Raw genomic sequence first — 54,953 nt, 5'->3', positions numbered from 1 at the left:
CTACTACTACTACTACTACTACTACTACTACTAATACATAGGTAGCACCAGAAATAGATGAAGAAATGGCTTTATTCCCTCACATCCACTTTTTACCTGCTATGTATAACACACCGAAAACCAGAGACCCTTGTCCATAACCAGGCCCCCAGAGGCCATACCCTGGTTTCCCTCGGGCGCCTCGTATACCTTAGTTCAGCCCAACGACAGCACGTCATCCAATTTCTCCCAATCCCGTGCACACCTCACACCCTCCTGCATGTTCAGGACCCGATACTTCTAAGCATCATTTATTCCATCCTTCCATTCCGTGATGATTCCACCTCCTCCATAGTTTCCTCTTTTCCTTGTTCCCTCCACTGCGGAAATGTATACCCTCTTAGTCGGACCTCGCTAATCTGTCTGCAAATCTCACTCTTAAGGTCCGTAATAACCACGTGTCGGGCACTGGCTCGAATCACCTAGAGCTGTGAGGCTACCGGGCAATATATGTCTCGACCAAAGTCGGAGAGTCTGATGATTCCACTTGAAGAACAAAGAATTCATGGGATGTGGCTAGAAAAAGGCGGTACATGGGAAAGACAGGCAACTCTAAGAGGGCCCGTTGGCCCCTGTCTAGGTTATCTGTTTTTGCACTGAGAGAGAGAGAGAGAGAGAGAGAGAGAGAGAGAGAGAGAGAGAGAGAGAGAGAGAGAGAGAGAGAGAGAGAGAGAGAGAGCTGGGACAAGTTGTCCAGTTACTTAATCACACGTTTGCACCGGCGTTCATGTGGCGGATCTAAGGGCTTTGGGATATCACTCACAAGCTGCTGTCGTAACATGAACCATCCTTTCCATTTCGATTCTCACAAATAATTCCCTTCTCTCTCTCTCTCTCTCTCTCTCTCTCTCTCTCTCTCTCTCTCTCTCTCTCTCTCTCTCTCTCTCTCGCTCTCTTTTAGCAGCCGCAGCTCCAGCATGCGATAGTAAACTTTAGTGCAGTGTTATCACCAACGTAACAATATCCGCATTTGAAGAGATTTCAATACTTCCAACGAGCTCATTTTAATTTCTGTGTTTTTGTATTAAAGATTAAATCGTCTTGTGTCCAATGCTAACCGACTTTATCAAAAGAATCATACATATATATATATATATATATATATATATATATATATATATATATATATATATATATATATATATATATATATATATATATTCTTTTGGTGTTACCGGTCTCCACTAGCCTGTGGTTATATCGCAAGTGAAAAGCCATTTCGGCCAGGCTACAATCATCGTCTTTTGAGAAAAGGGAAGGACAGTCTCGTCGAAGAACTTCTCACTCCAAAGGAGTTCCTCATTTCCCTGCTACTGGGAGCAGTGCAACCTTGGAGCTCCCGGTGAAAGTGTCCTGGAGTAACACGAAGACTCAAGAAATGTGTCCTGGGACAAGAGTGAATATTTGAAATATATTTTTTCTTTTCACAAACTTAGAAATCTTAAGAGATTGATTCCCCAATTGCCAAGAGAGCTTGCAATTCGTTTCCTGTGCTTGAGAATTTGAATCAGAAACAATGTAGCTCACTTTCGTTATGATCCGCAGGCCACACAGCAGGACCACAGCTCGAAGACAGTTAAGCTAGACACCATCATTGGTACTACTTTAGATAGCTCATACGAATGTCTAAGAACCCAGAGGAACACTAGATTAAATACGGTGCTTGTATCACGTCAACATGTCATCCACAATTAACTTGTGTCTCATCAAGAAACTTCTGTCGATTAAGTACTCGTAGAGGAAGGGGCGGGTTGTGTCCATTCTCTTAACCTTAAGTCAACCTTAGTAAAACCTGTTTGTGGCCGCGTGTGTTCTGTAACCATCCTTTGATGATCATGGTACCCGGAAGGGTTAACAGGGAATCTGGCTGGTCAGGGAGTGATTCATGAAATTATGTGTCTGAGACAGTTCACAATGGATCCTTCCTGCCACAGTGTGGGTTGTATTTTTATGAACAAGAAACCTCATCGTCAATGTACCACATCAGACAACGGCATCTGACTGTTGAGGCTAGCCTAGTGGACGAACCCCCACAGCCATGCTGAGAAGCTAGGCTGCTGGACGAACCCCCACAGCCACAGGAGTGCAAACACCAGCAGACCACAGGGTTCGTTCGAGGCTGTGTGTGATAGCGGAAGAGATCAGAAACAGAGACCTTAACAAAAAGAGACAGAGACAAATACAGGACTTGAATGGAGAAAGGCCTGTAAATATGGTTAACTACAGATCTACAAAACGTCAGATCTTGAAACAAGGTAATCCTCTGATCTGTTCTTAAACATGTTATTCCTAACCATATTTTCCTTTGAACCCTTTCCTTACTATCTGTACTATGTACAGTGGTATTATTCGACATTCAATCATGAAAACGTTATTAAGTTGTTTTTGATAATGAGTAGTATCCAAGCTTCTTTGCTGGTCCCGTCAGTAGAGACAGAAAATGACACTTCGTTGGAATTCGAGTTGTATGAAGAAAAATAAGTTTCGTTCTATTACGTAATCAAAAGTTGAAAATGTACGAATTCGTTATTACCGATTATGCTGTTTGATTATATATATATATATATATATATATATATATATATATATATATATATATATATATATATATATTTTTTTTTTTTTTTTTTTTTTTTTTATACTTTGTCGCTGTCTCCCGCGTTTGCGAGGTAGCGCAAGGAAACAGACGAAAGAAAAGGCCCCCCCCCCCCCCAGACACATGTATATACATACGTCCACACACGCAAATATACATACCTACACAGCTTTCCATGGTTTACCCCAGACGCTTCACATGCCTTGATTCAATCCACTGACAGCACGTCAACCCCGGTATACCACATCGCTCCAAATCACTCTATTCCTTGCCCTCCTTTCACCCTCCTGCATGTTCAGGCCCCGATCACACAAAATCTTTTTCACTCCATCTTTCCACCTCCAATTTGGTCTCCCTCTTCTCCTCGTTCCCTCCACCTCCGACACATATATCCTCTTGGTCAATCTTTCCTCACTCATTCTTTCCATGTGCCCAAACCACTTCAAAACACCCTCTTCTGCTCTCTCAACCACGCTCTTTTTATTTCCACACATCTCTCTTACCCTTACGTTACTCACTCGATCAAACCACCTCACACCACACATTGTCCTCAAACATCTCATTTCCAGCACATCCATCCTCCTGCGCACAACTCTATCCATAGCCCACGCCTCGCAACCATACAACATTGTTGGAACCACTATTCCTTCAAACATACCCATTTTTGCTTTCCGAGATAATGTTCTCGACTTCCACACATTCTTCAAGGCCCCCAGAATTTTCGCCCCCTCCCCCACCCTATGATCCACTTCCGCTTCCATGGTTCCATCCGCTGCCAGATCCACTCCCAGATATCTAAAACACTTCACTTCCTCCAGTTTTTCTCCATTCAAACTCACCTCCCAATTGACTTCACCCTCAACCCTACTGTACCTAATAACCTTGCTCTTATTCACATTTACTCTTAACTTTCTTCTTCCACACACTTTACCAAACTCAGTCACCAGCTTCTGCAGTTTCTCACATGAATCAGCCACCAGCGCTGTATCATCAGCGAACAACAACTGACTCACTTCCCAAGCTCTCTCATCCCCAACAGACTTCATACTTGCCCCTCTTTCCAAAACTCTTGCATTCACCTCCCTAACAACCCCATCCATAAACAAATTAAACAACCATGGAGACATCACACATCCCTGCCGCAAACCTACATTCACTGAGAACCAATCACTTTCCTCTCTTCCTACACGTACACATGCCTTACATCCTCGATAAAAACTTTTCACTGCTTCTAACAACTTTCCTCCCACACCATATATTCTTAATACCTTCCACAGAGCATCTCTATCAACTCTATCATATGCCTTCTCCAGATCCATAAATGCTACATACAAATCCATTTGTATGTATATATGTATATATATATATATATATATATATATATATATATATATATATATATATATATATATATATATATATATATTTTATTTTTTTTATTTTCTTATTTTGCTTTGTCGCTGTCTCCCGCGTTAGCGAGGTAGCGCAAGGAAACAGACACATGTATATACATACACGTCCACACACGCAAATATACATACCTATACATCTCAATGTACACATATATATACACACACAGACATATACATATATACACATGTACATAATTCATACTGTCTGCCTCTATTCATTCCCATCGCCACCTCGCCACACATGGAATAACAACCCCCCTCCCCCCTCATGTGTGCGAGGTAGTGCTAGGAAAAGACAACAAAGGCTTCGTTCACACTCAGTCTCTAGCTGTCATGTAATAATGCACCGAAACCACAGCTCCCTTTCCACATCCAGGCCCCACACAACTTTCCATGGTTTACCCCAGACGCTTCACATGCCCTGGCTCAATCCATTGACAGCACGTCGACCCCGGTATACCACATCGTTCCAATTCACTCTATTCCTTGCACGCCTTTCACCCTCCTGCATGTTTAGGCCCCGATCACTCAAGGTCTTTTTCACTCTATCTTTCCACCTCCAATTTGGTCTCCCACTTCTCCTCGTTCCCTACACCTCTGACACATATATCCTCTTGGTCAATCTTTCCTCACTCATTCTCTCCATGTATATATATATATATATATATATATATATATATATATATATATATATATATATATATATATATATATGCGATTTGAAGGGAAACCCATTGCCATACCAAATTTTTTAGCATAATAATCTCCAGTGAATTGAAATACACAGTCTTTTATACACAATTTTATCAGTTCAGCGAAAACAGACTTTGAAACAGGTAAATTGATATCATCCAAGACATCAAACAAATATTCTAAAAGGTCATCAACTGGAACTTTTGTGAAAAGTGAGGAAACATCAAAGCTAACTAGTTTGAAATCAAAATTAACATTGATATTGTTAAGCTTGTTGACTAAATTTACATTGTTCATGATATTAGAATTTGATATCTTACCCACTAAAGGGCTTGATAAAGAATTCTACTAACCATTTTGACAATCTATATGTGATGGGGCCTACTGAACTCAATATAGGTCTTGCTGGAAAATTCTGTTTATGTGTTTTGATAAGTCCATGCATATATGGCAATGGAACGGACAAAGATGACAAACTTTTGATAAGAGAACCATTACCTTTTGACAACTTTTTTTCTTTATTGAAATGGGAACTAACTGCTTCTAGGGGATTTTTACTGTTTAGAATATGTTGTGTCATCATTTAAAAGATCATTCAATTTAGATAGTTACTTTTGTCTAAAATCACACAGTGTTAGCCTTATCTGCTTCAGTAATATGTATATCCTTTTCTTTTTTCAAGGTGCTAATAGCTCTTATAAATCTTTTAGGGCAATTAGGTTCTCCTGGTTTTGACAAACTGGCATACGCTAAACCCTTACAGATATCAATTTCATCATTAGGTAAATTACTGTAATTCTCTAAATTACAAAAAGACTTTGTGGCATCAACACAGGTGGCTTCCCTGTTAGAGCACATAAAACTTAATCCATAGTCTAATGCACACAAGCAATCCTTATCTAGTTGTTTATTATACAGGTTTATCACAAAAGAAGGGTTTGTGTTCTTAGTCCAGTCGCTGTTTTTAATAAGATGATCCAACTTACAATTCAGTTTCATTTGTAGCCTATTGAGTCCCCACATCCGGTTCTTCCAATATGTCGGTATTGTCATTTGAAAGGCACGTTTCTCCTCTCTTGTAATACGAAAAGCCTCCTCCATTTCAATCTTAATTCAATGTGTTTCTTTAAAATGATGTTTTGGAATTGGTCAAATGGTCGACCAGACAGCAGCAACAATCGCTGGGGTAGGACAGATCTTGGCATCACTTGTTCATCAAGGCATTTCCTGAGGAAATTCTTTGAAACAAAATTACTAAAGGATATCTTACCTTCTAATGCAATCTGGTTTAGGTATGTAGATGATGTTCTTTGTGTTTGGCCAACAAATGAAAATTTACAAACATTTCTCCCCTTACTTAACAATTTAGTACCTTCCATCAAATTTACTGTAGAAAATGAAAATAATGGTATGTTGCCATTTTTAGATTGCATGATCCATAGACAAGGAAACAAGTTTAAGTTTAGCATATACATAAAACCTACCAATGTATGCTCATATATCCATTATTACTCATCTCAACATGACAGAGTTAAATTATCATCATTTCAATCTATGTTCCTTAGGGCAATACGTATTTGCAGTCCATTGTATATCAATGATTAGTTTGAGAAGATATATTCTATTGGATCTAAGTTAAAGTACCCTAGATCTTTCATTGATAAATCCCTTAAGTTAACAAAGAAATCATTTTATAGAGTTGAGCCCAAACCTCCCATTGACACCAAGAATCTTTTAGTTCTCCCTTTTAATAATAATCTTACTTTACTTCCCATGTTGCTTAAATCCTTTAATGTAAATGTTGCCTTCAGCAACAATAATACTATAAAGAATATCAATCAGGAATCCACCAGAAAATTCTCCTGGGTGCATCTATAAAGTGCCATGTAGAAATTGATAAGTTCTATGTTGGGCAGATTGGTAAGGATCTTTCTGTTAGACTTAAGCAACATAAATATAGTATAAGAACGGGACAAGAATCAAATGCCTTGTTTAATCACGTTAAAAACTATGATCATTGTACTGAATGGAGTAATGCCATCTCAGTTATTAACTCTAACTATATTACGACGAGAATTATCATTGAATCTTCTATTATTAAATACACGAAGAATTATAATCTTAATATTAGTGATGGTCTATACAAATTAGATAACTTTATTGTTGATAAAGTTTGTAAAATGATAAGTTTATGATACGCTCGTTGTCTGTCTTGGACAATCGCATGTTTACCATATGGCGTCCCAGCTACGTCTCTTCGTTGTATATCAACTGACTGTTATATTTCTCTTTTGTGTCTCCCCTGATGATGTGATTATTACACGAAAGTGCACTTGGGAACTTATCTCGTGTTTCATTTTCCCCGTGGACTCACAGGAATATCTTGATCACGCGCAAAATTGTGATCCTTTCCAATATATATATATATATATATATATATATATATATATATATATATATATATATATATATATATATATATATACACTTCCATCATATTTGTGGTTCTTGAGGAGGAGGTATGATTATTTTCTTGGTCTAATACTCTATTGTACACCCGATCACTTGCCTCCAGCCATTAATGTTCTCACCGTCTAGCAATTCTTGTCTCGCTTCAGAAATTTTTTCTTAGAAACTTAGTCGCCGAATCTTTTCGTGACACTGCACACTCTGTGCCATATGAAGTCTTTACCACTGCAAACGCGAGATCGCCAATTCACCGACAAACGACTACCCAAGTGAACCGGATACTTCACTGTTTTACACTGGTCATGCGATCATTTACGTGTCTTATATAACTCCGCACAAGTGCTTGAATTATGCCAAGGTGAGTAACATTGCTCTTGACACTAACATAGCCTCATTTTTAATGTCATGCAGTATGTTCTTGCGTAATCAAACTACAGAACTATAGAAGATATCTTTGAAATTGAAAAATAGAATTCATGTATTCAACAATGAAATCCAAGAATGAATTCAATAAAAATCCAGGAAAAGAGAAATGTGTGAGTTATGATCTTTAGCAAGCAGATCTATTGAGCATGACCCGCTAGCCGTTACGAGTAGCGGTTCCACAGCCCCGTTACCCGGGTGAAAGCTGCTGCCACGACCACCACACGTTTTGCTTCTTCTCCCTCGCTCCTCACGACGGTCGTATTACTCGTTCTCCAGACGGCCGAGAAGGAGGACCGGACTACCATTTTCCTCCTCAGTCTTACAGAGATCAATGAAAAATTGTACGTCTGGCAACGGGTGACGAATTGACGCCACCAGGGAACCCAGTAAGCAGAAGGCGATGCTCGTTGCCGGCAGGTGTTACCGGGTATTTAAAACTGCAGAGTGCAAGCAAGTGCAGTGGGATATATCCTAGTTGGTGCATCTGAGATGTCAAGGAAGTGATTCTCAAGGATTTCAAAGCATGATCTAAGATGGCAGTGAGGCTTAGGTTGTGGACGGATATAATTACTATTGACGTAGAAATAATAGAAATATGATTTATGCAATGAATCCACAAAATTTGAGTCAGTAACCTCAGCTCAAGGCTGCATGTGCTCCCAGTGTTTTTCTTTTTCTTTTTGATTTACTGATAAAAGTGCTGCAAAGTATAACTGAAATTTTACAGTAAGAAATTTGGAAAGCAATGTATGGACGTTTATTATCAAGCTCGGTGTTGTAAATGAACTGCATTTAAGTATCGCCGTGTTTTACTGGCTAGATGTGGTGTGAAGGATATGAATTATCTAAAGAAATTTCGAATTTGAAAAGCAATAATTTCAATCTATTGAGTACAACTGAATACTGGTTCACAAATTATAGAGAAAATAATTAGACTACGTTGCTTGCTTCAGACAACATTCGAGAAAGCTGTGTGTAGAGAGCTGTGCAGTGACGCTTCCCTCAAGGTTATTGCTCCCGGCTATGCAGAGGAAAAACCTCCCCATTGTGGCACAGTCATTCCCCCATTAACTACGAGACGGGGCGACGACAGGAAGCCAATCGACCACATCTGGCAAACCTATAGGGTTCCCCCGCCTCCTGTGAGACACCAACCATTGCAGGAAGCAACCGAGCTGCTCTTGACCGGTAAGTAGGAATAGTCAGGTGCATCTACTACCTTAACGAGTTTCCTGGCACGAATTTCAGTCTTTGTCCCATCTCAACTCACAAGGAACAGGTTAGCAGTTTTGGAATGCTCTGTACCAGGAAGCTAACCTTTATGCTTCTTCCTTCAGAGATGGCCTTCGCCTTACAAGACCTGAGGACGGGTTCAATATATGGAACCTTTTACACAATACTGCCGTTGATAGACCGAAGTTTAAAGAATGGAAAATATTTCTATGATTCTTCTTTCTTTTAAACACCTGCATCATTATTTTGAGTGCATTCTTAAAACTCGGCATGTAGTTTAGTCCTTTACCACGAGTATCGAAGCTGTGTCACAGAGTAAGTTGTACACGATAAACGATAGCAAGAATTAGACGTAGCGTGTGGCTCGCCTGGCAGTGCTGGTCAGTGACCTGTGGCCAGGGACGCCCACATCCATGTAGAGAATGCCTAAGACTCACCACCGCACACAAACACACACACACACACACCTTAGACCTTGCTTATTCATTACTCTGCTGCCTTTATACATGGGGGTGCAGTTACGTCCCATACTGTGCTGGTATCTATGTACTGCATATATGTGGCCTTAGGCTCACCTTTGTACCAGGCCTGACAATATGTTTATGTTAATCTATACGGTTTAGGTTGTTGAATGCATGTGATGTCTTGACGGTGCCACAGCATGTTTGTTGATGGATGAAGAGCCCAGATAATCTACTTCAGCCCGCGTTGACTTCAGCCCACCTATCATAATGAACATCGTCTCACGGGTGTTGGGAAAAGGTGTCTCAGGTGCCGTTGTTCCACGGATCTGTTGTAGCTGGGAGGCAGGATTCATTTATTGGATGTAGACGTTTGTGTTCAGGAATGGGAGGCTGAAGGGAGTGTGGTGGGTGGGGAGGAAGCGTCTCCTATAATATTTTGTCTCCATTCATGTACGTTATATTGTTGTCCTCCAGTTGATGACCTCATCACAGACCATCAGGTCTTCTGTTATCAGACTTTCCCATGTACTTTCCCCAGGACCTCGTCATAGACCATTAGGTCTTGTGATATCTGACTTCCGTGTGTGCTCTTCCCAGGACCTCGTCATAGTCCATTAAATCCTCTGATATCTGGCTTTCTCGTGCAGCATGAACAGGGAAGAACTAGGCTGGCAGCTTTTCATGAAACTCGTTTCATTCAGCCTTTAACAAAATGGGCGAGTGTGTCGCAGAGGAGCGTGGAGAATTCTTACCGTAAGACAACTAGTAATATAGCCACAGACGTGAGTCTCTGGAATTTTGCCTTTAGTTATCTCTGAGGGGGTGACAGAGAACTTGACTTATATAACTGGAAAGCGATTGATGGCTTACTTAGTCCTGAAAGATTGTTAAGTGACATCTTTGCGCTCATCGCGTAGATCAGGAAATTATTGAGCAATCTTTGTTTAGCTTAGCGCATTCACTGTCAATATGTTGTTTGTAGCTTGCATGGAAATATTGATTATTTCTTAGAACATAGTTAGACCTAATTCAAGACACGAGGATGTGTTCTATTGACGACCTGAGATGTTGAAACTGCTTGTCCTTTATCAGCTGACGGGGAACAATGGCTGTTGTCTAAATTGTCGTTAATAGAAAGAAAAAAAAACCTGTCTAAAAAGCAGACTAGCTCTGTATACTCCTCAACCACATTCGGAGGGGAAAGTGGACTGGTTTCTGAGTAAGTTAACCGGAGGTAGTCCACTCTTTCCTCCAGGAACTGGGTGGTACAACCAGTGTACAGGAGGGAGAGGTTCGTGTTATGCAGCAAATTAGGCGCTGTGCCGTCTCCAACCACCTCTGGTTCATTGAAAGATCTCGAGTGTGTATCCTTGGGACTGGACGCTCACCTTGATCTCTCGACTGCTTGTGAAGAACCTGAATCAAGACATTCCCTTCGAGGAATGAATTCTTAAGTTAACATCCGTTCGAGATCATCGCCGCTGCTCAGATCTCGTGAGCGCGAATTCGAGGGAAGAATGTGTGTACGACAGAGGTCGGGGCCGTGTTTGGCAGGTATGTGGCGAATCTTCTCAACGAGTTTTCTACAGGAGCAAGTGTTAGGCAGATGATATCTAGTGAATCATCTCACAAGAACGAGTTGTGAGAACGAGTTTTCCCCGAACCTGCAGAACACTTCTGATTCCCCAAGCCTATTCCTCTTTCTCCTCCTCCTGCCGATGTTGCCTGACCTAACTCCCACTCCTCAATGTTCATTGCTATTCTGAACTTGTCAGTGGTTTTGCTGGGGCCTAACTTCAGACTGGCTTCATACATCTGTCAAAGGATCAAATCTAGTGAGTCTTGTTTGAATCTAGTGAGTTTTAGACATTTAGTGGGTTGTACTTCACACTTGATCGCCTCTTCCCGCATGAGTTAGCGCCAAGAACAGAAAAAAAAAGAAAAAAATGCCACATCCTCACAAACGAGAGAGAGTAGTCTCTGAACACTTTCTGGAAGAGGTTAAAGCCAAGTGATAGATCGCTTCCTGTTCTGTTGGACGACAGATCACCTCCCGGCAAAATGCGTTAGGATCATCTCGACCGAGAGAAGTGAGAAATAATGAATGGCTTTTTCTTAAAGGAAGATACAACATTGTTGAAACCTGTGATAATTAAACAAAAGAAAGACTTGTCACTACAACGGATTATGAAGTAGGTTTCAGAAGGGATTGCTGCACTGAAATGAGCATTCTAGTCTTAGAAAAGAAAGGTTATCAACACTTACAATGAATGAAAAGAATCTGAAAACAGTCATTACAAGGGGCGGTGCCAGGCGGGCACCTAGTGAATCTATAAACAATCGCTCAAACTAACTACCCTTGTTCCAAACACGCGTATATGGTATCTGAGCGTGTGAGTTATTGGATACCGTATTATCTTTTTAAAGGAAAGTAGAACTTTATAGCAAATCATAATCATATATATACTTTAAATACGGAGGCATAAAATCTGAAATCCGACATTTAAGATTGCAGGATACACGGAGTCCAGAGCGCTGTGTCTGTGTGAGGTGGTTTGATCTAGTAAGTAACGTAAGGGTAAGAGAGATGTGTGGAAATAAAAAGAGCGTGGTTGAGAGAGCAGAAGAGGGTGTTTTGAAATGGTTTGGGCACATGGAGAGAATGAGTGAGGAAAGATTGACCGGGAGGATATATGTGTCGGAGGTGGAGGGAACGAGGAGAAGAGGGAGACCAAATTGGAGGTGGAAAGACGGAGTGAAAAAGATTTTGTGTGATCGGGGCCTGAACATGCAGGAGGGTGAGGGGAGGGCAAGGAATAGAGTGAATTGGAGCGATGTGGTGTACCGGGGTTGACGTGCTGTCAGTGGATTGAATCAGGGCGTGTGAAGCGTCTGGGGTAAACCATGGAAAGCTGTGTAGGTATGTATATTTGCGTGTGTGGACGTATGTATATACATGTGTATGGGGGTGGGTTGGGCCATTTCTTTCGTCTGTTTCCTTGCGCTACCTCGCAAACGCGGGAGACAGCGACAAAGCAAAAAAAAAAAAAAAAAGAATATCGAGAATACTATTAGGCTGAGGTAGGAGCTAAGCTGATTAGCAGCTCAGACAGAAGAACCCTAAGGCAACACACAACAGTAGAGTCTTCATTAAATAAAGTCTAGACGTCTTCATTATTTTTTGCATTGTTCCTAAACCCTCTCAGAAGTGGTGCAAACAAGAATTCGAAAAGTTCAAAAGGAGATGGAACGCATATGTAGTCATGTTATACTTGCCATATCTTGTATGGACTTCATAAACTATCTAACCATTTCACTATCATCATCAAATCCAATTCCCATTTCCACAGGGTGGGTTAGGTACGTATACTGTCAAGTATCACTCCCACGCATCAAGAACCCAAGCCTAGTACATACGGTCGAGTGAGGAAGTGAGACCAGCCTAGCTTACAAAGCGTGGATTATGAGGACGAATGAGTAAAACCTTCCCACACAAACAGGGTGGCTCTGGGTACGCACCAACGACGCGTCTTGTAATAATACGATGATAAACTCGTCTGCAGGAGTGACGATGGCGGCTGGTTGCAGCCCATGGGTGTGGTGGTCAGTGTTGGTCGTGACGGTGGCGTCGGCTCAAGAGGACCATCAACAGGGTTTCCTGGGCCATTTGTTCGCCAGGCTGAGCGATCTCCCGGTCATCGGCAATTTCCTGCGTGCTGATGTCCACCCCATCTACAGGCCGCTCGTTAGGCAGTTCCACCCACGCATCGGCAACAGTTAGTTCATCTTTACACTTGTCAGTTTTTCGTATTAGTGAATAACTTTGTTGCTAGGTCGAACATTCTGTATATCAATCTGAATCAGGACTGATACGTCATAAGGCAGCAGTCAGTATTCTTATCTTAAATAATAAAAAAAAAGATATAGTGTGAAATTCTTTGCCTTCAGTACGGATTTGAGCAGTACATTTTTCATAAGCATCCTTTAGGATATAATTACTTCCCCCATGTACTTGAGTAGTATCTATAAAGAGCTATCTTTCAACTGGGTATCTCCTATCCAGAAGAGAGCGAGCTCATCGATCTCTGTTTTGACGAGCTGGGATGCATCAACACCCATGATGACTTCCTCCACCCTATCCACCGGCCGCTCAACCTTCCACCTAATCGGAGGGAGGAGATCAACGTTCTCCTGACGGTCCACTCCAGGGAGGACAAGGAAGGCACGGTAGTGGAGGCGGTGAACGTGTCGCAGGTCCTCAACACCAGCTTCAGTCCGTGGAGGAAAACGAAGATTATTATACACGGGTTCCTGGAGACCAACACAGAGACGTGGATGTGGGTAAGCAGGTTCCAGAGGAGGAAGACTACTCTCACCATTTGTGATACTGACCTATGGCTTCTGATGCTTCTGCCTTAGAATTCTGAATATTGTTTTAGTTTTCATTTTCCGAAATAACGTTAATTTCAGTCTCCCTGTTGAATATGAGGCAAAAAGTAATGGTAATATATATATATATATATATATATATATATATATATATATATATATATATATATATATATATATATATATATTACGGTGAAGGGGGTTAATGGGGAGGTAATAACAAGTAGTGGTGATGTGAGAAAGAGATGGAGTATTTTGAAGGCTTGTTGAATGTGTTAGATGATGGAATGGCAGATATAGGGTGTTTTGGTCGAGGTGGTGTGCGAAGTGAGAGGGTCAGAGAGAATGGTTTGGTAAACAGAGAAGAGGTAGTGAAAGCTTTGCGGAAGATGAAAGCCGGCAAGGCGGCGGGTTTAGATGTTTTTTCAGTGGAATTTATTAAAAAAGGGGTGTCTGTTTTGTTGACTGGTGGGTGAGGATATTCAATATATGTATGGTTCATGGTGATGTGCCTGAGGATTGGCGGAATGTATGCATAGTGTCATTGTACAAAGGCAAAGGGGATAAAGGTGTGTTCAAATTACAGAGGTATAAGTTTGTTGAATATTCCTGGGAAATTATATGGGAGGGTATTGATTGAGCGAGTCAAGGCATGTACAGAGCATCAGATTGGGGAAGAGCACTGTGGTTTCAGAAGTGGTGGAGGATATATGGATCAGGTGTTGGCTTTGAAGAATGTATGTGAGAAATACTTAGAAAAACAAATGGATTTGTATGTTGCATTTATGGATCTGGAGAGGGCATATGATAGAGTTGATAGAGACGCTCTGTGGAAGGTATTAAGAATATATGGTGTGTGAGGCAAGTTGCTAGAAGCAGTGAAAAGTTTTTATCGACGATGTAAGGCATGTGTACGTGTAGGAAGAGAGGAAAGTGATTGGTTCTCCGTGAATGTTGGTTTGCGGCAGGGGTGCGTGACGTCTCCATGGTTGTTTAATTTGTTTACGGATGGGTTTGTTAGGGAGGTGAATGCAAGAGTTTTGGAGAGAGGGGCAAGTATGCAGTCTGTTGTGGATGAGGGGGCTTGGGAAGTGAGTCATTTGTTGTTCGCTGATGATACAGCGCTGAGGCAAGCAAGAGTACCTGTGCATAACGGTGAACCAGCTGCAAGACGGGTTTACTAATTTCTCGCTGGACCGGTTCGATTTTCTTTTTCTGTTGAAGTAAAGGAATGTTTAGTTCTTTTACTCTTCCATGGTGGCTTAAAAGAACGCCCCTTGCAGGACATGGTCCGCGCCTTGCTGGTCTACGGGGACTTCAACGTGGTGACGGTCGACTGGTCTGGCGGATCGCAGGCCCTCTACTCACAGGCCACAGCAAACACTCGAGTGGTCGGCCTCGAGGTCGCTCACTTCATCAACTGGCTCAAGGATAACCTTGATCTTGACCCCGGGGAGGTGCATATCATAGGTCACTCACTGGGGTCACATACAGCAGGTAGGTCAATCATACAGTCATGACTCACAACACTACACGTAGGTGAATCATACAGTCATGACTCACAACACTACACGTAGGTGAATCATACAGTCATGACTCACAACACTACAGGTAAACAATCATACAGTCTTGCCTCACAACACTACACGGAGGTGAATCATACAGTCATGACTCACAACACTACAGGTAGACAATCATACAGTCTTGCCTCACAACACTACACGGAGGTGAATCATACAGTCATGACTCACAACACTACAGGTAGACAATCATACAGTCCTGCCTCACAACACCCTTATTTCTGGATGTTTTATCCCCAATTTTGGCTCTACTGTTAAGTTATATATTTGCGTCAGATTTAGTATTATATCGTGGGATGCCAATCACTCCTGACGCTGCAGGTTACGCCGGCGAGCGGGTGTCGGGGTTGGGGCGCATCACAGGTCTGGACCCGGCTGAGCCCTTCTTTCAGTACATGCCGCCCTCAGTGCGTCTCGACCCCTCTGATGCTCTCTTTGTTGACGTCATCCACACCGACGCCGACTCCATCCTCAACCTGGGCGCAGGTACGTGGGCCAGCTCTACCCTCTCCATCATGCCAGCGAATGACATCTGAACGAGGTGGGGTGAAGGATTATGTATTTACATGTTATTTTATATCATCTTTCCTCTTATTGAGGACTTCTGTGACTTCTCATGGCGTTAGAACTCTTTTAAAACATCGCATTACCGACTGATAAAGTTGGAATACGATCAAATAAGGAATAGATGTAGTATTAAGAAGGTGACGGATGATATGTATATATCATCCCTGGGGATAGGGGAGAAAGAATACTTCCCACGTATTCCCTGCGTGTCGTAGAAGGCGACTAAAAGGGGAGGGAGAGGGCGGGTGGAAATCCTCCCCTCTCGTTTCTCTAATTTTCTAAAAGAAGGAACAGAGAAGGGGGCCAAGTGAGGATATTCCCTCAAAGGCCCAGTCCTTTGTTCTTAACGCTACCTCACTAACGCGCGAAATGGCGAATAGTATGAAAGATATATATATATATATATATATATATATATATATATATATATATATATATATATATATATATATATATATATATATATATATATCAAAGGAACCCTGAAAGGTTTTGGTGAACGGAGAGATTTTAATCGTAGATTGTGTTAGCGGGACTGACTCTCGTGAGCATCTCTGATGATGTGGGACCTAAATTTACACAGGTCATGACAAGTCGAAAGTAAGAGCATGAGAGATGGACGGTTTGCATAACGTTTTTGGAATTAGAAGTACAGTTAGAATGAAGGAAATTACTTACTATATGGTGAAGTTAATGGGTTGTGAAGGTTTCGTAAAGAAGTCTCCTTAGGCTGGCGTAGCCAGTGTAAAGTGTATGGGAGGCGATGGATTGCTCAGGAAGGTACGCATACAGAAAGATACAGTCGAGGGGACAAGGAGGCGAGGTAGACCACTGAAGAGATGAACACAGTCGTAGTGAGATGAATGATCCGGGATGGGAGTATATGAGGTGAGTGTGATTGGAAAATGACTGGTCATCGGATGCGATGGCCGCATTTAGTGGACGGAGTCAAGGTAAGTGGATATGCCACTTTCGTCTGACTTTCCCTAATGTGCTAAGTGGAAAAAGTATAAGAGGCAGTTTGATAAGTGTGGGAGTCCATGTTGCAAATCACAGTGGCATGGGATGAAGGTGTGTGTGTGTGTGTGTGTGTGTGTGTGTGCCGGTCATCTTAGAGGCTTTCTGTACCTGATCCAACAGACGAAACTTGGGTAGCGTTAAGAGCAGAGGACTGAGCCTTGTAGGGAGTATCCTCACTTGGTCCCTTTCTCTGTTTCTTGTTTTCGAAAAGTAAAAACGGGAGGGGGAGCATTTCCAGCCCCCCGCTCGCTCCCCTTTTAGTTGCCTTTTACGACACGTAGGGAATACATGGGAAGTATTTCTCCCCAATCCCCAGGGAGAATATATATATATATATATATATATATATATATATATATATATATATCTTTCTTTTTCTTTCACACTATTCGCCATTTCCCGCATTAGCGAGGTAGCGTTGAGAACAGAGGACTAGGCCCTTGAGGGAATATCCTCACCTGGGCCCCTTCTCTGTTCCCTCTTTTGCAAAAAAAAAAAAAAAAAAAAAAAAAAAAAGTGAGAGGGGAGGATTTCCAGCCCCCCGCTCCCTCCCCTTTTAGTCGCCTTCTACGACACGCAGGGAATACGTGGGAAGTATTCTTTCTCCCCTATCCCCAGGGATAAATATATATATATATATATATATATATATATATATATATATATATATATATATATATATATATATTATATATATATATATATATATATATATATATATATATATATATATATATATATATATATATATATATATGTATATGTGTGTGTGTGTATGTGTGTGTGTGTGTATGTGTGTGTGTGTGTATGTGTGTGTGTGTGTGTGTGTGTGTGTGTGTGTGTGTGTATATATATATATATATATATATATATATATATATATATATATATATATATATATATATATATTTATACATTTTGCTTTGTCGCTGTCTCCCGCGTTAGCGAGGTAGCGCACGGAAACAGACGAAAGAATGGCCCAACCCACCCACATACACATGTACACATGTATTGTTAGTGGTACTGTAACTGTAACTTCTTTACTGTTTTCAAAGCTTGCACGTACTGAAGCACTGCACGCGTGCGGTGCTCTGATAAACTGTGTGAGATGAAACAGTGAGTGATCAGTCGCGGATGTGCACCCACAGGTTTCGGGTTGCGACAGCCGGTGGGTCATCTGGACTTCTACCCAAACGACGGCCGGAGTCAGCCCGGCTGCGACTCCCTGCGTCGCGTCCCACTGACAGCCCTCACTGATGGAGCCAGCCTGTACGAGGGTCAGTATCCTGGGGTTTCTTCCTCCACCCAGCGCCTGCCTTGGCCCTTGAAGTGTTGCTTTAGGCTCTGCCAAAGATCCTTCAGATCTGAGTGGCCATACGCTTGGCCTTGGGAAAGACGTGCCACCTTTACCATACCTTAGATATGAAAGATTACATAGTCGCACAGATTAACGCAGGCTTAAAAGATAAGAGTTTGCCAGCAAACTCGCAACACTATTCAGGTTTTCAGCGAACGGGTCCTTGTGTGTGTCTCTGTATGGATATCCTTTACATAGTAGCCTCTCCCTGCCTGACGGCGATCTCCTCCTCCTCCTCCAGGTTTAGACGCTGCTCAGAAGGAACTCGTCGCCTGCAACCATTTCCGGGCACCCAAGCTCTTCACGGACTCCATTCTCTCCCAGTGTCCATACTTGGCCTTCCAGTGCCGTTCCTACAGCCGGTACCTGAACGTAAGAATACCCACTCAACCCGTTTTCTCGTAGTTTGAGATTCATCAGCATATGAGGGACTGATGTCCAATGTAACAAGTCGTTCAGGCCTGACCACTCAGTTTTTGAATTTCTACCTACTTCAAAATAGGTCTGCACGTTTTCAATTATTGTTTATGTTGAGTAGACTAACCACTACGCAGCCCATCTTAGGCATGGGCAACACATGACTGCCGTACGATCAGTTCAACCACTCTCCCGCTAACAAGCTGACTGGCAAGCGAGTGGTACTTGATTGTTCTATCGGACGTACGACGAACCGTTCATATACTACTGCTAAGAAAGTATTACAGGAACATTGTGTTCCATAGGACATTCATTAGGGACTTGGTGCATTTTACTCACATGAAATTTAGCTAAAATATCTAAAAGTAGAATAATGCGTATCGAAGACAAAGTGTGCTGTATCTTTATTACCTTTGCTTATTTTTTTCTTGTAGATAAATTAGTTATTCTTTTTTACTCCGTGGCATTGATAAACCAAAATATTTCACTGACCCATGACCACGGTAGGAAAACAAACCCTTTTTTTTTTTTTAGATATAGATTTTCTAGTGTTAATCATGACAAATGTAGATGGCGTGAAGTGTCACACGGTGGTGACATATCTAACCTGTATGCACAGATTGTATCAAAGTACAGAAAGGTGACTCATAGGAACTAATGACTGTGAAGTGGTTTTAAGCAAAGAATCATTTTCGTTTCTGTTTTCGAGTCCATCAGTTTGGTTAGGCTTCAGGAAGGGTTTTATCATCCATATCACACAACTAGCGTATCTGTTGTTCCGGCACGAAAACCAAAGGTTGAAAAATGAGATGAAGATAATATTAAGTCGTACGTCCGGCAGTGAAGATGAAGACCATTTGGTTGCCATGTGTCACCTCCCGGTCTATTAACGTGTCGTACGGCAGGTCAAGTGACATAACCCTGCAGAATACCGAGCGATCCTGACTTTGCTCATGGGAGTTTATCTTCGCCACACTGTGACCAGATCGTATTGCATGGCCCACGCAGGGAGAGTGTGTACGCTGCGGGGAGGACGGCAGACACTGCGCGCGCATGGGCTTCCACGCAGACACTTGGCCGGGCGGGAACGTAAGCTCCGTGTCCTCCTTCTACGTCTCCACCAGCGCTGGACCTCGGTACTGCAGTAAGTCCTCGAGAATCCGCATCTTCTGTAAAACTCCGAGGACGCTAGACGTCCTCAGTGCTGACAGACGGGGTCGTGCCGCTCCTGAGGTCTTACAAATGTTGGTGAAAGGTCCTTTGCCGCCATCCAGTGATCACTGGAGGGTTCCAGAAGGCCGATCGGTGATGGCAGCAGGTCCTAAAAGGGTTTCGTTAAAAGCCGGCCAGGGTCGTAGATTGTAATTTTCCCCGGCTTGAGATCTCATGAGGGTCGTCTAACACACTCCCCGGAGATCGTCAGAGGGTAGTTGGTCCAACGCTTGGCCGAAAACCATCTATTGCGGCTGTTCAACTACAGATCCCCTGTGACGGACCAGAGCACACTGAGACCCTAGATCTAGGGCAGTGCAGCGGAGGCTTAAAGGTCCCTGAGGGCCTCTCACTGCCGACTGGAGATCCCACACGGTTCTCAGTCACCGGCAGACCATAGAGGTCCTCGAGGGCCGTTCAGTGGTGCCACCTGGATGCAAGAGCCTGCAATTCAGGGCGCTTTAAAGGCTGTCCAGAGCCGGTGGTAAGTTGCTGCTCGTGTCTAGCGGCAATTTAAGGACCTAGGTGGCCGTCTAGCGGCAAATCAAGGTCTTGAGACCACCTCTTACCAGGCGCCCCTAAGATCCATCCAGCACCAGTTGTTGGGTATCACACATCACTGCCAACTTGAGGCCTGAAAATGGCCTTTCATCTTTACCCGTCTGTTTCATCTCTGAAAAAAAAACCCAGCATCACTTCATCTCGGAAAGGATGCGTTGCTTCACCCCGTCTCCAAGGACAGAGATACCTTCCTAAAACCTTGTAACTATCGCTCCTTTCCTCTTGCATCTCCAAAGTCTCCCATACTCCTCTTCTTCTTCATCCTCTCTCTCTCTCTCTCTCTCTCTCTCTCTCTCTCTCTCTCTCTCTCTCTCTCTCTCTCTCTCTCTCTCTCTCTCTTAATCACTTAGGGATTCTATTTCCTTCTTTCAGATCGCTTGTTAGGCTTCCACTGGGCCAGGTCTTCTGACATTCTTCCCTTGTGTGATCCACCACAGTGTGGACCTGTCGGGGGGGGGTTCGACTCTCGTCATCTGCAAAGCATATGACAGGTCGCGGCACGTCTTGCCTGACTGAATATATCCTCCCTTTGGCAGACCTGCTGCCTCCCTCTACTTCCTAATGCGTCTCTGTCTTTTCCGTTGCTCGATCGTGGATGCACACTGTACGTGGAGAGGAGAGATGGCAGACAAGATGGTGATCCATCGATAGGTAGTCTGCTGGAGGATAGTCACTCCTTGTCTACCAGGTTGGGGGTTGAGGATGGTAAGGGGGGAAAAAAGCTTTTCGCCTTCTTGAATCAGGTCCCTGAGGCACACCAGCCGCCCGGATGAAAGCTGTGAGGGAGGAACCATGCAAAGGGAAGAGTAGACTGACCTGGGAATTCTATAGGGAAGCGTGAGTGTTAGGAAAAGAAAACATCCAATCTTGTTACAGATGTCGGAGGCTCGCATCTGTATGCGAGGTATTTTGCTGGCCACTAAGATATTGCAATCCACTCAGTGCTATAGATGTCCACGACTGACAATATTTGCCCTTCCTTAATCACATTAAAAGTTTGCAGGCTTTTCTCTCTGACTTACGTATATGCCTCTTTTTTTTTTACTCTTACCATAATGATCTGTGAGTGTGTGTGTCGTCCAGTATCACATACAGCCTCGAAGTGGCCCAGTGGTCTGCTGCTGTTTCAGTCTCTTCTTCTTCTTCTTATTATTATTATTATTCTTATTATTATTATTATCATTATTATCATTATTATTATTATTATTATTATTATTATTATTACTATCATTATCATCATTATCACCATTGTTATTATTATTATCGTTACCATTGTTATTATTATTATTATTATTATTATTATTATTATTATTATTATTATTATTGTTATTATTATTATCATTATTATTATTATTATTATTATTATTATTATTATTATTATTATTATTATTAATATTTTTATGAATATTATTATCATTTATCCCTGGGGATAGGGGAGAAAGAATACTTCCCTACGTATTCCCTGCGTGTCGTAGAAGGCGACTAAAAGGGGAGGGAGCGGGGGGCTGGAAATCCTCCCCTCTCGTTTTTTTCTTTTTCAATTTTCCAAAAGAAGGAACAGAGAAGGGGGCCATGTGAGGATGTTCCCTCAAAGTCCCAGTACTCTGTTCTTAACGCTACCTCGCTAACGCGGGAAATGGCGAATAGTATGAAAACGAAAATCTGAATAGATGTGGCCCATGTGTAACACAGGCTCTTCACGGTGAATGACATGATGAGAGAACACACACCAAACTGCATCCTGTATCGTCTCCCCATGACTGAGAAGATGTTCTTTTTGTCCTCCTCAGTTTACCATTACCGCCTAATGCTGGACATTGCTGAGTCTAGTAGCATGATGAGCGCGTTGCGTGGCAACCTCAGAGTGGCATTCTTCGCTGAGGACGGCAGCGTGAGAGACTTCGATCTCACGCCTGAGTAAGTCAGATATGGTCACAACGTATTATCTATCTTATCTATCTGTCTAACTCTCTATCGATCCATCCCCTATACGGATTTCCTTGGTGCAGTGGTTAGCGATACTGACCATAGTGTATTACTCAGAGACCAACCGGGGGTTGAACGCATAGGTTCGAAGCCTAGTTGCGGCAGTCAGTCCACAGTCTGTCCAGGTGTTCATCCGCGCAAGGAGTTTTACGATAAACTGGGCACCTTGCTGTGGCAAGGGGGTAGCGATGGTGTGTGCTGTGGGGCGGGGTAGCGCCAGGAACGGATGAAGGCAAGCAAGTTGGAATATGTACATGTGTATATGTCTGTGTTGGAAAGGATCATAATTTTGCGCGTGATCAAGATATTCCTATGAGTCCACGGGGAAAATGAAACACGAAAAGTTCCCAAGTGCACTTTCGTGTAATAATCACATCATCAGGGGAGACACAAGAGAGAAATATAACAGTCAGTTGATATACATCGAGGAGACGAAGCTAGGACGCCATTTGGTAAACATGTGATTGTCAGTTATATTTTTCTCTTGTGTCTCTCCTGATAATGTGATTATTACACGAAAGTGCACTTGGGAACTTTTCGTGTTTCATTTTCCCCGAGGACCCATAGGAATATGTCTGTATGTGTATGTATATGTTTTGAATATGTGTGTGTATGAGCGTGTATATTTATATATATATATATATATATATATATATATATATATATATATATATATATATATATATATATATATATATATATATATTGAATAGTCTGTTACTCAAAAGCACATCACTTGTGTCTACTCTCAGAGGTGCATGTGCATATCCCTTTCGCAAGTGGCTTATTTACACGCTGTTTCGCAGAGCCCCTAAAACCTTCAGCCACGGCAGGAGGTATACCTTCTTCGTGCACCACTACGATGACCTGAGCGCCTCCAGCGAAGCTCTCATTCAGTGGACTTACAAAACGGACATCTTCAACCCGATGAGCTACTGCCTCGTCTTTTGTGACACTGTCTTCCCCCTCGTTCGCCTCACCTTCACTAGTGTCGACAGTATTGTTGATGAGTAAGTAGTAGTGGCGGTAGCAGTAGTTGTTGATGTAGTGGCAGTAGTAGTAGTAGCTGTAGCAGTAGTAGTAGTAGTAGTGGTGGTGGTAGTAGTAGTAGTAGTAGTACAAGTAGTAGTAGTAGAAATAGTAGTTGTAGCAGAGGTAGTAGTATTTGCAGCAGTAGTAGTAGTAGTAGTAGTAGTAGTAGTAGTAGTAGTAGTAGTAATGGTGACAGTAGTAGTAGAAGTAGTAGCTGGAGCAGCAGTAGTAGTAGTAGTTGCAATAGTAGTAGTAACAGTGGTGGTGGTAGTAGCAGTCGTAATAATGGTGATCTGCTAGTAGTAGTAGTTGTGGTGTACTACTAATAGTAGTAGTAGTAGTACGTGGCAATTCTATTACAATTAAGGGTCTGGCATGTGTCCGGTAAGACCTGAAGACATAAGCTTGGGTAGAAAAGCAAAACTGCCTTTAAATGTTGACCAAGTAAGAAAGCAGTTAATCCTGCATGACTGAAATGTTTGGCATAGCCAACAGGAACAGAGATAATTCCCCTCTAGTATATCTACTTGGGCCAAAGCTACCAGTTCCCCACCCTTGAAAAGATGGCCTCTTCCTAGGTAACCTCTTTTTTTTTTCCTACTCTGTTCATTCCAGCCGACTCCGCGACTCTGAAGTGACGGGAGAACCCAGGGAGGTGTTGATGTGCCACCAGCAGGGCCTGGAGGTGGTGAGGATCGCCAGCGAGGCTACGGTGAAGGTGGTGTCATCGCCTCACTGCCTGGCGACCGTCACCAGCCACGAGAGGAACGCCACCCACCTCCTCCGCCACCACAACCGCACCACAGGTCTGCTGGACGCTGGCCTGGCGTCCCTCTCGTCTCTCTTCAACATGAATTTGGTATGAAGGGAAGTCACTGGGGCGAACAGCACTCACAACTGACCCAACCAAGTCTTTGCCTCTCTTACCATCGGTAATAGCCAGACCAGACGGAGTGATGCTGGTAGATTTATTAGGAGGTTTGCATATGTGAATTTACCAGGATGATAAAATAGAATTCCTTCATAGGGAAGTGAGTATCCCTATTTTTTTTTTTTTTCATGTTAGCTGAGACGGCACGGCCGTCTGAGGCCCTAATCAAGGCCTGAGCCAGGTACCCTTTTTATTGACCAACCCCTCCAAAGGGCGAATGAAAGAGCTAGGTTAACTGTGGACCGACTACCACACCCGGGATTCGAACCTATGCCATGCGTCATGGTCAGGAACGCTAACCGCTACCCCACGGAGGTCCAGGACTTTCCTACCATCCTTTTCTTTTTTTCCGGTGCGGGAGGTTTAAAGTCATCGACTCCTTGGGTCACTGAAAGGCCGAGAACATCGAGCTGTAACCCAACCAGTCGAAAACAAAAGGGTTTACTATAATTCTAGCCCCCCCCCCCAACCCCCTCCCCCGCTAGTTCTGTTCAACTAATTTCCTGAAGGAGGATACGTACACACCCCCCCCCCCCTTCCCCCAGTGCAAAACGAGTGGAAGACAGTAACCAGACACGTACGTTTTCAAACATTTAACCCAAACGTTCGTATGACGAAACGGACAAGCCAATAATACTGCTGTGTATGAAAATTGTATCAACGTATTTTTTGTTTTTCCAAAAGAAGGAACAGAGAAGGGGGCCAGGTGAGGATATTCCCTCAAAGGCCCAGTCCTCTGTTCTTAACGCTACCTCGCTAATGCGGGAAATGGCGAATAGTATGAAAGAAAAGATATATATATATATATATATATATATATATATATATATATATATATATATATATATATATATATATATATATATATATATATATATATATATAATTATTGATGTTTATATGTCTTGGTCTCTCAAAAAGATTACGCCAGTCACCAAAAAAAAGTATGAATATGTCTCGGTGCTCATCATCACCGCTCGCTTGTGTGGATCTGTCATCTCATTTCATTATTTATTCCTGTTGAAAAACTCCCGCGGATAAACATTGTTACGCGTAATGGATTTGTATGATTTTATTTATTGTGAATAAAATGTCGTCTTTTTTTTTTTTCGTATGCCTAGATTACTTTTCAACCCTTCAAGAATTGGTGAAGTAATTATTGTAACGAGTCGGGGTGTGAAAGCTGGGCCGTCTACGATGTTATTATTGGCGCCAGATTCACCGGGTCTCCGTGTGCCAAATGGCCTTATATTCGCTGACAAGCCAGCCTGTGGGTGTTGTAACTATGTGATTCGACTGTTAATTGGAACTGCGACTACGTAGCCAGCTTAAGTTCTTGTTGACGTCGCCGCCTTGTCAAGCCCACTGTGAGTGGCAGTTGTTACTGGTTGCACCTGTGGTTAGAGGCGTTACCAGTTGCCATAGTCAGTGGTTAGAGGTGTCACCAGCTGCCATAGTTAGTGGTTAAGAGCAGTCACCAGCTGCCATAGTTAGTGGTTAGAGCAGTCACCAGCTGCCATAGTTAGTGGTTAGAGCAGTCCCAGTTGCCATAGTTAGTGGTTAGAGCAGTCAACAGTTGCCATAGTTAGCGCAGTCACCAGTTGCCATAGTTAGTAGTTAAGAGCAGTCACCAGTTGCCATAGTTAGTGGTCAGAACAGTGACCAGTTGCCATAGTGGTTAGAGCAGTCAACAGTTGCCATAGTTAGAGCAGTCACCAGTTGCCATAGTTAGTGGTTAAGAGCAGTCACCACTTGCCATAGTGGTCAGAACAGTCACTAGTTGCCATAGTTAGTGGTTAAGAGCAGTTGCCATAGTTAGTGGTTAAGAGTAGTCACCAGTTGCCACAGTTAGTGGTCTGAATAGTCACCAATTGCCATAGTTAGTGGTCAAATTGGTCACGACTACCGGTGGATGTTAGTGGGAACCACACAACCCGTCATCGTGGCCAGGAGGCTGAGCTGGCTCTCGCTGTTGTTACCAGTGATGCCAAAGGCGGCGGAGCCGTCGACAAGCCACAACCGCCAGGCAGGCGCGTCCATGGTGAGTCCTATGTAAGGACGAGGGAGGCACAGGAGGTGTGGCGGTGGGTGGTGATGGCTCCTCGCCAGCCAGCGCACACTCTGACCACGTACACTGGGAGAGAGAGAGAGAGAGAGAGAGAGAGAGAGAGAGAGAGAGAGAGAGAGAGAGAGAGAGAGAGAGACAGAGAGAGAGTTCTATTTACATAGTGTTCATTTCATATCAAATCGAAATCGTGTCTCTTTCCCACCTCCGCACCTGATGTAGTCAGTGTCAGGTTTGGCTTGCAAAGTGTTCGTTCTTGGCCCTGAAATGAACTGGTCTTCTCTTAGCAACGGACAACATATATATTCACTCTAAGGCTCAGTCCTCTGTTCTTAACGCTTCCTCGCTAACGCGGGGAAATGGTGAATATAGATGTGTATATATATATATATATATATATATATATATATATATATATATATATATATATATATATATATTAGAAAGGATCACAATTTTGCGCGTGATCAAGATATTCCTATGAGTCTATATATATATATATATATATATATATATATATATATATATATATATATATATATATATATATATAGCACCACGATTCCTTTGGTTTGAGTTCCCACAGTCCGGTCGGCTGGTGTAGGAGGTCTTCTGTGTGCAGTATATATATATATATATATATATATATATATATATATATATATATATATATATATATATATATATATATATATATATATATATGTATATATATATCTCGTCAGTCATAGCATCAAAAGGTACTGAACCCGACCAACTGCAGGGGGTTAGCATTTTCAGAACAAGTGAAAGTTTGAGACTTACGACGTATGTGAGGTTTTCCTCTTTACAGGCTTCCACTGCCGCAGTAAAGAGGTATCATTTTGTGGCCAACTTGTCCATGAATGTTGGGAGCTTTGGACGATCATCGTCTTCATCCACAGCACCGGTCGCTGTTGTGTGGTAGAAGAAGCGCCTTTCTTACTGAACCGCCTCAGGGCAGCGGACGTTCATCATTCTTCGTTAGTTTTCGTCGCTTTAATCATCAGAAACGAAACTTTCTAAGACTTCCACCTCTCCTGACGGAGGGTGAAGGCGGCGGCAGTACAGGTGAAGGCTGAAAATCATAACCGCTCGAACGTACATATACATTTCATCCCCCAAAACCTGAACTTTACAAAGAGATTCGTTTCACCACAACATCGGTGATCTTATGGTGTCCCCGTGAGTCGTTTCTCTTGGGTTTTTCCTTGTCTCAGAAGCATCCGTCCTCCTAAGTAACACCTGTGACTCTGGTCTTGTCAAACAGCTGGCAGAAGCGAAAGAGGTTGCGTCTCTCGCAGTCAGCAGTGCCCGGGCTGTTCCTGTCGCAAACTCTGCCTTGCGTCTTCATTCCGTTCCTCGCAGACCCGAGCGACCTTGTGGCTCAGTGGTGTCCAGCCAGGGTGGTCGTTCGCTGTGGTATCATCTGCAGATCCCACGAGAGAATGATGATCCTCTGAATCTAGTCTCCTTTATCGAGCTTCGGTGAGTTACAGAGATGATACCCTAAGCTGTAATTCGAACCCAAGGGGGGACGCACAGATGACCACATATCCTTTCAAAGATTTTACCGGATACGTCAGTGTTGTGAGGGAGGACAGACTGCAAGGATCACAGCCACTGTGACTTTTAGGGAATCACCAGCGGGCGAGAAGGTAACCTGTCGACCACAAACAACACGAGCTAACTGCGACCAGTCACTTAAATACCGTAAGTCTCAGAAGTCTTGCTTTTTATATGTGAGACTAACCTTTACCACAGACCCTTCGACCTCTCGTTACCTCCGCTTTGGTTGGTGAAAGCGGCCAACAGTTCGTCTTCAGTTCTTTACCTCAAAGTAGCTGTTGCTTCTGTCTCCTCCGTAGAATATAACTTTCCCTTTGCCAGCTGCGGCGTTCATCTCTCCCACCACCAGGAAATTAACACCCTCCTTCCTTCCCCCACCTAAATATAACTGTCTTGCCTCATCATAATTACCTCCCATTCTCCAATGTCGTAAGAACACCTACTTTCCCCTCGTCTGAATAACCCTCTTCCTTCCCCGGTGTAGTTATAATTACTTTCTCACTAAAACAAACACTTTACAACAACCTTCAGTTAAAATTATCGCTTCCTCCTCCTCCTCCTCCACCCAGGATTATCGCTTCCTCCTCCTCCTCCTCCACCCAGGATTATCGCTTCCTCCTCCTCCTCCTCCACCCAGGATTATCATCCTCCATACCCGTTTGGAATACGTATTTCCCAGCCTCACGTCCACCTATATCTCCTATAATGGCGTAATCTCGCTTTTCCACCATATAAACTCTGGTAGTCACCCCACCCTGGGCTGTGAGTACTGTCATTTCTAGCGATATGATCAACATCTTTGTTAACTCCGTAATCAGTACGTGCCTCTTCTTGCAACTGGTTCATCCCTTCTCTAATCAAACCCTATATTTCCATAGCAATATGGTCGATCAACCTATGATCATTGCCTAGCCAAACACTAAATCTCACAATTTCTGACAACGGGAGCAATTCTAACTCACTCTAAATACCAGGAAACAGCTGTGTCCAGTCTGTGCATCAGGGACAACAGTTCGTCGTGACACTCTGTATATCAGAGACCACTGTCTCACGCTCTCTGTGCACCATGAATCGCTGTCTCACTGTGTGCAATAGTGAATCACTGTCCGACACACTTTACGCATCGGGACACACCCTGTACACCGGGGATAACACACTGACACACCCTGTACACCGGGGATAACGCTCTGACACACCCTGTACAGCGGGGATATCGCTCTGACACACCCTGTGCACCGGGGATATCGCTCTGACACACCCTGTGCACCAGGGATATCGCTCTGATACACCCTGTACACCGAGGATATCGCTCTGACACATCCTGTACATCGGGGATATCGCTCTGACACATCCTGTACATCGGGGATAACGCTCTGACACACCCTGTACACCGGGAATATCGCTCTGACACACCCTGTACACCGGGGATAACGCTCTGACACACCCTGTACACCGGGGATAACGCCTGACACACCCTGTACATCGAGGATAACGCACTGACACACCCTGTACACCAGTAACCTCTGTCCGCATCAGTGTCTCCGAGGTACATGTTGTACCCCGGGTAAGAATAAACCACTTCGAAGCCTTGGACGAGAGCGACGCCACACCCTCAAGGTCACGCCCGTCTCCTCCTGAGGAGCTGACACCAGTTTTCTCCTCCGCTTCCAACCTCGTCCTCACCCTCCTCTCCCCTTCCATCTCACTCATTCTCACTCTCTCCACTTATTTGCTTTCCCTCCCTTACTCCTCTTCCCTCTCAGTTCTAAACCAGCGAGTGGGTAAGTTTGGTGATCCAGCAGCAGTAACTGTAGCCAGGAGCAGGAGCAAAAGGTCTCCCAGCAGCAGTACCAACATCTGCAGAAACCAGGAGCGTTTTAGCACTCTGGGATTCTCGCGGTCTGCCGCCCAAGGCAGTAGCAAGTAGGGACTGGAAGATCAGCGGGTGGGCGGACTGTATTCCCCTCTCAGGTCCAGCAGCAATTTTGGAACTGGCCGCAGGAGGGCTAGCGTGTGCGTGGGAATGGAGGTCTTCCCCTGACCACATCGGCAGGAGGGCCAGCGTAGCCTAGGAACTTCACCGAGTGTTGCCTGTATGTGGATCTTCCTTTATCCTGGCCATGTGACGTTAGGTGGTGCGCGGATGCAGAGTGCATCCCTAGAATTAAGAGCAATATTGTGACCAGGGTTTAGAAACGTCAGCGAGTGTCTAGATGATCAAGGTTCCTCCTGCAGCAGGCCCAGCAACAGATCCAGAGGAGTCAAGGAGTATATGGGTGTGTGAGTCCCCTGGGAAGCGGTAACACCAGAGGGGGCCCGGGACCATATGGGAGTATGAGTCCCCTCGCAGAAGGAAAAGTAGTATGTCCCCGGCAACAGTAGTAGCAGCAGCAGCAGCAGCATTATGGTCCAGAAGCGGTCATGAAAATGCTGGTAGGCAGATTCCTCGACAACACCATCTGCAACGTTGTGGGCCGCCACCACGAGTGTGTGAGTTTGTTATCTGGCGTCACCACGATCAGCAGACGCCACAGCCCCAGTAAATCTGTGCGTGCTGGGGGGAGGGAGGAAGGTGTCCTCTTGAGGCAGCAGCTTTCAACAGAAGAGAGTCAGCGAGTGTAAGGATGATGGACTTCCCGAGCGGCAAAACCAGCAGCAGCAGCAGGTTCCATTAACTTCAGCCAGTGTACGTGGTGACAGTGTTAGGAGACGTTCCTCCGTTTCTCTCTCCCCCTCATCACCCAGCCTTACAGAAGCGCCACACAGGGCTGCGAGCGTCATTTAGCGTGGACAGCGACAGTGTGTGTGTGTGAGTGTGGGTCGTAGGTCGGCCGCTGTTCCGCTGTCGTAACCTGGTTGTCCCCACCTCCCTCACCAGGCTGTAGCCAGGCCCAGAGGCGTCAGCCAGTGTAAACAGTGATAGAGAGGAGGGCGGGCCTCTCTCTCTCTCTCTCTCTCTCTCTCTCTCTCTCTCTCTCTCTCTCTCCGTCAGGAATTGGTTGTCACAGATCAACCATAGTTTAGCACGGACAGTTTGTTTGTAAAGGGCTCGTTCTCCCTTTCCCCACCTTCTCCGTCAGGAGCAGCGGTGCGTTGGAGAGTCAGTGTGCATAGTGAGTAGGGAGGGGGCAGACACCCTCTCTCATTCTCGCCGTTAACCACTTCGTTCTTCTCGTCAGCCAGCCAGTTACCTACGGGCTAGGTTGTGCCTAAGTGCTGCCGCTGGATCTCTGAACCACAGGAGTCTACACTGCCCTCCACAGGCAGCGGCCCCACTACAATGCCGTCCACGGTAAGTTATTTGGATGTTATCTATCGACAGGTTAGTCAATATCAATCATTCGTTTCATCTCTTAGAATGTGTACCATGCAAACAAAAGGGGTGGAAACCATTTAGAAATTGTTTGTTTTTTTTTGTTCATTCTCTCGTGGCTTCGTTGAGTTCTCCGGTTCGAAACGTGGTTCGTTGTTATGAGAAAGTGGTTTCGAAAAGCCTTGACACAGCTGGACAAGCATGGGAAACTGCCGCGCTGACCTGTTAAGTTTGGAACATAAACAAAGGCAGTGTTCTACTGGAATGATCTCACAAAAGGCAAAAATGTTGACTTAAGTTCCACCTCTCATCTAGCACGTTCTAGTATCTAGTAAAGCCGAGTGGTTGAAACAGATGTATATGTTTAGCGTACAAAACTGAATTAACAACTGATGATAGTCTGTCAGTACGAGAGAAAACCGAAACGCGAATGAAGCACTGTGAAAATAACTGTCAGGATGTTTGACCACATAGAGAAAGAGAAAAAAAAGAATTAATCAGGAATCGTAGGATATCCTCGAGCCGTCCAGAGTTCACATGGGCGCAACATTCCTTCCCCCAGAGAGAGTCAAGAGACCGGGGGTAGAACACGCATCACTTACTGAGACCCGAGTCGGATTCGTCCAACACAGTTTTCCCTTCGAGAGTGAAAGCTAGCGAGGAGTCTTGCCAACGCCGCCGCCAGCCTGCTAGCGAACACTCGGGTTATGGGACCACTTTCTCTCGACCGGCGTGGGTCGTGTGTGCCTGGCAGTGCTCACGATGCTGAGGGTTAGCTTGCATGAGACAGAACCATAGCCAGAGGTAGTAAGATCACCATATATATTGGTTGTATGTAACGCAGGAGGGAACGTTATCAACAGACTGGCTTGTAGGTAGTTAGGCAGGTGTTATATTAGTAGGGTATGAGGTAACGAGTAGGTTAGTAGGCAGGGAGGGAGAAATGTCAGTAGCTTCGGCATCAAGTTGGTTAGTAGGTAGACGATAGGCAGGTGGGTAAGAAGTACACAAGGATAGAGAATACAGACCAGGCAAGAGATGGTTATGACTAACGCAGGTAAGCTGGAGACGACCTCCACGTAGCAGTCAATACTCGTCAATTCTGTATTCACGGGCCGCCCAGGGTCGAGCGCATAGGTTCGAATCCTGGTTGCGGTAGTCTGTCCACGTTTAATCCAACTTTTCATCCATCTTTAGGGGCTGGTCGAGAAAACGGGTACCTGGCTCAAGCAAAGTCATGGGATGGCCTTGATTAGGGCCTCAGTTGCCCGTGCCGTCTTAACTAACTTCAAAAAATACTAGGCACATTCAAAGAATACACAGATACTACTCTTCATGCCTCTTTATTTCATCTGTCTTATTTAGGATCACCTTCAAGATCCTTTCTCAAGAGAGAGTCCTGGTGTAGAGTAGCCCAGGACCTCTCCAAATGTAACCAGTTTTTGACTCCCGGTATGTATAACCTCGCGCGGGCAGAGTCCTGTAGCACTTGGTTGCCTCGTGCTATAGGTAAATAATATTTAAGTAGGTATGTGGTAGGTACCAAGTTGGTTGATGGAGAGATGCATGGTGTGTGATAGATAGGTAGAAGGATAGATGGGAGAGTAAATGAATAGGTATTATTCTGGTGAGACGGAAGTGTGGGCAAATGATAAGTAAGTGATAAGTAAGTATGCAGGATACCTGTAAGTAGGTAGTAGTTTTGTAAGTAGTTTTTTTGTGTGGTTGTTTATTTGTGTGCGTCTCCAGTTGCCGGATCTGGTGCAGAGCAACATGGCTACCACGTAAGCAGAGGGAAAGCGAGTCATTCGGTCCTCATGTCTCCTTGCTGTCCGGGATCTAACTCCACGTTTAGGTTTAGTTCTGAAATATCTATTGTCTAGATACAGAGACGAAGCATTTCAGTGTGAGTATAGGTGAAGGGCACATATCTAAGGGGTAGGTGAAGGCCAGTATAGAGCGTACAGTGGGTACAATACATGGACATAGGAGGGTGACGGGTGGGCACGAGTGGAGGCCTAGGAACCAGAAAGGTCCCTCATCCGTGATGTGGGTGGCGGGGGTGAGGGACAGAAGGTCTAGGATATATCCAATACATGATGTATAGTTACAAGGTAGGAAGTGATGCTGACAGCAACACGGGTAACACTAATTATGTAATCCAAAGCAAGTTTAAAATATGCCCTACATATATAGGATCTCTCGGAAACATTCGATTTACAGTGTGTACAGAAATGAATTTACATATACACTGAGGTGTGTGTGTTCGAAACAGGACACTGTGTAGCGTACAGTCGTTAACTCGTTAACATCACTAGCTTTGTGAGAGGTTAAAGATGCATTACATGTTGGGTACATAGTTACAAAATACACTAGTACAGTGCATGCTATTAGTAATTCACTGTAATACAAAGAAGGTCTAGGTAGGTACATTACAAGCTGAACATTGTGGGTACAGAACATGCTTGTAGCATGATGGATGGTACGGGTGTTTACATTGCTCAGGGCATGAAGAATTTTGAATATAGAGTCAGTGTGCTATCACGGATAACACGACCACTAGAGCCATCACAAAGCAGTCGAAACGGTAAGTACTGAGGTCTAAGATCACTGGTTTTGGGGGCATTCGACAGTATATTGTCCGTCTCTGTATGTCGTTCACATTAAACATCATCAGCTGGGGATGATTGGCTGAGGTCTCCTCTGTTATGCCTCCGGCAGTAGGGTCAGACTGACGGTATAAGGAAGGCTGGAGGTTATGGCCGGCTGTGTTCAGTTCCCCCTGCCTGGTAGAGGCTAGGCTACGCTATAGGCCCCCCTTGGGAGGGGGATGTACGAAGTGGGTGGAATGGGCCAATTGTCGGTTCTCCACACGGAGAGAGAGAGAGAGAGAGAGAGAGAGAGAGAGAGAGAGAGAGAGAGAGAGAGAGAGAGAAGAGAGAGAGAGAGAGAGGCATGGTCACTCGGGGATGCCACTGGCCTTGTGGTTTCATATCGCTCCTTGTTAATGAATCTGTAAGATAATGGACGCTAATCGCTAGTCGTGTGTGGAAAAAGTATTACCGAAGAGAGGTAACGGGGGTACTAAATAGTTCTTATAGCTGGCAAAGAGAAAACGTAGATGTTAAGAGTTATCAAATGCTATTTTTCCACACATTCGATCTTTTTTTCTTGGTTTCCTCCACACAACAGAACGAAGTGAGCTGAGTTAGCATCGAAGTAGCCGCGCCAGGATTAGCCGAGGTGATCCATAGGTTGGGTAGGCTAATATATATATATATATATATATATATATATATATATATATATATATATATATATATATATATATATATATATCCCTGGGGATAGGGGAGAAAGAATACTTCCCACGTATTCCCTGCGTGTCGTAGAAGGCGACTAAAAGGGGAGGGAGCGGGGGGCTGGAAATCCTCCCCTCTCGTTTTTTTTTTTTTTTTAATTTTCCAAAAGAAGGAACAGAGAAGGGGGCCAGGTGAGGATATTCCCTCAAAGGCCCAGTCCTCTGTTCTTAACGCTACCTTGCTAATGCGGGAAATGGCGAATAGTTTGAAAGAAAGAAGAAAAGAAAGATATATATATATATATATATATATATATATATATATATATATATATATATATATATATATATATATATGTATATATATATATATATATATATATATATATATATATATATATATATATATATATATATATATATATATATATATATATGTGTGTGTGTGTGTGTGTGTGTAACATATCTGACTTAAATCTGGACCATAGAGAGAAGAGTAACAACACAGGTTAAGCGATAATCGACGAATATTAGGAAAATGTGTCCACTCTACCAGTTCCTCACCATCATGGACCTGCTTGAAAAATCACGTGATTTGTGATTTTTTTTTTCTTTAACACGTCAGAGTATCGCAAAAGACTCTGTCACGGTTTCCAATGCTGATGTCTGATATTACGAAGTCATTACACAGCTGAAACCTGCGACAGCATTACGGTCTGCGAAGGTTCTCGGCTCTTTCGACGCTCCGGTGGTCAACCAGGTCAGGGTTTACACTGACCTGGCCACGATTCTCTGCTGTTTACGACGACTGTCCCTAGTGTTTATGATCTAGGAACCTATACAGGCCGATTCGAATCTTGAGATAGGTAGATTTAAAGTCCATTTTACCCCCACATAGCTGAGGCTGGAGACATAATACCGAACGCTAGTTGACGAGCAGAGTCTTAACCTCCAATGTGGCCGAGGGAGCAAGACGCCCCTACCAATTGTCTCTCTATACTTACGTGCATTTTGATGTCTCCAGCACGCACCATACTGGTCGACGTGCAGCTGAGATCTCTTCGTTCCCACCGACACGCAGAGTAGTAAACCGCCTCATCACTGTCTCTTGTATAGCCTATTACGATGGCCAGGGGAGTACCAAACGCCTGAGAGAGAGAGAGAGAGAGAGAGAGAGAGAGAGAGAGAGAGAGAGAGAGAGAGAGAGAGAGAGAGCATCTCCATGACCCACACGGTTGGTTAGCAGGGAAGGTCTGCCTACCACAGAGAACCTTGCCTGAGGTAAACAAGGTGTACGACCACAGTATAGGTCAAGACGTGCTCTGAATACGACTTCTTCTCTTTTTTTTTTTTTTTTTTTTTTTTTACATATAACGTATTCCATCCACTTGTCTGGTCCACACTACTTCAGGCATCGTAATATACTTGTTGCTTGCTACTGTTACCACCTATCTTGATAGTGTTGTGGTTGGCTGAACGTGAGTTTGAACTTTTACTTGCTTCGCTCTTCACCCCAACAGGTCATATCAAATTTCTCTCTCACAATTACTCCTCGATCCATTACTGTGTTGAGTCTCCCCTCGTTACGTTTTCTCCTTGAGAGAAACAGTCTACTTTTCTAGTTTTCTAAGTGGGCCAATTGTACAGTTATAATAACTCTTGTTGGTTTAACTTCCCAATGAGTTGAACGTTGGCCAAAGTGGAGACGTGGCTCTTGGTTTAGATCAGGTCTCGTGGTATCGACTGGAATTTGTGCGGAGGTAAGGAGAATCTTGCGGGTTCATCGAGCAGGCTCTGAGAGCAGAGTGACGCTCGCTGCTCCCCATCAAGTGCACACATTAATGTGAGGTTGAGGGAAAGTCGGTCAAGCACATGACTACCTCACTCCTGCATGAGAGGCTGCATGCAACCAGTATGTCTAAGGAATTCTGATGAATGATGAGGTGGAAGTCCAGTGGTCCACTTGTGTTGAGAATGACTTCCCTGCAAGACTGGACAGGGAATCAACTTTACATACGTACTGCCACACCGACAGACAGACAGAGTCGTGTGAGGTGGAAAAACATCTGTTGTCCAACGACTTCACCACCCATACAACCATCGACCTAGGCTACGTATACCTCCTTCTTGAGTTCCTGAAAGGACGTTCTGAGGTTCTATGCAGCCTCCTCGAGACCACAGGAAACACTTAGTTTTCCTTCCTCACTGGTGTTTCGAGTAAAAACAAGAAAGATAACCTAAACTAAAGATTTATTTTTGATCGGTCATCAAGTCTCCTGGTTAAATATAAGTATCATATACTTCCTTCTCTTTTACTTTGCTTTTGGTGAAGGAAGTTCTTGAATAATAGAAGTGGAACATAAATTCTTCACAGAACATAAACTGTTGGACTAGTGTCTTCCACAGACGAACCCATCACTCTTTAGTGGGGAAATGGGGGAAAGACACGGGAGGAGACCTGTGAGTCGAGGATTATGGGGTGGAAAGCTGAGGTGTGAGGACCCGGGAGTGAGAGAGCTGGATTTTCCCTCACAAATGCATCTATCCTCTTTCTTTTGACGTCTGTAAATTCTGAAGGACCAACACTTCTCTCCTCTCCGCCACTCCTGTGCTCTCCTTCCTCCGTCTCCTTACCCCTTAATCGCTGAACTCGCAGTATCTCTTCGTGGTCCTTACGAAATCGTTCACATCTTCCAACAGTCTTCCACAAACATCCCATAACAGTAGAGAGTGACTTTTGCCTCCCTTGTTATTTTCTTGTTCATTATGTACTTGAGACTGGCCAGTGCATGAATACTGTAGCATCTCCTCATAACATCTAGGCTTAAGCTTGTTTCACTTGTTATTTCCTCATTCATTATGTAACGTTCGTGACCAACGTGTGATTACTTGTCTCATTCTAGGGTATCATAGCTGATATATATACATATATATATATATATATATATATATATATATATATATATATATATATATATATATATATACAGATACAGAATGGAGCTAGTGGAGCAAAGCGTCACCTTGGCTAAAACTCATCTTTCTTACAAAGGAGAAGGTAAACAGGCGATCTGATACAAATATTCAGTGTTTTCAAAAGGATTTGATAACCATCATCTTAAAGCGGCAACCTAACGCAAGATTTGTTTGATTTCCCTCGTAGTAACGGATGCAAAGTCACCGTAAGTAAGCGTGTACCCGGAGCAGGATTGTTTACGTTTTCTTCAGCAGGTTTGGTAATCTAAGACCAAAGGAATAATGTACTAATGAGAAATAGGAACGCCATAGATACATTTTAGAACAGATGTGACGAATGCATCGCTTCAGATCCACGATTTACCGTAGCTGTGTCTTTCCTTACAGTTTTCAGATATTTTTACTTAAGCCATGTTTTTTTCTATTTTTTTTTTTTGCCCTTACCACAATGTCTTGCTTCGTGAACTCGTCTAGTGTCACAAATAACTCCAGAAGGACTCAGTGTTCTGTTACTGTACGTAATGCTTCTAGTAATGCTCCAAATCAAATGGCAATCGACCATAGTACCCCAACCAGAAGAATGGCAAGAAATTACTTAAGTTCAGGTTAGAATTGATGCTTACCAGAGAAAACGAACGTGGGCGATGAAAGCTTCTGGGGATACCTAGATAAAAAGTTTGATACGCCGTATAGTAATGTTATCAGTATCTTTTCGACTCTCTCTCTCTCTCTCTCTCTCTCTCTCTCTCTCTCTCTCTCTCTCTCTCTCTCTCTCTCTCTCTCTCTCTCTCTCTCTCCTTGCAATCCCAACCAGGGAAAGTATGTCTATCTCGCTTATTTTGTAAGATAGATTATGTACTCATAGGACATGACAGAGGTTCCTAACATAGACAGGTGCGTCTTCTACAGGAGAGCGGAGGAGCAGCCAAGACCAGGAGAGTGTCCCTGTGGTGGTGGCTGGTGGTGGCGGCGGCGGCGGCAGCGACCTCGGTGGCGACGCAGGAGAACCACCGCCAGCAGAAGCAGGAGAGCCACCAGCAGGAGAACCACCAACAGAACCTCCTCATGGACATGATGTCAAGCCTGATCGACCTGCCTGTCATCGGTAACGTCCTGCGCGCCTCCGTCCACCCCATCTACCGCCCGCTCGTCAGCCAGTTCCAACCAAGGATCAACAACAGTTAGTTTCACACTCGTCCAAAACTCCTTTTAGCCATTTTCACATCAGTATCACGTCTACGTCTCACTTGCATGGGGTTGGGGGGGGGGGGGGGGACTTAAGTGATCACAGACGCGATCCTTTTTCCTTTCTTTTTTTTTTTTTGGCGGACAGTGATTCTATAGACGTGGGATCTTCAACGTTAGGGCAGGTGGGCGGGGGCCAATATCAGCGGTAGAGTTGCCGCTACCTTGTTGCTCAAAGCTTGCTCAACTGCCAGCACGAAAGTTCCTTTTGAATTCATCCGTTCCATCCTGGGGAAGTCTGGAGTGGAGGGAGCATTCGTGAACGCAGTAATCGCCCAAGTTCAATGCATGAACGGCGAAGTACCTTACCGGAACATTACTGACGAGATCTTAAAGAATTTGGTTTGGAGCGTGCTACCAGATGTTTTAAGTTCTTCTCGTGTATGCGTGAGGTAGATCCACACACACCGTACAGCCTCTCTCACCACACAACCTATGTCGTGTGTGTTGGTAGCTCTATGTCCTCCACATCATGCCCGTCCATGTCTGAGGATGGCTGATGGGTACGAAATCCGCCGTTCGGTACTTCGTAATCGTCCAATTTCCACCTATAGATGCTCATGCGTCGGATGAACCCGAAATACCTTTCGATCCTCACACGCAAGACACTTCCAAAACGTTTGATCGCGTTTAGGTCAATGTTGCCACAGTGAGGTCTTCAGCGAGGACAGGCCTTGTGTAGTGGATGAAAAAAAGAATGAAAAAAGAAATAGAGGAAAGTGAATAGAATAAAATAGACGTGTTTGAGGGAGTTTGCAGCTTGCCTTTCAGACGGTTTCATGTTGTTAGGGAAGGCATGAGAAGGTAAAGAGCTCCAAAGCATAGCAGTGTAGGGATAGAAGCAGACATCATAACTTCCTATTCTTGAGTTGCCAACGGACACATAATGATTACGTAATGCGGTGGCTCGACTGGTATTGTATAGCATTAAGTAATGGCCGAGGGACGCAAGCACGTATCAGATGCATATATGGAGAAAGAAAACGCGTCTAACAGCGCAGCTGAGGGAAAATGGGTAAAGTTAAGACGTCATATTGGGAGAGTTGGTGAGTTCAGATCGTTTTAAACTCGACTGTGTCGTGTCAATGCGCGGAGCAAGAACCTTTAGTCTGCATCATTGTGATCAATGTCCCTGTGATTTCTGTTATGATCTGCTTCTCCTCGTACACTATCTTCCATCATGACAGCATCAACGTGCAAATTTCACTCTCTGAAACCAATTTAATTTTCAATTTAATGTATGCTGAAACGCCATAGGCAACTATATGCCCGGATAAAGACCATCTCCTCTAAGCTATATACACATATACACTAACTTATGCCAGGTACCCAGTTTATCAACCAGCCGTTCGAGGAGGATGAACATCTGGGTTGACTGCGGAGCGATTGCTGTGGCCAGGATTCGAACCGATGAGGGCTCGACCATGAGCAGGCCCGTGAATGCGTAAGGGTCATCTTGTATATAAGATGAAGAAAGAATGCTATCCACGTATCTCCTGCAAGTTGTATAGGCGCCTCCAAGAAACGCGGGAGTGGAAATCTTCCCCTTCTGTATCACTTTCCAAAGGAGGGAATAGAGATAAAAGGCAAATGATGATCTTTTTTTCCTCCAGGATCCTGTCATCTGTTCTTGGACGCTACCTCGCTCACGCGGGAATTAGGTAACACGCATGTCTCATCTACCCTCGCCAATAATCTATTTCCCGTTTTCTCTGTGTCCCATGATGCAGGAGACCGCGAGAACGAGTTCCCTGAGCTGTGTTTTGGCGAGCTGGGGTGCTTGTTCACCGACCACGACTTCTTCCACCCGATCCACCGGCCGATCAATCTGCCACCCAACCAAAGGGACGAGATCCAGGCGCTCTTCACCGTGCACTCTAGGGAGGACAGCTTGGGCAGGGTGGTGGAGGCTCTGGACGTGAGGCAGGTGCTGAACACGACCTTCAGTCCAGGCAGGAGCACGAAGATTTTGATCCACGGATTCTTAGACCACAACGGCGTAACGTGGATGTGGGTAGGTGGAGGAACCCCTCTCATGGGCATAATGGGTAGGGTAGAAGTTCATTCTTGTGGGTATAATGAGCAGAGGTTCATTTTTGTGGGTATGATGGGCAGAGATTCATCCTTGTGGGTATAATGGGTAAGATGAAGGTATCAACTCTATTGACGTAATAGGCTTTGGTAGACACTCGTTCTTCCAAAGACTCTTGAAGGAGTTTATGCTGCTGTTTCAAATGGTCTTATGACACGACTCGCTGAGGCACTGCTCCTCCTCCTTCATCACTGTTCAGCTATGATAGCCTCGTCGTCTACCACTTCAGCTGGAGTTCCCCTTGCAGGACATGGTCCGCGCCCTGCTGGTCTACGGGGACTTCAACGTGGTGACGGTCGACTGGTCTGGCGGATCGCAGGCCCTCTACTCACAGGCCACAGCAAACACTCGAGTGGTCGGCCTCGAGGTCGCTCACTTCATCAACTGGCTCAAGGACAACCTTGATCTTGACCCCGGGGACGTGCATATCATAGGTCACTCACTGGGGTCACATACAGCAGGTAGGTGAATCATACAGTCATGACTCACAACACTACAGGTAGGTGAATCATACAGTCATGACTCACAACACTACAGGTAGGTGAATCATACAGTCATGACTCACAACACTACAGGTAGGTGAATCATACAGTCATGACTCACAACACTACAGGTAGGTGAATCATACAGTCATGACTCACAACACTACAGGTAGGTCAATCATACAGTCCTGCCTCACAACACCCTTATTTCTGGATGTTTTATCCCCAATTTTGGCTCTACTGTTAAGTTATATGTTTGCGTCAGATTTAGTATTATATCGTGGGATGCCAATCACTCCTGACGCTGCAGGTTACGCCGGCGAGCGGGTGTCGGGGTTGGGGCGCATCACAGGTCTGGACCCGGCTGAGCCCTTCTTTCAGTACATGCCGCCCTCAGTGCGTCTCGACCCCTCTGATGCTCTCTTTGTTGACGTCATCCACACCGACGCCGACTCCATCCTCAACCTGGGCGCAGGTACGTGGGCCAGCCCTTACAACAGCAGCTTCCTCAGTTCAAATGACGCGTCGCCCACCAGAATTAAGGCCAGCTGGCTTGGATGACTGACGTACGTAAAGACTTGATTAAGAACTGGAATGGTAAAGGAAATTTGAGCACTTATGGTGAATACAGACTTGGGATGAAGAAAGACTTAGGAGTTTCCTATCGTTCCTCAGACTTTGTACAATAAGGTGATAATTCGTCTCATTAGGAATATCTCGAGAGATTTTACCCCATCATTTGAGGAGGATTAAAGATGTAATCAACCTTCTGCACTTTGCTGCTAGTTTGTGTATAGTCTTGTGGATAAGGGTCGCTTTGGCACATCCTGCGAAAGAGGGTACAATACCCTTGTGAAATTATGAGCCAAGTGGTTGGTGGCCAACTGGTGCACAGGGGTATGCTGTCACAATGTTCAGCACCGTTAGGTTTTACATGTGTGTATATAAACCTTTATTTCTCTCCAGAAATTAAGAGGGTTACGGGATCAGTGAAATGGGCTAACGCTACTTATATATCTAAAAAAGAAAACAATGTTTACTATTGCATGTTCCTTCAAAAGTCGACTCGTGATCGTGTGTATATATATATATATATATATATATATATATATATATATATATATATATATATATATATATTGATTAGAAAGGGTAGTGAGTGGTGGGATGAAGAAGTAAGAGTATTAGTGAAAGAGAAGAGAGAGGCATTTGGACGATTTTTGCAGGGAAAAAATGCAATTGAGTGGGAGATGTATAAAAGAAAGAGACAGGAGGTCAAGAGAAAGGTGCAAGAGGTGAAAAAAAGGGCAAATGAGAGTTGGGGTGAGAGAGTATCATTAAATTTTAGGGAGAATAAAAAGATGTTCTGGAAGGAGGTAAATAAAGTGCGTAAGACAAGGGAGCAAATGGGAACTTCAGTGAAGGGCGCAAATGGGGAGGTGATAACAAGTAGTGGTGATGTGAGAAGGAGATGGAGTGAGTATTTTGAAGGTTTGTTGAATGTGTTTGATGATAGAGTGGCAGATATAGGGTGTTTTGGTCGAGGTGGTGTGCAAAGTGAGAGGGTTAGGGAAAATGATTTGGTAAACAGAGAAGAGGTAGTAAAAGCTTTGCGGAAGATGAAAGCCGGCAAGGCAGCAGTTTTGGATGGTATTGCAGTGGAATTTATTAAAAAAGGGGGTGACTGTATTGTTGACTGGTTGGTAAGGTTATTTAATGTATGTATGACTTATGGTGAGGTGCCTGAGGATTGGCGGAATGGTAAAGTGTGTGGAAGAAGAAAGTTAAGAGTAAATGTGAATAAGAGCAAGGTTATTAGGTACAGTAGGGTTGAGGGTCAAGTCAATTGGGAGGTGAGTTTGAATGGAGAAAAACTGGAGGAAGTGAAGTGTTTTAGATATCTGGGAGTGGATCTGGCAGCGGATGGAACCATGGAAGCGGAAGTGGATCATAGGGTGGGGGAGGGGGCGAAAATTCTGGGGGCCTTGAAGAATGTGTGGAAGTCGAGAACATTATCTCGGAAAGCAAAAATGGGTATGTTTGAAGGAATAGTGGTTCCAACAATGTTGTATGGTTGCGAGGCGTGGGCTATGGATAGAGTTGTGCGCAGGAGGATGGATGTGCTGGAAATGAGATGTTTGAGGACAATGTGTGGTGTGAGGTGGTTTGATCGAGTGAGTAACGTAAGGGTAAGAGAGATGTGTGGAAATAAAAAGAGCGTGGTTGAGAGAGCAGAAGAGGGTGTTTTGAAGTGTTTTGGGCGCATGGAGAGAATGAGTGAGGAAAGATTGACCAAGAGGATATATGTGTCGGAGGTGGAGGGAACGAGGAGAAGAGGGAGACCAAATTGGAGGTGGAAAGATGGAGTGAAAAAGATTTTGTGTGATCGGGGCCTGAACATGCAGGAGGGTGAAAGGAGGGCAAGGAATAGAGTGAATTGGAGCGATGTGGTATACCGGGGTTGACGTGCTGTCAGTGGATTGAATTAAGGCATGTGAAGCGTCTGGGGTAAACCATGGAAAGCTGTGTAGGTATGTATATTTGCGTGTGTGGACGTATGTATACACATGTGTATGGGGGGGGTTGGGCCATTTCTTTCGTCTGTTTCCTTGCGCTACCTCGCAAACGCGGGAGACAGCGACAAAGTATAAAAAAAAAAAAAAAAAAAAAATATATATATATATATATATATATATATATATATATATATATATATATATATATATATATATATATATATATATATCGACGTTAGTGATGACACACACAGCCCGGTATTAATCCTTTAAAGATCTATTGTCTTGAGACTGAACACCTCTTGTGCCATTTTTTACCCACTTATCATCCTCTTTCCATAGACCGCCTAGTCTTCTGTTTACCTCTCCTTTCCCACGTCCTTCTGGGTGACCTTCCTTAACCAAGACAAGTACAGAGTCGTGTGTTGTATGCAGGCTACGGACTCTGGCAGCCGGTGGGTCATCTGGACTTCTACCCCAACGACGGCCGGAGTCAGCCCGGCTGCGACTCCCTGCGTCGCATCCCCTATGCAGCGCTCACCAGCGGCGTCAGTCTATACGAAGGTGAGTTCCTCCTCCTCCTCTTCCTCCTCCCCCGAACTGGATCCTCGTCTCCTAGTTCAGTGACTCGCATGTCGCTCTGAACGACGGGACGGTGTTTATCATTGAAGAATTGTGTAGGTCTATTGACCATTCATGGAATACACAGGTTTATAATCCTGGTCCCTCATGCATAGCTGTTATCTCGAATTCATCAACAATGGGAAAGATGCAGAGCAAGACAAAGAATATGTGTATAACCGTCTGACATGGGGCGGAGGGAGGGAATATAACCTTACCTTTTCCGTCTCAAAGGAGAGAATATATTGCAAATCGTAGGTAAAAACATTGATGTAGCTACAGTAAATCATTCCCTCAACTTCATCTGTGAGTTTTAGGTTGATGTATTTCATGTATTTTGCCGGAAGGATTATATTTCCGCTGTGTGTCATCTGAGCGTCTGTCCTTCTCTCCTGCAGGTCTGGACGCAGCCCAGAAGGAGCTCATTGCCTGTAGCCACAATAGGGCGCCTAAGCTCTTCACGGACTCCATCCTCTCCCAGTGCCCGTACACAGCCTTCCAGTGCAGCTCCTACCAACGGTACATGGATGTAAGAGGGGCAGACTTCTCCTTTACCATCCTGTCTCCTGACTAGATTAGGAATTTAGAGTACTATAAAAGTCCTCTAGCAGATGATCCTGTCGTAAGATGTTAGGTCTTCTATCACCTGGCTTTCCTGTATTCTACTTCGCAACCATCCGTGTCTAGTTGATGTAAGGCTCTTCGTGAATGGTTGGTTTATTCTTGGACTAGCAGGTGGTGATTTGAACTAAGTAACTGTATGATTTACAAGATGTTCACCGGGTATTATTGGCCTGCCATTCGAAGCGTTTGACAAATATACACGGGTGAGACTCAGCAGTTCATGATATATATATATATATATATATATATATATATATATATATATATATATATATATATATATATATATATATATATATATATATAAGTTCCTTTCGACAAGATCGCATCGCGGAAAGTGGTACAAGTTTCCTCGAAGAACTCAACACTCCAAAAGGAGTTTATCATTACCCTGCTCCTGATGGGAGTGTATCCTTAAAATCGGCAGCATTCCTCAGGGGATCTTGAGGCTGTGTGATTCAATGTTTATTTACTATTCTCCCCCTCATGTCCACGTTCGATGTCGTTCTGCAGTAAAGTCTCCAGCATTAACCGCTCTACTCTGGCCCACGCAGGGTGAGTGTGTCACGTGCGGGGAGGACGGGTCACAGTGCGCTCGCCTGGGTCTCCAAGCAGACGCCTGGCCGGGGAGGAACCACAGCCTCGTGCCCTTCTTCCTCTCCACCAGCGCTGGACCAAACTACTGCCGTAAGTCGTCATCGACCTGTTGGCTGTACGCACCTCCTCTTCCTCAACCTCCTGTTCCACCTCCTCTTCATCCTCTTATTCCATTATGTTCTTCTTCTCTGACCCCTTGAGCATAACGGTGCGACCCACGATCCCCTTGAGCACGACGGTACGATCCCTTGGTTAGGATGATCTGACTCCTGGCCTGAGCCTTAGTTTTAGAGATCTCGAGATTGAGATCTCCACAAGGCACACTCCGAGATCTGTGGACACTTCTACACAACCTTGTTCGAGAACCGATTGTCTTCCTCTTACAGACGAGCTTTTTGTCATTCTTCTAGTCTTAAGAGTGTCCGTTTTCTTTCTTCTTCTCCTCACTGTGTCTTGAATCGCTCGCTACTTTTGCATTAGATAGGAGTAACGATGAGAGGGGCAGGTGTCCCTGTTTGAGACTGGGTCGTGTACACCAGTTATCATGACCCAGATGCGTTAGTCGTTATATCACCTCTTAAATTTGTAACCATCAAAAATATAACAAAAAGTAAACACCATATTCAAATTGAATTCGTATATTTATGTAGTTCTTCATTATTTCTAATTAGAAAATGTATGTAGTTTTTTCCTCCCATAGTAAACTGCCTAAAACTGGTCAAACAGTTTAAAATCTTTGTCACAAACTTGTTTTAGTTTGTCACACAGTTTTAAGTTATTATGTCCGATGGTTATTGCTTTCTGTTGGCCAATACGAGAGTACAAAGTATATTTTGATAGTTTGCACTGCGCTGTCTTATTACTTTCGAGTCTTTTGGATGTTTCAAATGTCAAAAAGCTTTGGATATGAGATACGTAAAGTTAAGTAGGGGTGATGGCGGCGGCAGGGGGCATTATTTCGGGCTGAGATGTTTGTTTCGTCTACAACGGTCATTGCATAGGTTTTCTCCTCGCTTGTTCGAGTCTTGAAACTGATGTCTTGACTTCCATTCTCTGAAGAGTCTTTGATGTTTTAGTAAATACTAACACCATCACTGCCCTCGTTATCATCATCGTTAATGATGGTGAGGTGGAATCGACTGCGCGATAGGAGGGGTTAAGGATGCTATCACAGACACAACTCGATGGATTCAAGCAATGCGCTGCGTCACAGTGATCATGCAACAGGACCTGTGGAGACGCCAGCAACGTCGTCTAACTCGGGGACCAAGAAACTTGCTATTGGTCACTCAAAGACGACTGTAAAACTCTTGAAGCTTATGATAGTTTAAGTTTTTTTTGTATCACTATTTATAATTTTGGAGTCAAAATAACAGTGGCAAGTCTTAGCATATTATGATTTTGGAGTCAAAATAACAGTGGCAAGTCTTAGCATATTTTGCTTGTATCTATCTTTTTTGTTGGGCGAAGAAGGAAGAGAGGGGGGACAATTCTAGATGGCTTGTTCATTCCCTCCTTCCCTCCCTCCTTTCCTCAGTGTATCATTACCTGCTGACTGTGGACGTCGCCGATCCCGACGGCGTGGAAGGGTCCCTCCGTGGCAGACTGAAGGTCTCCTTCATCACGGACGATGGCAGCATCAAGGACTTCGACCTCACGCCCGAGTGAGTCAGGCATCGAACTCCACTCTCCGTCACTGAATGAATACTTACTTTCGTCCCATAAGTGGATCATGCTATTTCTGTAGCCTCAAATGTAATGCTTGTCCCTCCTGGGAACGTACTGACTTGCCCCTTTCTCTTCCAGCGCCCCGACGACCTTGGCTCGAGGGAGGTCGTATTCCTTCTTCCTGTACCATTTCCAGGATCTGAGCTCGTCTAGCGAGGCGCTTGTCCACTGGATCTACGAAGCAGACGTGTTCAACCCGCTCAGCTACTGCGTCCTCTTCTGCGACAAGGGCTTACCCCTGGCCAGGCTGAACTTCACCAGCGTCGACGTGGCTGGTAATGAGAGGTGAGTGGTTGGGTGGAGACAGAGAGAGAGAGAGAGAGAGAGAGAGAGAGAGAGAGAGAGAGAGAGAGAGAGAGAGAGAGAGAGAGAGAGAACAGGCGCTGGGGAAATGGGCGGGTAACCGGGTGGATGATGATGATGGAAAATGGGACGGTGATGATTGGGAAAATGGGCAGATGATACTGATGATGATGGGGAAATGGGCAGGTGATGACGGGGATATGGAGAAATCAAAATGGGAAAGTTGGCAGAGTATTAGATGATCCATGAGTGGCGGAATGATGTTGGGTGAGGCAAGATGATAATGGGTGAAGGACGGAATGATAAGGGAACAGCAGGATGATGACGGGTGAATGGGATGATGATGATAATGATGGGATGATCGGTAAGTAACAGGACGATACAGGGTGACGGAGGGATGAGACAACGTATGTGAAAGATGGTCGGGCCGTGAGGAGGAGTGTGAGTACAACAAGATGGTCCATGAGTGAGGAGAGGGAGCGGGTGCAGGATACTGCACAGCAATCAAGCTCAAGCTCAGGACATCAGCAGGAGCCCGTGCTGCGAGCAGAGGGCTTCTGAGCCACCGACAGAAAACGTGGTCCTCACTTCGAGTACCATCGCGTCTTCTGGTCCCACTCTGGGGTAAATCTGGTGTGTGTGTGTGTGTGTGTGTGTGTGTGTGTGTGTGTGTGTGTGTGTGTTATCGACACCAAGACGGAAGGAGGAAGATGATGTGAAGCCAAAGATAACAGTGAGTAGAAGAAATTTCACTGTCGGATGCAATGTCAGATCCAACGCAACTTTCACTTCACCCACATCACCTTACCCTCATCTTCACAAGAGCCTCGTCTTCTCTATACCTTTGATACCTCTGGCCTTTGACCTGCCTTGATGGGTCAGGTCAGGGGCCTTGGTTTCGCGAAGGTACATCAGAATCGTCACTATATTCCAGATTATCGTATCAATTGCTGGGTAGAAGAAGACGAAGACAAAGGTAAAATCAAGATGTCTTCTGTCCTTCTATGGCATACGTCATAATGTCCCGATGTCTTCTCTCCTCTTAGGATAGCACGCGGCAGTAACTTCACCAGCAGAAGCAACGAGGTGTTGATGTGCCACCAGCAGGGCCTGGAGGTGGTGAGGATCGCCAGCGAGGCTACGGTGAAGGTGGTGTCATCGCCTCATTGCCTGGCGACCGTCACCAGCCACGAGAGGAACGCCACCCACCTCCTCCGCCACCACAACCGCACCACAGGTCTGCTGGACGCTGGCCTGGCGTCCATAACCTCGATGTTTTCCACTGAGTGATGGAACGCTCGTCTGTGTACCTCTAACAGACCTCTATGATGATTCGTAACCCTCCACGTCCAGGGGAGAATCACAAGGAGGCTGGAAGGATCGACAGGTAACTTAATCCTTCTCACTAAGGAGTGATGGACCTATACAGAAATACTCTGGGAAAACTATAAGTGAAAAAATAAGACAAACGAGTTGACCATAGTAGTCTTTAAGTGTATTACTTCATCTCGCTGTGAGGGATTAATCCTCCTCACCTCTGACTCCCAAACGACATAGGACATTTACTGTAATCTAATGCGGGTATTCGACACATACAGGAAAGTTAGGTAGCCGGCTGCCTGGCACGGATCTCCCTCATTTGTATTATTCTCACCTTTCGACAGATCTGTCGCAACACGGATCGTTTGGAGAAGATGAGTAATTTGTGTCATGAAAGACAATGAAAACCAAGGAGGGTGACTGAAAGAGTTGTTGTTAGAAAGGTTAAGGGTAACAGGAGCTGGTGAGAGAATATAGTTGACCCAGGGATATCCCTGTCTAGGGTCATGGCCCTTACTGGTAGCAGGCCTACCCTAAAGCCTTCTAGTCCAAAGACATGGCCCTCACTAGCAGGCCTACCGACCCCTCAGCCTACCAAGGGCTGCAATCCTACTCCCTGGATGTCAACCACCATAGGACCGTCAATAACCCGAACAAGGATTTGTGGAGCGAGAGGCAAGGCTGTTAACACGCCATGAAGAGTAGGACGTAACGTGAGTTGACGTATCAACTTTAGCAAGACGTGGTTGATGTCTCGACAACTTTACTGTGGCTAAGGAAAGGTGCGTGATAGAAACACGTAACAGAATACTACTTGGCTGTTGCTTTATGCTGATGATGTGGTGGATTAGCTGGATATCGGAGCGAGGGTGGCAGATGGTGGACAGAGTCAAGCGAAGGGTAAAAGATTGAGTGATTGAGAGGTGAAAAGACGAGTGAGTACTTAGAACGTAGAGAGGAAGCTGCAGGGTGAAGTGGAATGAGAAAGATAGATAGATAGATAGATATACAAATAGATATAGATAGATAGATAGATAGATAAAGAGAGAGAGAGAGAGAGAGAGAGAGAGAGAGAGAGAGAGAGAGAGAGAGAGAGAGAGAGAGAGAGAGAGAGAGAGAGAGAGACTATCTACCCACGAGTGCCTATGACGAGGTTTTCACCAGTGGCGAGGCTAGCGCTTAGTGCTCACAGAGACAGAAGAGAGACAGGGAGGAAAGACTCGTGTTAAAGATGACAAGAATGTATATGCACAGTTGTTCACTCTAACCGCAACGATGAAAAGCGTCAGTAATATGGAAGCACAGATTTGTGTAATATCTTTAAGGTTTCTTAAATTTCTTTGTTTCATGCACAAAATATATTATATTTTTTCTATAACGTTCTGTTTTCTTACTTGATATATGCATATCAGATGAATTCCATGCAATTTTAATACGTGTATGTTTGCCACAAGCACGGATGGTACGTAACGAAGTGGCGGTACTTCGTTAAAAGTCAATGACCGTCCCATGGAAGGCTCAGTTAGACCAGTCAGTGAGGGCCATGTCCCCAGACACAGACAAGAGCCTAAGGAACACTCGAGCTCAGTTACAACTAGTTCTCGGTGGGCTACGCCGGTCGACAACTGGCATAAAAATGCTCAAACTTCGGATGCAAAATCAGGAAATGATCATTTGCTTCGTTACGTAGTACGACCGGTGAACCATACACTCGTACAAGGGGTCTGTCTGTCTGTTCCTGGCTTCTTTGGCCATCCATCAAAAGTCTCGAAGCTTTCATTTCGTTGGCGAGCGAGGCAATGCTTCAGTAATGGGCATGTGAACACGGCTGTGAGGGTGAAAGTGATGGGACTGCGGTGGTGGTGGTGGAGGACACTAGCCCGCATACTGGGACACAAATATATCCTTCCGATGATTGTTAGTTATCGTACGTGTACAACAATAATTGTTAGTTATCGTACGTGTATAACAATAATTGTTAGTTATCGTACGTGTATAACAATAATTGTTAGTTATCGTACGCGTATAACAATAATTGTTAGTTATCGTACGTGTACAACAATAATTGATAGTTATCGTACGTGTATAACAATAATTATTAGTTATCGTACGTGTATAACAATAATTGTTAGTTATCGTACGTGTATAACAATAATTGTTAGTTATCGTACGCGTATAACAATAATTGTTAGTTATCGTACGTGTACAACAATAATTGTTAGTTATCGTACGCGTATAACAATAATTGTTAGTTATCGTACGTGTATAACAATAATTGTTAGTTATCGTACGTGCATAACAATACTTTACATAGAAATTTGTTGTGTTAAGTTATAATGGTTAGGTTTCGTGTCCGGATTAACTGACAAGTGTTAGAAGGATGTTTTTAACAATCTGTTAATTATCAATGGTAAATGGATAATGTGGCAAATTGTTATTAGACTCTAGGTATGGTTAATTATCCTTATCAAGTCACGAAAGGTTGATGTAGAATGGAACTTATTTCGAAGCGGAGGAAAGACGTATTCTGGCCATTTATTTATCTTTGTAGTTGTCCATAGCCTAGTGGGAGAGGCTTGGGTGAGCGATGGTCTGTTGAAGCGAGGAGGAGTTATGATATGTGTCAAGCGATGACATTTTGTGGGTTCTTGTGAGCATCTAGTGTGCTGAGGCTTGAGGGCTTAACTCTACTGGACTTCTTCTTTAAGCACGGACAGAAGTAGCGTTGGTAAGTGAAGTAACTTTGTTAAGTACTGGCTCCTGATGAGGTGGACCGTCTCCACGAAACATGTCGAGCCACATGTATAGAAAAATTACACGTTAAATAGAATTGCATGAACACCTACTGAAGTGCGATTTTCACCTTTATATATATATATATATATATATATATATATATATATATATATATATATATATATATATATATATATATATATATATATATATATATATATATATATATATATTGTTCTCGTTGAACAAGGGACACTTCAACAACGGTTGCAACACCTGCTGGGGGCCTGTCAACAGGTCTCTGTTATCAGGTGGGTTGAGGAACTATATATAGACCCACAGTGTGCAGGAGGCAGCCCGCCTCCTGTTTGTTGACCTCACGTGACCACAAGAGCGTGAGTGAGGCAGGCTGGACGAGTGGCATTCCCCGTACTACTACTCGTTTGAAACCCGTCCTTATTGTCCAATGACGTAAGGACCTTTTATGTTCATCTTTGTACTTCTGACAGCTTCAATATATATATATATATATATATATATATATATATATATATATATATATATATATATATATATATATATATATATATATACACACACACACACACACTCACTTGATCGCCGTTTCCCGCGTTAGCAAGGTAGCTCCAGGAAACAGACGAAGAACGGCCTGCACACACTACATATATATAAACACATAAATGGCCATACACGCACATGTACATAAATCGTACAAGGAAGATCCAATTCCCCGGATGGATTTGCATTACAACACGCATGAAACTCGTTCCCCCTGAGCTGATGTAGTATCGGATTTCCTATACTGAATAACAGATTAGGTTTCCCTTATTGAATCTAGGATCGAGTTGCCTTTTTGGGACGAAATATCTGGTCTGAATCCGAAAACCTGGGGGAGGGGAGAGAGAGAGAGAGAGAGATAGAGAGAGAGAGAGAGAGAGAGAGAGAGAGAGAGAGAGAGAGAGAGAGAGAGAGAGAGAGAGAGAGAGAGAGACTCTGGTGACTTGTCTAAATAATGGTGTTTCTTATGGTGCCAACATTAGTGTAGACATATATCCTGGGTTGTAGAAGGTGTGTTACCACACTCCACGGTTGTAGAGACCATAGCAACATATCTTGGGGTTGTAGAGGTCATAATGACAGATATCAGGTTGTAGAGACCTTAGTAACATATCTCGGAGCTGTAGAGGTTGTAATGGCACATCTCAGGGTTGTAGAGGTCATAATCACATACCTCAGGGTTCTACAGGTCAAAATGATACTTCTCAGGGTTATAAGGCCTATAATAACATATCCTGTGGTTGTGGAGGTCAAAATGACAAACCCTCGGGTTGTAGAATTTATGGTAACGCATTATAGGGTTGCAAAAGTCATAATCACACATCTTGGGGTTGTAGCAGTCATGAAAACACATCTCGGGGTGGTAATGGTCATAATAACACACCCCGGGGTTGTAGAAGTCATACTACAAAGCTTAGGGTCGTAAAGGCAATAACAACACATCTTAGGGTTGTAGGAGTTATAACAACATATCTCAGGTTTGTAGGAACCGTAGCAGCACATCTCAGGGTTTGTAGGAGTCATAACAACACATCTCAGGGTTGTAGGAACCGTAGCAGCACATCTCAGGGTTGTAGGAACCGTAGCAGCACATCTCAGGGTTGTAGGAGTCATAACAGTACATTTCAGGGTTGTATTTGCCATAACACATCTCCAGGTTGTAGAAGTCAAGGCAGCACATCTCAGGGTTGTAAGAGTCATAACAGGACATCTCAGGGTTGTAGGAGTCATAACAGCTCTAACGATCAGCATTCATTAAAAAAAAGAACCATGGTCCTTAAAAGATAACCCTTATGAGATAGACGAAATCCACGAAGATAACAGCAATACCAGTGAAGATAAGAGGAATCCCAGTGAAGATAAGAACCATCCCAGTAAAGACATTAATCTCAGTAAATATAACAACCCTAGTAAAGACAGAAGCGCTAGTAAAGACATCAACCCCTAACAACAACAACATCACAACAACAGTTCTCACAATAACAGAAAAAAAAGGCCCAAACAACTACAACTGTTTTTGGAACAACGACACCATCTCTCACACCAGCAGATGCCTCCTTCTGTACCCTCAAGCCAGCTCTCAAAAACTAAAAGATCGCACACACCAAAATGGCAAAGGTGAGGCAACAGGGTCGTGAGCAAGGGAGGGGGGCGCGCGCCCTCAGGTGTTCGTCACGATCCAAAACTGCCTTCGAACCACCCGCCCGGCTGATGGATATCCGATACACAATCTCTTAATGGCTATCGGACAAAGCTCCCCAGGAGAAGCCGAGAAGAAGGTGGCGAGAGGAAGGGATGAGAAATGGAGGAGGAGACTTGAGGACGAGAGGAATGGGTGGCCAGCGTGGTGCCGTAGGGGGATGTCAAGTTCAGAAGAAGAATAGAAGAAGAAGAAGATGATGATGGTGATGAAGAATGAGATTCCACGGAACACGAGGGGGTAAGACATGAGTTAGGTGAATCATTCTAATCTACCAGTCCTCATGGTGTGGCTGAAGAGAGGCTGAATGGCCTCCCTGGTGCAACACCTCTCCTGGCTTTCCTTGATCACAGTGCAATATATATAATCCTGTGGCCCTCGACATTACTAAGAAGTATGTGGCAGGGTAGCACATACCTTTCTTTTCTACATCTACCTCAGTCCTAAGACTGTCTCTTCCTTTTGCACGCCTTTCCATTCTATATCTACCTCAGTCCTAAGACTGTCTCTTCCTTTTGCATGCCTTTCCTTTCTATATCTACCTCAGTCCTAAGACTGTCTCTTCCTTTTGCATGCCTTTCCTTTCTATATCTACCTCAGTCCTAAGACTATCTCTTCCTTTTGCATGCCTTTCCTTTCTATATCTACCTCAGTCCTAAGACTGTCTCTTCCTTTTGCATGCCTTTCCTTTCTACATCTACCTCTGTCCTAAGACTGTCTCTTCCTTTTGTTCTCTGATACATACCTTCCTGTCTGGTCAGTCTCAGTCCATTGCGTCAGTCACT

The 54,953-nt window shown here is 44.1% G+C and overlaps 2 protein-coding genes across 3 annotated transcripts; both read left to right on the top strand.

The window, feature by feature from the left end:
- Positions 1-7,921: 7,921 nt before the first annotated feature.
- Positions 7,922-25,152, top strand: LOC139754914 (pancreatic triacylglycerol lipase-like). Of its 2 annotated transcripts, XM_071672740.1 has the most exons (11): positions 7,922-8,823; positions 12,896-13,108; positions 13,396-13,673; positions 15,005-15,218; positions 15,623-15,787; positions 18,037-18,165; positions 18,487-18,617; positions 19,671-19,806; positions 22,226-22,352; positions 23,228-23,431; positions 24,069-25,152. In XM_071672740.1, exons 2-11 carry the CDS (start codon positions 12,904-12,906, stop codon positions 24,316-24,318), a joined length of 1,839 nt encoding a protein of 612 aa, XP_071528841.1. In that variant the 5' UTR covers positions 7,922-8,823; positions 12,896-12,903; the 3' UTR covers positions 24,319-25,152. The 2 variants fall into 2 exon arrangements, with proteins under 2 accessions (XP_071528841.1, XP_071528840.1); XM_071672739.1 differs by lacking the exon at positions 7,922-8,823 and having other exon boundaries at positions 12,549-13,108.
- A 5,514-nt stretch (positions 25,153-30,666) lies between these two features.
- Positions 30,667-50,280, top strand: LOC139755115 (pancreatic lipase-related protein 2-like). The gene is made up of 11 exons (XM_071673253.1): positions 30,667-31,328; positions 38,536-38,806; positions 40,602-40,885; positions 41,211-41,424; positions 41,756-41,920; positions 44,397-44,525; positions 44,981-45,111; positions 45,761-45,893; positions 47,341-47,467; positions 47,610-47,816; positions 48,881-50,280. The coding sequence occupies exons 1-11, from the start codon at positions 31,317-31,319 to the stop codon at positions 49,122-49,124; spliced, it is 1,917 nt and encodes a 638-aa protein (XP_071529354.1). The 5' UTR covers positions 30,667-31,316; the 3' UTR covers positions 49,125-50,280.
- The last annotated feature ends 4,673 nt before the right edge of the window (positions 50,281-54,953 follow it).

The sequence above is a fragment of the Panulirus ornatus genome, chromosome 18 (genome assembly GCF_036320965.1).
Source record: "Panulirus ornatus isolate Po-2019 chromosome 18, ASM3632096v1, whole genome shotgun sequence".
In the NCBI taxonomy this organism is placed as follows: Eukaryota; Metazoa; Arthropoda; class Malacostraca; order Decapoda; family Palinuridae; genus Panulirus; species Panulirus ornatus.
The sequence above is the reverse complement of the archived record's forward strand: the minus strand, read 5'-3'. Positions and strand labels throughout refer to the sequence as shown.

What these genes read in the sequence shown, in the direction of transcription:
- LOC139754914 (XM_071672739.1), top strand. Translation starts at nt 12,877, where the DNA reads ATGATAAACTCGTCTGCAGGAGTGACGATGGCGGCTGGTTGCAGCCCA. An exon ending in CATCCTCAACCTGGGCGCAG is followed by an intron (nt 15,788 to 18,036) that starts GTACGTGGGCCA and finishes GTGCACCCACAG; the next exon opens with GTTTCGGGTTGCGACAGCCG. An exon ending in TGGAGCCAGCCTGTACGAGG is followed by an intron (nt 18,166 to 18,486) that starts GTCAGTATCCTG and finishes CTCCTCCTCCAG; the next exon opens with GTTTAGACGCTGCTCAGAAG.
- LOC139755115 (XM_071673253.1), top strand. An exon ending in ACGGCGTAACGTGGATGTGG is followed by an intron (nt 40,886 to 41,210) that starts GTAGGTGGAGGA and finishes TTCCCCTTGCAG; the next exon opens with GACATGGTCCGCGCCCTGCT. An exon ending in ACTGGGGTCACATACAGCAG is followed by an intron (nt 41,425 to 41,755) that starts GTAGGTGAATCA and finishes CTGACGCTGCAG; the next exon opens with GTTACGCCGGCGAGCGGGTG.